Source organism: Monodon monoceros, unplaced genomic scaffold (genome assembly GCF_005190385.1).
Source record: "Monodon monoceros isolate NGI ecotype Baffin Bay Population unplaced genomic scaffold, NGI_Narwhal_1 Super_Scaffold_20, whole genome shotgun sequence".
In the NCBI taxonomy this organism is placed as follows: Eukaryota; Metazoa; Chordata; class Mammalia; order Artiodactyla; family Monodontidae; genus Monodon; species Monodon monoceros.
In genome coordinates, this window is record NW_021703777.1 from 6,701,932 (window position 1) to 6,774,020 (window position 72,089).

Genomic DNA, 72,089 nt, shown 5'->3' on the forward strand with positions numbered 1-72,089 from the left:
AATGTGCTTGTGTGTGCACGTGTGTGTTCAAACAGCTTTCTCTAAAATGTGAGCCAGAAATTAAATAGCTTCATTTAATTTATCTGTAGCTCTCAGTTATGTCATTACATGTGCACCCATAGCTCTCCAAGAGGGCCATGATCTCTCAGATAGTTTTTAATTTCTCTACAATATTTAAATCTTATTTAAATACATGGCAAATATTATGTATATGGAAATATAACAATTCCACTCGGCTTCTGCAAAAGGCATCTACCAGAGGAATGATGTCACATACGGTCTTCCATCTTCCTCATTTCTTCTCCATTTTCCTCTCACTCTTCATGATCAGAACTGCTTCTCTATAGGTTTATTAGGAGAAAAAAAAAAAGGACACAGTATGTCCTTTATACCTTCTTTCCCACTTGTACTTATCAGCATGAATCAAATTTATTGTTTTTATAATTCTAGCACCAAGGGACAGGATAATTTCAGCATAATGAACTATGTTTTATCGCTCCGTCCCCCAGGACCTGATCTAGGCTGCAAAGTTTCTAACAAACTGTTATCTGGACTGACAGGAATGTAGGATTAAAAAGCCCTTTAAAACCTCACTGGGAAAACCAAAAGCATCCCTGGTGACAAATATAGGAGAAGAGAAATACGTTTTTATTTCACATTTAAATGCTTCAAGGTAGTATTATAGAATGATATATTCTTCCCAAATGTCAATATGACATTGAGGTGTGGCATACATTGTAGCATGTATTCTGTCACGCTTCAGACATTTTTAGGATTGTCACAGAGATGGGGGGATATACATAGATAAAGAGACAGCGAGAGAAGAGCAGATAGGCAGTCCCTCACGGAAGATATGATAAGTCAACCTGAATAGAAGCGCTCACCTGAAAACCGGCCAGGAGGCATGTTTGTGGGAGAGACTTCTCATCATCCTGCCCTTGATGCACCCACGCCACTTGTACCTTGAAATCTCATCACCCACACAGTAAACATTTTCTAATATGTTTTCTTCTCTACATTCCTGCCTAGAAAGTCCAAACCTGTGAGGGCTCTGTTCTTTTGGTGTTGATTTTCCTTAATTCAATTTTTCTCTTGGCAAGTATTATCTGCAGGTTTTTTTTTTTTTTTTAAACCAACTGATTACTCAGTGGTGGGAAGCCTTCCAGAAACAGAACACAGCAGGCACCAACACGAGAGCCGAGTACGCCTAACATGAGTGAATTCAACCACTGGAGGGCGCTATTGCAGTATTTTACAATTGCCATTAAGAGTGGGAAATAGGCGACACCAGCTCAGCTGCCACGGCAAATGAAAAAAGTTACCTCCACAGTTTACCGAGTTTCTGTTGTATCTCCAGATCTGTTATATCAATTATACCAAATGCACGTGAAAACTAGTATTGCCTATATCGAGCGTACTTCAAGTTAGCTATCCCAAATTGGTAAGGTATAAATGTGGGTGGAACCAGCAGGACACTCCCTGTCTATCATACATTTTCATAGCTTTAAACCTTCTCACTGTGTACAAGATGATGTATATATTTAAATGCAGGATTATTTAGAAGTGACTTTCTTTTTTACTTTTAAATATTCCTACTCTTTCTAAACAAGACATGGGTTGGTAACTTAACATAAAAATAGTGACAGACTCTGTGTCTTATTCACACTGATACCCCCAGCCTGGCTCCGCGCCTGGCATTCAGTATAGTTTACTGAACAAAAAACATAAATGAATGAATTCATGAATAGATGAGCGAATGAAAGCTAATGAAGGAAATCACTGGGAAGTTAGCACAAAAAATTAGAGAAGATGTACTCTAATGGAAAGCTCTCCCTCTGCAATAATTTTAACACATTCAAGTCATGGGGATCCTTGCTACGAAAATAGTTTTATTTATATAATTCCGTAAATGTTTCTCTCAAAAAACGACGGCAGAAACATCACAAGATGGGGAAGTTGGTACAATCGCTGAGACAATCTATAGTTAATTAAGATACTTATCCAAGATTAAAAAATATAATCATTAGGGCAAGGAGAGATGTTCACGTTCAGGGAGCTGGCGAGGATGGGCTAAACAGAAAAGCATCAGTTTACACCATGTAACAGACAAGCCCCAAATCTTAGTTCCTTAACACAGCAAAGGGGAGAAATTATAGAGTTTTCTGCTTTACGTCTTCCCGTGCTGGGGTCTGACTGATGGAGCAGCTACCATCTCGAATGTGACCAGTCACCACGACAAAGAGGAAGACAGCTCACTGCAATGGCAATTCAGTGCTCTGGGGCAGAAACGCACATCTTACTGCGCATCTAGAAGAGAAAGGAAGCTCAAATACTTCATGAAGGACGACTGACCACCACATTTAGAAAGTAAATCCTGACTGATTTCCACTAAAACAATAAAATCCTGTATACATCTTAAAAGAATAATGAACTAAGATGTATTTAAACCCTAGAAACTTCCTTTTCTTGGTTTGTAAGTAGGTAAAAGGCACCTGAAGGCTCTGCACGGACTCTCGCGCCTTCTGTGATGCATGCAATGCGGGAGGGCCGAGCGCAGGCAGGGTCTCAGTGCCCACAAAGAATGTGCAACTGCGAATACGGGGACTTAGGGTGCACAGGTTTTTGCAGACTACAAGGGCACAGGCACTCCTCTAAGGGACAAGAGTCTAAGTGTTAATACAGATGTTCAAGGCTTTCTAGAAGGGAGAGTGCTATGTGTCTGTGTGTGTGTGTGTGTGTGTGTGTGTGTGTGGTGTACATTCACAATTCACCTGGCTGCCCTTTCAAGGAACCGAGAGAGATTACGTACAGCCCAGTAAAGAGAGAGAAGAGGGTGGCCTAGATTGTAAATTCAAGGAACTTCTGGAAGGATATTTACATACTGAATATTGACTATCTCTTTGCAGGAGTCAACAAAGATTGTTGAGGAGACAGTGTGAAGGGGACAGGACTTATGATCGGTGAAGGTTTCCAGCCTCCACCCACCCCAGTGAGGAGAACAAGAGCCCGCCCCCTCCCCCGCCTCTGCCTTCTGACAGACTAGTTCAAGGACTCTCAAGAGGCTGAATTAGGAAATGGGCCAAGAAGGACTGAAGCTAAGAATGCAAAAGAGGAGATGGAGAGAGAGTCTACGGAGAGAAGGAAACGTAAGTAGGAGGGTGAAAAAGAGACAAAGTCCGGGGTGGCGGGGGAGAAGAGAGCAAGTGTGAGAGGAGAGTAAGTCGTAGGGTTTGGAGAAGAAGAGCGTTTATTCTGTGACCTTTCGCCATGTGCTGGGAGGGCAGGGTTGCAGACAAGGGGCTCCATGTAAAATGGTATGAAAAAGAATTGTGAGAAAGAGAAGCAGAGGACCTGAGAAGCATCCCCTGGGTTTATGCATTGCATTCCCTTTATTGTTTTCCAGAGGCTGAATGTTTTCATTACTTTTGGTTATTTGGACATGCTTGTTTGAATATTACTCTCTAAGGTTTGCATGGGGTTTTTTTTGCTCATTTCTTTTTTTTTTTTAACATCTTTATTGGAGTATAATTGCTTTACAATGGTGTGTTAGTTTCTGCTTTAAAACAGAGTGTATTTTAAAAATACAGATAAGAAACTGCTCTACTTAGAAATGCACAAATTAATATGCCAGAGTACACTGAAGAAACATCAAAGTTTTGGAGTCTTTTGTCAACCGGAAAAAAAGGTTGTTTTGCCAGCGTCTTCTTAAAGTCTCTCCTTTTGCAGACAGGAAAGAGCCCCGATCGTTTCTGCAATGCTCTTCACCGTTCCTGGCCTCTGTGTCAGTTATCAGTCTATTGCCTCATGAGTCCAAACACATCCTTGAATATAATGCTTTATGACCACGAATTCCTTTCAGCATGTCTCCTTTGCAGTTAAGCAAGCGGAAGAGGCTTCTGGCAATTCCCGCTGCAGGTTGGGAGGCAGGCCACGTCTCCCGCAGTGGAAGGAGCCTGCCCAAGCCGCGGGGCCAGACCACAATCCCTCTGCAACCTGGCCACCGTGGCCTGGTGAGAGCCTGCTCAGGACCCCGTGCATCCCACCCTCCGAAGGCCTCTGCACCCCTGGCATCCAGACCCGCAGTGCACCCATCCATGACCTGCTCCCCACCTGCACTTGCAGGGCTGCCTGCTGTTTCCCCCAAATCCACTCCAGCCAACCTCTCTGCTACTGGGGGACCGAGGCACCCTTTATCCAAGAAGTCTGCACTCCTTCCAAATGCAGCCTTCTTCGGGTTTTCTCCCTCAGCCCTTTGGTACTAGATAGAGTTTCCTTGTGTCTTACAGTTACTCTTTAATTAGAGTTAAAATTCTTATACTAATGTCGACTGAAAAAAATGCACAATCTGAAAGTCGAGAATTATATTTTATTTGGCTGACAAAACTGAGGACGTAAGCCCAGGAGGCAGCCTCTCAGATAGACTGCTCTGCAGAGGTCAGGGAGGGGCCAGGATCTATAGGAGGTTTTGCAACAAAGACCAGGTAGTCACAGTTTCAAAAGATTACTGTTAATTAAAGAAAACCAGACATCTCAAGTTAAGGAATTTAGTGCTTTTCTATGTATGGGAAGATGCACGAGTCTGGTCTCACTGGTACCATTCCTTGGATGTGCACCTCAGCTCTCTGGGGCCAGTATCCTGTGCTTTCCCATCCTGAATCCCCGCAGGTGCATCGTCTGGGTGGCTGCACAGCCAGCAGCCCGTTTGTCTCCATGCTGAGTCCCCTCAGGGCTCAGAGCCCCCGGGGCAGCTGTAGTGGCTTGAGAGCTGCAACATACTTTGGTTACTGACATGGCAGGCAGCATTTTTCACTTCCCTTGTTTAACCCACTCTGCGCTTTCTGTCTCCCAAATAGACTCAGACTGCTACAAACCCTTCCAGTGGTTTGGTGGGCCAGCTCCACTCCTAATACCATGTTCCTCAAGGAAAAGTGTGGCGGGCTCGCCACTTGGAAACATCCATTTTATGAGTGACGAAAAATGGGCAGATAGAACTTACGTAGAACAACAGGGGTCTAAAATAGGTTCAAAATTAGATGTTAGATGGCTAAAGAATTCCCTTTCATCCACCGTTGAGTAAACAGTAAGGGATGAGTCTTAGATCCATAGCAAACCATGTTCTATGGCAGTCAAAACACAGAGATGAAATGACATATCCAAAAACGTAATTGGGCTTTGAGTTTGAGTCTTGTGACTTTCACTAAATCCCGAGTCTGGAGGACACACCTCCGTGGCATCAGTATGTTTGTCAGCCTGTCACCCACTCCTAGGGAGTACTCAGGCTCTGGTTCTTTCTTCTCTAGGCATCCTGTCACCGTTGCTTCAGAAATTTGATGTTTCACCCTGAAAGGTTAACAGCAAAAAGTTCAAATGTCCTTTCTCACCCGCATCCCCATCACACACACGCACAAATGTTTTGTTTTGTTTATTCCTACACCCTATCATTTTTTTCCCCTTCTCTCATTTGCAAATAGCACCATTGCTTTTGAAAATCAGGCTATAATTTACTAAATTCAAAAATGTCTTAATTGAGGGTCTTGCATCCTCCCTAATCCGTATCTCCTGGGCAATTATCTGAGGGGTTTCTCCATGTTTGCCATGCACATATCTAAGATTAGAATTTACATGAACAGTTCCCAAGTCTACGAGTCCCAAACTGAGAAGAGAGAGACCACAGTTACATTAGCTTTTGATAGATAAAATAACATCCTATCGCAGATACTTTTGAATCAGACTTGTCATGCTCTAGAGGGCCCATTTCCTTCAAAAGTGCAAAACCCAGAAGGCCAAGGAATGGAAGGAGAAAGTGTGATCTTGAGTGTGAAATATCTGATGGCAATGACCACGTTAAATATTCATACATTTCAAAGCAAATGAAATTTCCCTAATCATCACCTGGTGGTCACAAGCTAATATGTATCTTATTAATCTCTTAACAAGAATGGGAACAAATATAAATTTGAAACATACTAGTCGAGTTATTGTCTGATGTGCTTTTCTTAAACTTGTTAAAGAACATAACAAAAAAAATTCAGCATAGGAGAAAAAATAAGCATTTATAAGCAAACACAGGCTGAGTCAAACCCTGGAAGATACTATCAATTGAAAAATATTTAAATGCATTTTCAGCAAGATGTATGATGTGACAAACGGAAATCAAGTTACCTGAAAGGCACCAGATGTAGAAATCAAAAAACCTACTGCTAAGAATGTCAAAAATGGAAAAATATTAAGCAAAGTGGAGCCAGGCGAAATTCCTGTGTTAACATATTTGTCAATCACTAGTTTCATATCAACCACAAATCTCTGTTCTTTCAAAATTCTCTACAATTCTGACTATTTTTTCTGAAATTTTACTGTTGTAAAAATTTCCACATAGCCTGTGGGCAGCCTATTTTGAAGTTCCCATCCATTCACTAATTTTTTTTTTTTTTTTTTTTTTGGTACATTCATGTAATCTTCCTCCCCCAAAGCCTCGTTCCTTACATCAGTCACTTGGAGACAATGGCTTGGCTTTCTTCCCCACTGTCTCCTAAACTGCTCCTAAACAAGCTCCCCTGCCTTCTCTGTTGCTGTTGCCCTGGTCCTAGTTCCAGTAGATTCTGCAGTTGTCTTTTCCCTCCCACCCAGTCCTCCAAATTACCTCCAGAGTTATCTTTAACACTCTGATTGTGTCAATTCCCTGTCAAAATATACAAGTTCAACATATAAAAATGAATGTGATAATACCTCCATGTACCAGCAACAAACAATTTGTATGTGTGATCAGAAGTTCCCAGGCTCATTGTAGATTTGCATGGGAATGGAAAAGACCAGGAACTGCTAAGACTCTCTCTTGAAGACGAACTAAGTGTGAAGATATACACTACCAGATATCAAGACTTACCATAAAGCCATGAGAATTAGGAGAATGCGGCCTTAGTGCCAGGAGAGACAAGTTAACCAGGGAAGCAGAATAAGAAGGCCAGAAATGAACACATGGGTATCTGAACACTTGAGTTACAACTGAGATGGCAGGACAGGGCAGAGGAGAAGTTGTGTTCTTTTCAATTAATGGTTCTGGAGCAAGTGTGTCTCCATATGGAAAACAATGAAATTACAGCTTTATTTCATACACATACATGAATTAACACCTGGTGTGTTACACACTTAATGTAAGAGACAAATCTGTAAAGCTTTTAGGAGCTGATATACGAGACTATCTTTGTGACTTCAGGGCAGGAAAAGTTTTCTTAAATAAGATATAACAAGCAACCAGAAAAAAAAGACACATATTAATAAAGAAGAAGAAGAAAAAAAACCCCAAACAGGAAAAGCTATTGCAACACATAAAACTAGACAAACTTGCATATTCAAAACATGTTTTACAAAGCATTGAAAAAGGTCACACGATAGAAAAAGAAAACTTGAACCAGAACTTTACAAAAAAGAAATCCAATGGCTAAAAACATATTTAAAAATGCTCAGCCTCATTAATAATTAAAAGATGCAAATTAAAATTGTAAGGAAATTTTACCACACACCCACCAGACTGGCAAAAATTAAAAGTCTGACAAAATCAAGTGCTGACAGGGATATGGAACATTGGAAACACTCCTGCTATTAGCCTGCAGCCGAAGTGGTCACGCCACTTTAAAAGATACTTTGGCCTATTCTACTAAATTTGAAGAGACATTTATCTTATGGCCCAAAAAGGGCACTCCCTCGAAAAACGTGTGTGCATGTGCACGTGCACAAGGAGATGTGTAAAAACAGTCACAGCAACACTGTCTGTAAGACCCAAACGTTGGAAACTACGGATGAGTCTTTCCACACAGTAAATTCTCCGGCGTATGCGTAGAATGGAATACTTGTCAGTGAGAATGAATAGACTACAGCTACACAAAGCAAGGAATAAAGAGCATTAGGCAAAAAAACCAAGACAAAATGGAATATATAGAGAATGACTTCAATTATATAAAATTTGGAGCAGGTAAGATTGAACTGTCGTGTTTCGGGATACACACATAGATGGTTAAACTCTGCAGAGGCGGTAAAACTACCCAGTTAAGCAGGGACTTGACTGCATACAGGTCAGGGTTGTGGTTAACACTGGGTGTGAATGGGATGGGACGCTGGTGTGTGAGCAGGCCTCCTCTTCGGACCTGAGTGTGCTCTCAGAGGTGTTTGCTTTATAATTTTTCAATAAATGGTACCTCTAGGTTTTGTGCACTTTTCTCTATACGACCTATATTCCACGGTAGCACCAGATGATGAAAAAGTACTTGCTCACTAGACAAACGTGAATCAACACACACAAATCTATCACTTACAGACCCAGTTGGGTCAAGTACATTTCTAGCTGAGGAAGAATTTTGCCTCGTTTTGAACACTTCTAGTTTACTGATGTTGCATTCCTTGTGTTGCCACAGACTAGAAATGTTTTTCCTTATCTCTATATTGGGCTCTCAGAATTTTTTTATTATGGACTCTATGTCTATTCCCATGCGACTGGTATTCAGAGAGAATCCAGATATGCTGAGTATTTTTAAAAAGAAAGAGGATAAAAGTCAAATGACTGAGAAAACGTTAATGTCAAAGGGAAAGACAGCAGTTGGCAATGTCCTTCTGACCATGGTGAGAAACTCGGGGGAGTTTCTGCTGGTCAGCCTCAGACAAGGGAGGCCACCGTCCCGGCCTCCGCCCACCCAGGGCCTCCGCCTGCTGCGCCTGCCCCGCCTTCCTCCTCTCGGCTCTGCCCTTCGGAGCCTTGCCGGTCACAGCACGGTCATCAACCAGCTCTTTCCAGCAAGGCCATGGGGGTAGGCAGGGCCTATGTTGTTACTGATCGTTTATGATTTTTATTTCGATTTTGCATGTTACCTTTCGCTATGAACAGCCCACCCCAGACTTGGTGACTTAAAGAGACAACCATTTATTGAGCTCTAATTCTGTGAATTAGCTGGGCAGTTTCCTCAGCTACTTTTAGCTGGACTGGCTGGTGAGGCAGCCAGCGGCCGCTGACTAGGATGACCTCTCTCATATGTCTGGCCCAGACGGCAGGACACCTGGCCACGCGTACGTCATCGCCCTGCGGGCCAACCCGGGCTTCTTCACCTGGCAGTCAGAGCTCTGAGAGCAGCAAAGGCAAGTAAGTCGCATCTGCACGTCTGCCACGTCCCCTTTGTTCAAGTCCGTCATTCAAAGCCAGGCGTGCGGTCCAGCCCAGGACCAGTGTGGGGAGGGTACGACCAAAGGATGTGAATGCAAACGATGCAGACTCTGGCCATCTCTGCCGTCCACGCAGCAGCAGAGTGCCTCTCCTAGGTCACGCAGTCAGTGTATAGCGCTGGAACCATGGCCCACAGCTCCCCACGTCCAGGGCAGTGTTCTTTCCACCAGGGCAAATAAACACGGGGAGAGGGGACCGGGGAAGGTGGCTAGGGAGTCACACTTTATTCAGTTAAGGGGTTTCGGTGGTGAAATTAACTGAGCAATTGCTACGTGATTGCTCTGTTTTATGTAATGTGAATCACTGTTAGAGTATTCAAATCACCAGCAACAACAGTGTGAAAATAGACATTCACCTCATCCTCTCATATCCGTTCACCCTCTTCCCAGCTCCCAGGGTCACCATCGCAATATAACTTTCCAGACGTCCAACAGCGATCCTTTATTTCTCTTGCAAGTACACACAATATTTAACCGAGCTTCGCAAAGCGGATGTCCTCTAAATTTGGTTGACTAAATGATCGGTAGCACAAAGAACACATTAAAGTATCAAACTGTTGCCCCGGGAATATTTATTTTGTTAGTAGTACCATCAGTGCTTCAGTGTTCAGTCCCAGCAGGCCAGGAGGCTTCCTCGTTTGTCCACCGTTTGGAAAAGCCAGCCAGCCGAAAGGGGTGGGGACCATGTGTAGTTCGGCTCACACCCCTGCACCTACAGCTCTTTATCCTTGAGCAGACTGTTAACTCTGGGGTGCAGCATCCTTATCTAGCGCCTGCCCCACGGGCTATGGGAAGGATTGAACGGGATCGATCTACATGCAGCATGCTTGTCTCGGAGCCTGGCTCCTGCGGACACTCTGTAAATGATCATCTGTCCCATCGTTAATCCCTTGATCATCGTAAGACAAAGATTTGATTTAAAGAGTGATTTGTTCACAAACTACGATAACAGGGGACACTAGAAGATCTATCGCTAGGTAATTCCCAGATTTTTCATTTGTTTCCTGAAGTTGATTAAATCTCTTACAGCAAACCAGAGATGCTATTTCCTGGCGTCCTCCCCTGAACTGATCAGCTCACCCCGACCCCCGTTTCCAGCACCTGCATCTCCCTGACCCTATTCAGGGGACAGACGTTGCTGACCCTCCTTCACTCCCAACAGGAAACGGCACTGCACTCCTCTCAGAGTCACTGACCATCTTTCTACGTGTATTTAAAAGCACCACAGGGGTGAAAAAATTTTGCTGATAAAGATGCAGCCTAGTTCTTTATTTTTTTAAAAAAGTCATCTTTCTGAATAAAGTTTAGAGATTTCAGTGTTAACACTTTTCTTGAAAAAAAGTCGTGTTTTCTTGCAGATGTAAGGAAGAGAAGGCAAACTCTTTGCCAGGGGCGAGTCTTCCTCCTCCTTGGGCCCCGTTGTTTACAAACAATAATATACACACATGCCAGGAGAAGATATTACAGTAAGACAATAAATGGCCCCTAAAAACCTCAAAGTGCTTTGAAGACATTGCTGTTAGTTTCCCCGGTCACCATTTAGCAATAAAAATCTCAGATTCACAGAATTCAAGTGAGATCTCAAGAGTCAGGGGGCAATTGCAAAGTAATGAGGTCCCAGTGGTTTATTTTCTGAAAACTATTTTGGTCATTTCCACGAAGGGTTATTTTGAAAAATGAATACCCACAGTTCAAAACCTTTGTAAACTATTCTGAAGAAGACTTTTCAAAGAAACTAGACACGTCTGAATTTCCTTTCAGGGTTATTTGAAAAATTGACTGGAATGGATCAGAGAAAAAATGTGGAAAAAATAAAGCAAGATATGCAAAAAAAAAATTGTTAGAGCTGTGTCCTCCTAACACATAAGCAATAGATGTGACCTCGTAAAGAGATGGGGATTCAGAGGGTCTTCTACATAAAGTTGCTTGGGCGTACCAAAAGGTCTATTCCAATGAAAAGTATTTTCTTCAACAATTCCTACCATGTTTCTCATTCATTTACATTAATTCACCAACTCCTATGATAATGACTCTGGGAGGGGTAACACAGTAAGTCACTGTTAGTGTGAATATTTTCAGTGAAAATTAATTCATCCAAAGAAAACTAAACGAACTACTTTTTTTTTTTTTTTTTTTATGTCAGAGGGTGTGGAAAGAAGAATTCAGAGCATACCTGCTGGGACATCAAGTCCTAAGCAAGCAAGTAGCAGGATGTGGACACAGGGCATATTGTAGAACAGGGTGCCCAGTCTGTAGCTAGGCAACTTTCTCTAAGCCTCAATTCTCTCCTTGTAAAATAGGAATAATTCTATCTTGCTTAGCGTACAGAGTTACTGTGAAAATTGAATTCAATAATATTCTTGAAATATTCCAATGTTTCATTCAAATATAGAAAATGAAGGAATGGGTCCTAGGGTCAGAGGGTCACAAGGACAAAAGCCTGCATTACGATGGGAAAGATTGATGACATAAATAAATGAATGTATAGATAAATAATACAAGAGATGTCAGTTACTACATCCTGCTTGAAATTACTCTGGGAAAACAGTGTAGATATTTTATTCAAGGACATGATATAAGGAGGAAAAAAAGACAAGTTGCTGCATTAAATGAAGATTTTCTAATGTTCCTAAAGAACCCTGGAGACGTGAAAATCAGTCTCTTCCCTTGATCTCTCCTTAAAGAAAAGGCAACTGCTAAAAAGAATGTGGTGGATTTTCAAGCCCTGACATGCACAGATGCCCATGAGATATGAAATGAAAAGAAAGCAAGCTGCTGAACCTTTTCGTAGATTCCATTATTTATATGTATGTTCGTAAATGCAGATAAAAAGATCTAGAGAACACACTGAACTATTAACAGTTCTACCTTGAGGGAGAAGAGTGAGAAAGGAAATTACGCTTGTTTAACATTTGGAAAGTTTCCAGCTACGCACTCCATGATTTCAAAAATTTGCTATAAAAAATAGTGTGATAGCTATCCTGATTGACATATGCACATTTTCTTACCATGGGGAGTGGTGTCAGCTGAGTCTTGACTAAGTAGGAATCAGTCAGATGAAACAGCAGACAAAAGTCGTTTATGGCGGACAGAGAGCCTGTGCAAAGGTGCAGGGGCCGGGGAGAGGGGAGGTTCCCAACATGTGCAGTAGTTTGGTAAAAGTGAATCCCAGGTAGATGCGAGAGAAGAGTGGGAGGGGTGGTGGAAGGCTGACCCACGTGCCCAGTGTAAGATGTTGAGGAATCTGAGCTTTATTCCGAGCCACTAGAAGCCATTGATGGATTGGGGGCATGGGAGTTATATGCTCTTGTTTGTGTTTCAGGGAGATGCCTCTGGCAGTGGTGTGGAGAGTGGCCAGGGTGGAAGAAAGGCAATTAGGAAGAACCTACCATGAGAAAAGACAGAATTCTTGAAGGCTTGAACTAAATAAACTAAATATAACTGAGAGTGGTCAATTAGACTACTGGCTTTTTGAAACTGAAGTTTAGGAGGGAGAGCTGTTCAGGAGATATGGCTTTAAGAATCATCAGAGTGAATAGCATAAACCAGATTTTCCCAATTCCATTATTCGTGTTTCCTGTCACAATCCAAGAAAAACCCATATTATTATTTACTGAATAATTTTTTATTGACTCACATTAACCCTCATCTTGAAGCAGTGAAATCATAGGTTGCATGGACCACGTTTTTCTAGTACACGTTAATATAAGTACATAACAAAATTAAAATAGTATCCTTTTTGTACAGCACCTAAATCCTTCTCAGATACCACCAGTGAAAACCCTACTATGCTTTAGAAAACACAGGATCACGTGTTTCCAACTCTAAAAAATTATGAGTCTATGATATGTAGTCAAAACCTTCCTTTGAAAATTGAGCCCCAGACAATTTATTAGTAATTAGCCCAAGACTTAAATTAGATCAAATGTGGTCTCTGGACCTAGTTACTCAGAAATGCAAATTCTTAGGCCCTATTGAATCAGAAACTCTGGAGATGTAAGGCTATATCTGTGTTTTAGAAAGTCTTCCACGTGAATCTGACGTCCTGACCCTGAAGTTTGGTAACTGCTGCTTTGGACCACCGGCAAGATTTCTCCAGCAGAGACATTGAGGCACTTAGGAGAATCCAAGTCAGTGCTCTTACATCTAACAACACTCTGTAACTCTTTGTATTATCAGTATTCATACTCTGCATTTCAGAACTCATGCTCCACTCATTGACAACCATTAAATAAACCGACTGAGAACTAAGATACAGGGATGGTTTCCAGATCTCTGTGTCCTGTGTATCAACTTGGTGGCACTCTATACCACAGCTCCTACTGTCACGATTCTGCTCCAGCTGCGTGTCACATACTATTGATATTATGTGCTTAAAGTTTTTCTTTAAATAAATTTTATTTTTTCACTTTAATACATTAACTTAAAAGAAAAAATTATATTACTGCCACCACCAGAAAGTCAGTATCATGCCATAAATAAAAGCTAACTATAAAAATAAATACTATGTTATTAAATTATATCTTTGCTTGTTAAAAGTTCTGCTCTTGAGAGTTGCATTCTCTGTCACCAAGTGTGGTTAGCCTGTCTTACGGAGCTGTTCAAGTTTCATGTCTAACTGGATGTAATCTGCATAGAAAAAGCATTGAAATGGACATGACATTCTCATCACAGGATTCAACTTCAGTTAACTGTATGTGCATGAACCCCCTAATATCATCTCCCATTCCAGAAGTGGCTCACATCTCATACTTTGGGAAATGCTGTGTTAAACCATATGTATACGAAAAACACTGAGAATCCATAGATTTTGACCAGGAAAGGTCCAAAACAAAACCCTCATATTCAAGAGGTAAACAGAAAAAGAAGGGCAAACAGTGGAGACCAGACCACCACACCTGGACGGAGCTGAGAAGGAGACCCAGCAAGAACAAGGGCTAAGTACAAGGATCCGCCTTCCAACCAACAGCAAGTCCTAAGCGATGACATAAACAACTTTATTTTATCAAAGTCCATGCTTTTATAAAAAGCACTACCAATGATACAGGAATTTTAAGAAATTCCTGAAAGAAATCAGGTGACGTCAAATGCAAGGCAAAACAAAACCATTCCCCACGTGCACAGTGAAAGAGGACTGACAGGTTTACCAAGGGTTAACAGGGATTATTTCTAAGTAGAAAGCATTATATATATACCCCACTTTGCTTACCTACATTATAATTAAAGTTATCTACATTATTTTCACTATAATAAAAGTTGTATCATAAAAAGGAATGTTTTGTGATCTTGAACCAATTTTTTAATTGAACATGCATATTCATTATTTATTGTTGAGTATCAAATTACCCCAAAACATAGCGTGTTAAAGCAACCACAGTTCCTGTGCGCTGGAAATCTGGACACGGCGTAGCTGATTCTCTGGTCTCTCACGAGGCCGCTGTTAAGCTCTTGACCCAGGGTCTGCAGGCTCGACCGGGGAAGGGTCTGCTTCCAGGGCCACCAGCAGTTGTCGGCAGCCTTCAGTTCTTTGTGGGCTGTTGGACTGAGGTCCTCAGTTCCTTGCTGTCCTCGTCTGGAGGTGGCCCTCAGTGCCATGGCTGGGGGCCTCTGCAACAGAGCCTCTCTAAATCGAAGTGCACAAGCCGACAGGGCAATGGAGAGAGGCTGCTAGGAAGAGAAAGGGCCTGATATTTCATAACCTAATCATTGAAGTGACATTCCCCTGATGTTGCCATGAAGAGCAGGATGCAGGGACCGTTGGCAGCCGTCACAGAGGGTGCCCCGAGGAATCTTAACTCACCCAAATAATTACCTTTAGGCCTAGCTAGACGCTAAAACCTCACGCGCGCTTTTCATTTTACATATGAGCAAAGTGAGACCCAGCGCGATTCTGTGGTTCACTAGAGGCCAGCCTGGAGTGAGGAAGGTCTCCTGCGTCCCACCTGGATATTTTCCATCCACACTGCAATGGCTTCTTACCAGCAACATGAAGTCTCCGTGTTGCTTACATGGCGTTTAGTCAAATAGTGCCTGAATGACGGTTCAATGTTCTCGAGTGGCTGGCTGCCTTGCCTCCCCCGACAAAATCGCATCTAAGCAAGACCCATGTTTCCTACATCCTTAAATCCCTCGTACAGGAAATTCTAGGAGCCTTCTACCTACAGAATGGACTTAGAGAACAGTTTGCTGACTGATAAAACTCAAAAACTGCAAGGAAGCAGAAATGTTGGAGCAGGAAAGTGGTACAATTTGCTGTAGAGAGTCGTGTAACATCCTCAAGCTGTCAGAGAAAAATTTCCTTAAGTAATTTTTACGGGACAATGTGGGGATCAATGAATTAATAGGTGCAAAGGTCAGCACTGCCCGTCTAGGAGAGCTCACCTCGAGGAAGCGTGGAGACCGAAGCTCATCCCCTCTCGACCTTGGCCCTGGGCTGGTTGGCATTTCCACTCCTTTCTCTCTGCGTTTGCATGAGGAGAACCTCAGCTTACTTTACACGATTATGAAAGACAAAACTGACAGAGCGGGCTTCCCTGGTGGCGCAGTGGTTGAGAGTCCGCCTGCCGATGCAGGGGACGCGGGTTCGTGCCCCGGTCCAGGAAGATCCCACATGCCGCGGAGAGGCTGGGCCCGTGAGCCATGGCCGCTGAGCCTGCGCGTCCGGAGCCTGTGCTCCGCAGCGGGAGAGGCCACAACAGTGAGAGGCCCACGTACCTCAAAAAAAAAAAAAAAAAAAAAAAAAAAGAGGGCAATCCTCTAATAGAAAGGGCAGAAATAGAAAGAGCTTCAGGTGCATCCTTGACTGTTATGTAGTTCCTTGGGAGATTGGGTCATACCCTGTCATTTTCTGGAGACGAGTTGACATCATCCAGACCTTCAGAAGGCCCTGTTTATGTTTAAATATCCATAGTCCATCAAAAATCACAGAAGCTGGGACTTCCCTGGTGGCGCAGTGGTTGGGAATCTGCCTTCCAGTGCGGGGGACACGGGTTCGAGCCCTGGTCCGGGAGGATCCCACATGCCGCGGAGCAACTAAGCCCGCGAGCCACAACTACTGAAGCCTGCGCGCCTAGAGCCCGTGCTCCACAACAAGAGAAACCACCGCAATGAGAAGCCTGCACACCGCAACGAAGAGTAGCCCCCGCTCGCTGCAACTAGAGAAAGTCCACATGCAGCAACGAAGACACAACGCAGCCAAAAATAAAATAAATTAAAAACAAAACAAAAAAAAACAAGATGACTCTTTAAAAAAAAAAAATCACAGAAGCTGTTGAAGGTACTGGACGGGGCCTGCCATCAGAGAGACAGACTGAGTATCAGGCTTTCATGTGTCCTGCATGGTTGCTTTCAAGTCATAAACAGCAGGACAGAGCCTGATGAGCCTGAGGTGTCAAAGGAAAACACAACTGTTTGGCTGCCCTGGGAAATTCTCATAGGAAAGAAAACAGAAAAATTAAGTGTGTGGTAAGGAAGAAAAGCTGAGGAAAAGGGAAAGTAGTAAGGCTGTTTTTTTTATCTTCCCATCTCCTGAAATCACGTTGTCTCAAGCCCAAATCACTGCACACCTAGGCAATGGTGAGACTGGTCCAAACCCCTCATTCCCACGCCTGGCTCTCCCCACTAAACCTCCCTCCCAGGCTACCAAATACTCTGAGCGTCTGAAGCATCGCTGTGATAGCTTTTCTTCTTTGCTGCAAAGTCTCTAATCCTCAAGTGGTCCCCGTGGTCTAACAGTTAAATTCAGCATTCATGGTCCCCAACAGTTCAACCCTATTTGAGGCCGGGTCAGACACCAGGAAATCAGCCATGCCTTCTCTCCTTACGGAAAACCACCCTCTGTGTGTGTGTCATAAACCGCTGTTTGATGTGGACGTTTCTATTGTAGCCTTTGGGGAGAGAGCAGAGACCAAGAGAAGGCACCGCAGACAAAGCTCCATATGGATCACTCAGCAACATCTTCTGGAGGAAAGAATCAATGGAAATTAAATAGTACTATGGCCAAGTGAAAGATTCTTGTATTCAACACAGGATATCCCATGAAAATTGAAAATTCCCCAACTATTTAGGGATGTCTATCATGTTTATGAACTATGAGAGGATATAAAATTCTAATCCGCTCACTTTTTGCTTCTAGTAATAAAATTGAGCCAAACAGAAGGAGAAAGCAAGCGATTGGTGGGAAAGAAAACTCAGCCATCTAGGGATGTCTCTTTTGTTTATTTGCATCCTTATGAAAACTCCACACAGCCTCTCTGCAAATCCTTGCATCACAGAATTATGAACCACACCCCTCTGAAGATCAATCACTGTGTTTCCTCACCATAGATGGAGCCTGGGTTTTCCCTAGGGACACAATGTCCCTCTTAAACTCTTCCGGTGAAAGTGGACAGATCTCTGAGCCACTGAACAATAGAAAGGGATTCACGCATATTTAACACCCACCTCTGGCTTCTGTGATGGCTGTTGTCTTGTTTAGGCTTATTAAGGTCTTTTTATGGATTTATGTCAACCTCTTCTGTCACTGTTGCTCTGTCCCTTGACCTCCAGAACCCTCTGTTGCTTGCCTGGATTTTCTTGTGTACGTCTCCCACCCAGTCCTTGTATTTTACTATTGGGCCTTCATTAATATATTTGGAACTACCTTTTGGACTGGAAATAGAGAAAAGTGATCTGCAAAAATAAAAGAAGAGTAAAACAGATACACAAAGGGGGCTTCCTGCATCTCCACAGCACTCCAGTCCACTATCGTCCTCCAAAGGCCACACAGAATCCCCACTCTTAGAGTCAAGAGACCCTAGTATCCTCCTTTAACTCAAGTTAGTTCACATTGAGTTCCTATTCTAACAGAACAACACTTTTCAGGGATTATTTATTTGCCTAAATTGAACGTGACTTTACTTATGGCATGAAATCAATGTCTTACAAGGTCTTTGTCTCATCTTTCACTTTAGCAAAATGAGAGGTTGTATTTAACTGCTTCCTGGAGCTATCAGAAGGAACAAGTAATCAGTCAGGATGCTGTGTCTTGGAGGAGAATGTGGGCAACTTTCCCCCTCTGTGTGGCCCAGGGTTCTTTCAGGATCACTATGACTCTCTAACTGGAACATTCCTCACCAGTTCTTTAACTCAGGGCGGGGAAGTCCCACTAGCTTTGGATTTGAAAATCTAGTAAGGCTGAATCCACATTCTTTCGAGCTAGCAAAGGGTGAGGGCTGGGAAGTGGCTCCCCCTTAGGTGGGAATGTTCAGTCCAGATCCCCATAACCCTTATTCCAGGCTGGAATTCTGGGCTTATCCCACACCCGGAGTTCCAGTCACCACTGTCAGGCTGTCTGTGTGCTTGTTCTTCCTAGAACAGACCTAAGAGAAAAGTGAAGTCTTTCTTACACAACAGTCTCTATTAAAAATTGGAAAATGAAAGCTACTAAGAGGAGTATTTCACAGAAACAAAACTAATTCTTACGCTTGTTCCACGTCATCATTGGGTTATCTGTCTAGCACCTAAAGGCGTTTGACATTGTGTCCTCTGACTTGGTTTCTAAAGATAATTTGAGCTACTGTCATGATATTCAGCTTGGCGGTTCATCGCCCAGAAACTCTGCAGCAGATGGCTCTCTCATAAAGCTACAGTGGTCTAGGGGTCAAATTCTGTTCTTCATTCACCTTGATCTTTGTTGCCTTAGCAAGCTGTTTTCACATTCTTGCTAGTTGGTGGTAAGTAATTTATTTATAATAGAATTGTGTGTATTGATACTCTTTTCTGATGATATCAATGATGAATGCAGATTAGACTCTTACTTCAGTAAGAAAACATTAGTCATGAGCTAAAATGAAGTCATGCTTATTTTAGCAGCTATAGGGCTTGTTAACTTTCAAGAAATGTGGCATAGGCTTGTTTACAGAATTCTGAAACCTCCTTAGGTTGAGCAGTAAAGCATATTGCATGTTTAGTTTCACGGATTAAAAAACATCAACCACGAAAAAAACAGAAACAAGAACTTATTCTGCTTCCGCGCAGGTCCTAATTCTGCCACAAACTTGTTAGTCTTTGGACAAGTTAATTAACTTTTCTAATTTTTCTATGAAGTAGGGTTAAAAATAGTTGAGTAATCTTCTCTCAGAACAGTGGGAACTACTATGTAAAATGGTTTATAAAGCCATATATAACATTTTACAGATTTTAGTTGCGGTTATGTTTCCTGCTGATAATATAAGATAGCATATGTTAAATCTGCCTCATGTTCAGTCCACACTTTCATCAGCTTCCTTCTGGTTTATTAAAACTGCATTGGTAGCTGAACTCATTAGTAAAACTGGAGACTTTTCACTGGCATTTGATATATATATGAAAGAAAAGTGTTTTCATACTGAATTGTCTTCAGAGCTGTCACTTTTCGGCTTCCCTTTGGTATGCCTTAATGCTGACTTTACATCTAGTAATTTGATACATTTTTCTGAAAAGCCTGCCCCTCAGAGGATGGGAGTTTGTGCAATTTACTAAAAGATTAATAACCACCACCAGCATTGCTGGTGTCAAGGCGGTGAGAGCAGAGCAAGGGCGCCCTCTTGCGAGGATGTCCTGCCAGTGCACCTCACGGATGGATGTAATTTGCGGCTCTAGGAGAGGGATATTCTCAGCACTAATTTGAGGTAGATGATTCTGCTGCTGTTTGTTTTATTTGCTTAAGAGACCTTCATACGTGGGAGTCATTGACCGTGATTTTGTTTTAATTTACATGTATAAGTGAACTCATATATTTTATTTTTCGCTGTCTGACTTATTTCACCGAGCATAAGTACCCTTTAGGTCCAACCACGTTGTTCCAAATGGCAAGATTTCATTCTTTACATGACTAAGTAATATTCCATTGTGTGTGTGTGTGTGTGTGTGTGTGTATCACATTTTCTTTATCCATTCATCTATCAATGGACACTTAGGTTGCTTCCATATCTCAGCTATTGTAAGTAATGCTGTAATGAGCATAGGGGCGTATGTATCTTTTTGAATTAGCGTTTTTTCTTCTCCATAAAAATACCCAGAAGTGGAATTGACGGATTGTATAACAGTTTTATTTTTAACTTCTTAAGGAACTTCCACACTGTTTTCCTTGGTGGCTGCACCAATTTACTTTCGCGCCAACAGTGCGTGAGGGCTCCCCTTTCTCCACACCCTCACCAACACTTGTCTTTTTGATAATATCCATTCTGACTGGTGTGAGGTGATATCTTGTTGTGGCTTTGATTTGTATTTCCCTGATTTTCCTTTTCTCTCTCTTCTCCTTCTGGGACCCCTATAACGTGAAAGTTAGTACACTTGATGTTGCCCCAGACATCTCTTAAAATATCCTCATTTTTAAAATTCTTTTTTCTTGTTTATGTTCAGCTTGGGGTCCCAGCATGGTTGGCCATGGAGCCCGAGTCTCCTGGGGGTGACGCCAGCCCACTGGGGGCCAGTGTCATGTCCTGGGGCAGCTTGCTGGGAGGCTTGGGGCGCCCAGGGCTGGTGCTGACCTGCTTGTGGCTGGGACTGAGGCCCCTGGCTGCTTGGCCTGGGGGGTCCTGGACTGGGGGGTGCCAACTGACTGAGTCCCAGTGCTAACAGTCTAGAGAATGGACTCCAGAATGGCACGTGCCAGCCCCACTGTCCACGTGGTAGAACAAGCTCCCCAAAATGGCTGCCTCCAGCATCTGTGTCCTCAGGGGAGTCCCACATGCCTCCTTCATCTGCGGAAGGCTCTCCATGATCAGCAAACGGCTCTGACCCAGGGTTTTTTCAAACTACAGTCTCTGGGCTGGAATTCAGAGCATGTGAGATTTTGTGTGCACCCTTTAAGGGTGGAGTGTCTCTTTCCTACAGCCCTCCAGCTCTCCTGAATCCAAGCCCCACTGGCTTTCAAAGCCAAACTTTCTGGGAGCTTGTCTGCCCAGTGCAGGACCCCTGGGCTGGGGGCCCCAATGTGGGGCTCAGACCCCTTGCTTTCTGGGGACAACTGTAATTATCCTCCTGTCTGTGGGTTGCCAACCAAGTGTGGATTTGACTCTAATGCATCTCCACCCCGCCTACACATCTCATTGTAGTTCCTTCTTTATATCTTTAGTTGTGGAAAACCTTTCCTGCTCATATTCAGGTCATTCTGGTCAATAATTGCTCTGTAAATAGCTATAATTTTGGTGCGCCCATGGGAGGGGGAGAGTTCAGTGTCTTCCTACTTCACCACCTTGGTCACACCTTCCTGAGCCATCTTTCTGACTGGACCTGATTCTTGGCTTGTGGTTCTTGACCTGTGAGCTTACTTTAGCAAGAACCCCCTGCCCTTCATATCTAATCAAGTTCCTCAGCCCCTACACTATTGATACACAATCAGATTCTCTTCCTCTCCTCCTTGGTATCTAATCAAGTTTCTTTCAGTAATTTTCCATCCACTGATTCCCTCACTTTAACCATTGTAATCCCCAGCTGCCCTTGTTTTCTGACCTGAGTTCAGTTTTACACTGAAGTCTCTCCACTTTATGCGGTAGTTCAAATAAAATCTGTCTTGACATTTTTAACAAGTTTCTGGTGTGATTTCTCTTTGACAAGTCCTAAAAATATTAGACAGCCTTTCACTCAATAATTTCATCTCTGAGAGTTTGTCTTAAAGAAATAAGTCAGAGTCCAGTAAAAAGATTTATTAATGAATTTGATGGTAGTCAATAAAATAGTAAAGGAATAGAAACAGATAGTCAATTTAAAATATCCAACATTAGGGGAATGAGTGAACAAACCAAGATGTAGTAATTCAGTGGTATATACTGTAGCCACAGGTTATAAAGCAACATGAAAAAAATTAATTGTATTACTGAAGTGCTTTGCATAAATTTATAAACACTGTAGTTTTAAAGTATTTTTAAATATAAATGTGGTTTTTTCTAAAGTCAATGACAATTTTTAAAATTGGGGTTATTAAATATGAAAATAAATGTAAGAGATATAATAAGCATATGCAATGTGTAGATCTTGTTCGGGATCTGGTTTGAACAAAATAAATGTAAAAAGATATTTTGGGAATAATGGAATTTTTAATATGGACTATGGACTGGCCTTCGTATTATATAAATATATATTACACTTTACATTATGGGAGAATATGGTCCTTAATTTTTAGGAATATAAAATGAGCTAAGCAGAGAAAAGATTAAAAAAATGTATAGGGCTTCCCTGGTGGCGCAGTGGTTGAGAATCTGCCTGCTAATGCAGGGGACACGGGTTCGAGCCCTGGTCTGGGAGGATCCCACATGCCGCGGAGCAACTAGGCCTGTGAGCCGCAACTACTGAGCCTGCGCGTCTGGAGCCTGTGCTCTGCAACAAGAGAGGCCGCGATAGTGAGAGGCCCACGCACCGCGATGAAGAGTGGCCCCCACTTGCCACAACTAGAGAAAGCCCTCGCACAGAAACGAAGACCCAACACAGCAAAAATAAATTAATTAATTAATGAACTCCTACCCCCAACATCTTCTTTAAAAAAAAAAAATGTATAAAGCCTAACTCCAATTCCCTATAGCCTGGCTGCTAGTTCCTTTCTGTAGGTAGCATCATATTTACCAATATATTTTAAACCAAGGCATGAAAAAATAAATAAATAAATAAACAAAAATAAAATGAGCTAAGGATGAAACATTACAATGGCTGAGATTTTCTTTAAAATTCTTCTGCAAAGAAAAGAAATTAGATGAACAGATACGGAAATCTGTTTATAATTTTATATCTAGGTGTTCAAGTTATCTATTGCTTTTTAACAAACCATCTAGAAACAAGGTCTTAAAGTAATAACAATCATTATTTTACTCACAAATTTGGTGGTCGCCTTGAATCCAGGGCCCATCCTGCAGTTGTAGTCAGATGGTGGCTCTTGGGTCGTTCTTCATACAAAAGGATGGGGGCTGGAAGAGCTGGACTCTTCCTCTCCTTCCCTCACCCTTTCTCTTTCTCTCTCCCAAGTGGTTTCTATCCTTGGTGACCTCAGAGAAAACAGACTTCTTACACGGTAGCTGAGGCTCTCAGAACAAGGTCCCAAAAGAAACCAGCAGGAGCCTTGTGTTCTTTTTTTACCATATAGGAGTTACACAGCATCGGTTCACTTCTACTGTAGCCAATTGGTCCACTCAGGTCAAGTGGAAGGGTCATAGACTCCAGCTTTTGATGGTAGAGTGGCAAAGTCATATTGTAAGAATAGCATGTGAGATAGATGATACTGTCCCAGCCATCTTTTAAAAATAGTATCCGCCACACTAGGTGATGGATATTGGAGATTTGTCATCATATTGTCTTTTATATGTTTTGAAATAGTTACTTTTTGAATTGAGGAAAAAACTAAAAGGAAATGCATCAAAGCGTGCACAGAAAGCCTCTTAAATAATTTTTCATCCTCTTAAATTGCCTATAATGTTATATTAATTCTATAACTTAATACAAAAATATAATTTAAAAGAAATATTACCTTAATCCCTTCCCAATAGCCGAAAGTAGTCAGGATGTTCTAATATTCTAAAATTAAGTCATAATAAACAGTATTAATGAAAGCTACTGCCATTTCCTTATTTCTTTTACATTTTTTAAAAATCTATTGTTAGGTTGGAGCAGAGAGAGGTTAGGATTTATATCCCAGCTTAGATAATTACCAGATTGTAGGTAAACCAGGCATCCAGGGACAATGGATGAGTTAATATGTGAATCATCTATAAAATAGTGTGCAAAATTTGGTGGATGTGCTTCAGTACATCTCATGCGGGGAGAGGATCCATAGATTTTATCAAATTCTGGGATCAAAAATTTAAGGATCACGATTGTTATTCTTGTTGTTGTTTAAAAAGTGTAACTTTTTTTCTAGCTCTGTGGATTCACTGAAAGCATACATCACATTTCTACCTCTCTAATCAGTTATCTTCCCTTCATCATCCCCTACTTTGTTCACACCTACCTGCATAAATTATACTCTCCAACTTCTCCCCAAAGCCATAAGATTAGAGGTGGACATAAGCTCTGGCCATCTTTTTAATAATATCCAATGAATATTCACAGGTCTGTAACTCTATATCTTTAAATCTGAGTATTTGAGGAAGAATATTTCTGGATGCTACAACCCTCTACCCAATGATACATTAGACTATATTTTGTTAACAGTTGGTGCTACTAAAAAAAAAATCACCAGATTGGCATTTTACCATCTTCTCTATGTTTTTTTCCAGGAGAATTTGGGTCATATTCTAAATCAGCTTTTTTTTAGGTTTGGATACTCTGTTCAAATTATTGGCTCTATATCTTACTAGGTTGTCTAGGCAGCATTTATGTTGTTTTGCAAGAGAAAACTTCAGCAATTGATTTTAGTTGTTTTCTCTTATTTTGGAAAAAAAATCTCATGAGGAATGAAAAAATGAAACCAATGAGAAAACATGCAAACATGCGATTTTTAATGAGTGTTCTAAGAAACCCAGCAAGATGTTTCCCAGTCACTTTGAGTACCTCCCTGAGCAAGTCCATTCACTTCTGCACTCCAACCACTAATTACTAATTCTTTGGAGGTTCCAAAGGAGAGGTTATTGATGCATGACACACACAAAGAATTCAAACACAAAGAAAGTGTGCTGGTCCACAATCTCTTATTTGCAATTTCAAAACCCAACAACTCTGAAAATTGAAAATTTTTTCCATAACTCATTTGGTGCTGAAACATGATCTGACTGGGATTCATTTGATAATAAAACTTGACTACTTTTAGTCATTTTTCATTCCTCTTAGCCATAAGTTTTACTGTAGAACTGTTAATAGATTGGATAACTGTTAATAGATTGGATAACCTAGCCCTCCTCTGAGAGTGTTATATAACACAGAGTACCTGTCTGAAACAGAAGATTCTGAATACAAAATCCATCTAAGTCCTTGGGCTTTCTATAAAATTGTAGATCTAAGCTAACATTTATTTAATATATTAGTCTAAATAATTTCAAACATTAAAGCACTCCAAAGACATTTTAACAATATAATAAAGATAGAAAAACATATCAATTAACTTCATAGAGGGAACGCTTTAATGAAATAACACTCTAATGAGATTAAATGTCTTTATTAAGATCTAAAAAATCTGATAAAGAAGAGGAATAGTCATAGCTAACATTTATTGAGCCCTGATAAAGTGCTAGATGCTCTATTAAGTAATTTACATACATTATCTCATTAATTCCTCTATACAACCAAATAAATTAGGTATTTTTAATTATACTTTATAAATAAGGAGACTGAGGTACAAAACAGTTAAATAACATTCCAGGACACATTTACAAGAGGTTGAGATAGACTCTTGAGTCTAGTTAATGACTGTGGAGCCTGTATAGCAAACCCACTCGTTCTGGAATGATGGGAAACGGACCCTAAGATGTATTATACAATCGTGTTGAGCAGTTTGGTACTCCCCAAAATAAACAGGCATGCTAAAACTAATGAGTAAAAGTGTAAAAATGAGTGTTCCACTTTACTGCACCACAAACAACCATAAAACGTAGTGGCTTAAAACAGTTATTACCTCTAATAATTTTGTGGCTTGACTTGGCTTAGCTGGGTGGTTCTTGTTTGGGATTTTTCCCATGATTACAGCTCAGTAGTGGCTGGAGCTAGAATCAGCTGAAGTTCATCTGGGATACATGTCCAAGGTGGTCCACTCACACGGTTAGCAGCTGGTACTGGCTATTATCTAGGGCTGTAACTGGAGCACCTGTACCACACCTCTCCGTGTGGCTTGGATTTTTCACAGGATGGTTATTAGTTCTGAAAGGAAGCATTCCAAGAATAAGTGTTCTAAGAAACCCAGGAAGAAATTGTAAGACCTCATAACATAGCTTCATAAGTCCCAGAATAGTTTTCTGCCACATTCTGTTGGGCAGACAGGTCACTGAGTCCAGCCCAGATTCAAGAAGAGAGTAATCTGACCCCACCTCCTGATATGACGAGCAGCATATGCACCGAAAAGAAAGTAATTGATGGGGGGCATTTCTGGATACTATTTGCCATAGTTCACCTTCTGATCACCACAATTTACATTTTTTTTTTTTTTTTTTTTTTTTTTTTTGCGGTACGCGGGCCTCTCACTGTTGTGGCCTCTCCCGTTGCGGAGCACAGGCTCCGGACGCGCAGGCTCAGGGGCCATGGCTCACGGGCCCAGCCGCTCCGCGGCATGTGGGATTTTCCCGGACCGGGGCACGAACCCGCGTCCCCTGCATCGGCAGGCGGACTCTCAACCACTGTGCCCCCAGGGAAGCCCCCACAATTTACATTTTTCTTATGTGCAGAATGGACTCACCACCACTCCCAAGATCCCCTAGAGTCTTATTTTACTATGGCATCAGCTGAAAGTCCAGAATCTCCTCATTTAACTTACATTCAGATACAGATTATATAGTTTCCTGGGTACAGGCATATCTCATTTTATTGCATTTTGCTTTACTGAGCCTCACAGATATTGCTTTTTTTTACCAATTGAAGGTTTGTGTCAACCCAGAATCAAGCAAGTCTATTGGTGTCATTTCTCTAGCAGCATTCGCTCACTTCATGTCTCTGTGTCACTTTTGGTAATTCTTGCAATATTTCAAACTTTTTCATTATTATTATATTTGTTAAGGTGATCTACAATCAGAGACTTTTGATGTTACAATTGTTATTGTTTTGGCATTTTTTAGCAATAAAGTATTTTTAATTAAGGTATGTACCTTGTTTTTTTTTTAGACATAATGCTATTGCTTAAACATAACTTTTAAACATAACTTTTATATCCACTAGGAAACCAAAAAATCCATGTGACCTGCTTTATTGCACTATTTGCTTAGCTGTGGCCGTCTGTAACTGAACCTGCAGTATCTCTGAGTTGTGCCTACAAAGGTCTTCAAGTATGGTTCCCCTCAGTCTGGAGACCTGTGAACTAAAGAGACAAGTTATCTTCCCCTCCCCCCAACACAGCACAAACCCTACATGCAGTGGTGATACAGGACTAGGAAAATCAAAATAAATGTTCTCATGAGAGACAACAGGATGGGCGTGAATGCACTAGTCAGGAGGCACAGTGCGGTCCCTAGACCAAAGCGGTTCTGAAACTGTGGCAGGCACATGTCACTAGTTCCTTGTCTGGGGCCAGCCTTCTCTGTGGGAGTGGCTCTCCATGACTTTTGTTTCTAGCCTCTGGACTCTCTGCTCTTCATTGTGAGCCAATCTTCCTTTCCTATAAGAAAGTATCCATGTTTAATGGCTGAGTAGCTTTCTCAAAATGTATCCTGCCTGAATCGGCTGGGGACTCTTAAGGCCCTTTTCAGCTTGAGCTACTTCTGTCCTTTCAATCCAAGCAGACGGTGCTTCTAAAAATGCCTCTTAAAAACTTAACATGTGGGGGCTTCCCTGGTGGTGCAGTGGTTGAGAGTCCGCCTGCCGATGCAGGGGTCACGGGTTCATGCCCCGATCTGGGAAGATCCCACATGCCGCGGAGTGGCTGGGCCCGTGAGCCATAGCCCCTGAGCCTGCGCGTCCCGAGCCTGTGCTCTGCAACGGGAGAGGCCACAACAGTGAGAGGCCCATGTACCGCACAATAAATAAATAAATAAATAAATATTTAAAAAAAAAAAACAACAACTTAACATGCTCCCCACTACTCTTATTAGGGTTCACTCCTTTATACAAAAGCCACAACCAAAGCTCTTTGGGAAGCACCTACTTCTCTACCTTGGCCTGAGTGTCAGGTCACTGTGGGAAGATGTCCTTAAGATTCTTAGAAGCTCTTGTCCACCTCACTGGGTCTGCAAGGCACACGCTTAAGTCTTTCTGACGACTCAGCGATGGGGATTACAGCTGCACCCTTAACTATGTTTTTACCTTGACACCAGTGTTACTATTAATGTCCTCGATTTGGTCTTTACCCAGAGGCCCTTTCTTATCTTGAGAAAACTTAATTCCCTGGGGAACTGTCCCCAAACTTAAGAGTACTCCTTTTTAGTTCAATTCTCTCTATCCTTTACTTTTAGCATATGTAGCTGAAAGAAACAGGAGGGACTTTCAACATCCTACATGGAATCTCCTTGGCCAAATCCGTTAGCTCATTTCCACCTGCCACATTTCTGGAGGCAACATTACTGCCAAACTTTCTGAGACTACATAGCAAGAGTCCTTACTTCTCCAGCTTCCAATAATAATTTCCTAACTGTCCCTCAGATTTCGTTGTGTCCTCAAGGACCTTCCAGTATTTGCTTGCTGCCTGGTCCCAAAGCCAATGCCGCAAGTTTTAGGTCTTTATTACAGCAGAAACCCAGTTCCAGCTAACTTTTGTTGCATGTATCTATTACCGTGCAACAAATCAACCTAAACTTAGAGGCTTAAGACAAAAATTTATCATTACCTCTCATAGCCCTGTGGCTTGTCAGGGCCCAGCTATCTGGTTCTTACTCAGGGTCACTCACATGGCTGCAGTCAGATGGCATCTGGTGTTGGAGTCATCGTGTGGACTGAACCCCTAAACTAGCTCACTTATAAATGATGCTGACTGTGAGCTGGGAGCTCAGCTAGAACTGTTACCCAGGGCACCTGCACAGAACCTCTCCACATAACCTGGGCCTCTCACAGCATGATAGCTGAGCTCTAAGAGGCAATATCCAAGGAGCAATCCTTTCAAGACATCCATGTGGAGGCTGGGAAGCTACTTGTGATTTATCCTCTGCGACACCAGAACATCCTTTCCACCTCATTCTATTGGTGAAGCAGTTCATCACTGCCAGCTCAGATTCAAGGGAGGAAAGTTAGATTCTACCTCTTGATGTGAGAAGCAGCATGCACGAGGATTTGGTGGTGGCTGTCTCTAGGCTCTCTACCGTAATAAAAAACAAGGTATTTATATAGTCTCAAAATCTCCTTCCAGTGGAGAACCTGTCAGACACTACCTTAACGAAATGATCAATGTTAATATCACTATGAAGTATTTCAACATTACTCCGTGTTCCAACCCAAAAAGCATAAACTGTGTCTCGAGGAAATGTCAAACAAACCTCAACAGAGAAAATGTACTCTTCAAAGTGTCAAAATATAAAACACGAAAACGGCTAAGGGCTTGCTTCAGATTATTGACTAAGAGGGGATGACATCTAGCAGAGCACATTCCTGGGTAGATCCTGGTCAGGGGACTTCTTTTCCTTGTTCCTTATTGCTATAAAGTAAATTATTAGGAAAATAGGCAAAATTTGAATAAGGTCTTAACTCAAGATGGATGCATTAAATCAATACTAATTTCCTTCTTTTGATTACCATAGTGAGGCTATTTAAGGTTTAGGAAATACACAGTGAAATATTTAGCAGTAAAGAGTCTTTGTGTGTACAACTTACTCTCAAATGGTTCAGAAAATAACAATACCAGTAATAGAAAGATAAAGCAAATGTGGTAAAATATAAATATTTGGGGAGTTTTTTTGTACTATTCTTGTAAACTTTACTTGCTTATTGCAAACAACAAAGCTATACATAAAACAAACAAACACAAGCAGATCAAACATACCAGAGAATTCAGAAATGGAACCAAAGAATGAAAACAACTGATACATAGGAAAAGATGTGATCGAACAAAAGTTCCTGAAACAGCAAGCCCACAGTCAGGCAAAGTGCAAACCAAACAACCTTCTGAGGAAAATTTTTGCAGCACAAAAGACAGGGAGCTCATATTCTTAATTTACAAAAGAAATCACAACCAAGCCGCAGAAGAAGAGCAGCCCTAAAGAAAACTGAGCAAAATGCATAAGCAGGTGGTTCACAAGACAGCACATACAAGTAGCCAGAATAGGTAAAGCAATGCTTTAAGATTTCTGCTTACATTCCACCAGTTGAACGCACATGACTTTCTCCATCCTTTCCCAGACCCCTACGAAAATTACAGGGGAGGATTTTTTATGACATCTGTAAAGACAAAGAGAGCATGAAATGAGACAACAAAAGACCAAAGAGATCACAAACTTTTAGAAGCAAAATGCAGGCAAGAAAGTGGCAACTGAGTTAGAACAGAGACGTCTAAAAATTCAGTGCCTGTGGGAAGCGGCACGTGGAAGTGGGGTAGCTAGGAAGAGTCAAGCCTATTTGCTTTGCTCTGGAAAGACCCAGGAGTCGAGGCGCCAGCTGCTAGTAAAAGTGCAAACGCAGGGCACACATGAAATACAGATTATTCTGTTTGCCAAGCACTCCTGAAAAGTGTGAAATAAGGAGGCCAGAAGGCCTGTCCTCATGAAGCTAATCTTCTAATGCTTCTAATAGGGAGCTTATATTCTAATTTATATATATATGTAATTATTATAATATATAATTACTTATATAACTAAATATAATTATAATATATATTAAATATATAATAATATTTTATATATATATATATATATATATATATATATATAAAATGTCACAAGGGCTGTGGAAAAAGGTCAGAACACAGGTAGGTAGTCGTGGTCTGGGGAGTGTGTCTTAACGTATGGGGGTCTGGAAAGCCCTTGCTGAAAAGGTGCCATTTGAGCAAAAACTGAAGGAGCTGAGGGACCAGTCATGCAGAGACCTGGTGGGAGATGGCACAGCAAATGTAAGTGTCCTGAATTGGGACTGTGCCGGGCTTCTGGGAGCTAGTTTGGGGAGGGGGCTTAAGGACAGGCATTAGGAGGTAACCAGGAAATAACTAGGACACCATTGCAAGGTTTTTGGAATAAGACAAGGAGACTTTCAAGTGTTTGAAGCTGAAATCTGGAGAATTAAATGAAAGTCATCTTAAAAGAGCAGTTTGACTTCCAGAAACTGTTCCTCTTCCAACACAGCTGGGAAAGGACCTCTCTCCAGCTACAGGCGCAGACGAGAGGTTTACATTCTTGAAAAGTTTGAACTACAGAGCATTTAGTCTCAGAGACACAACAGAGAGAGCGAAGCCCCTACTTGAGAACAGGGGAGTCCCGGAAGCCCGCGTACCAGAACTTTCTGCTCACCAGACACTTCTGCTTACTACATCCTCTGCTCCAAACCCTGCTCCCCCAGAAGGGCAGACTCCCAGCAGCACATGGAGGATTTCTGTTTGGGAAACTGGCCCGCCTACGCATAGCACAGGGAAATCAGCTCGGTGCTTTGTGACCACCTAGAGGGGTGGGATAGGGAGGGTGGGAGTGGGGGAGACGCAGGAGGGAAAAGATATGGGAGCATGTATGTGTGTGTAGCTGATTCGCTCTGTTATGGGGAGGAAGCTAACACACCATTGTGGAGCAGTTATACTCCAATAAAGATGTAAAAAAAAAAAACTGGCCCGCCTAAAAAAAGGGCTTTCTAGGCTGACATTTGTCAATCTCACGGTGATATGCTAGGTCCCTCCCCAGTCCTCCCACAGTAAAAACCAGCGGCTGACAGACCCCACCCACCTCCTAGAGCATCCAGTCAGTACTCACAGCCTGTTACAAGACATTTGTGGAAAGTCTCCAACGCAAAGGAGAGACTAAACTAAGTAAACCAGAGGAGCTCAAAGGAAGCAGAGACAACACATAATACTATGAAAAAAAAATCTTATAATTAATATTTGCAGAGGGAAAAAAACAATGATTGCAACTAAGGAAAAAGAAAAAGCTGCTACCAAAAAAATACATCCAGTGGTAGGGTGACCACCACCCTGGTTTGTCCTGGACTTGCCTCCGTTTTAGCACAGAATGTCCCCCATCCCAGGAAACTCACAGTCCCAGGTAAACCAGGAGAGCTGGTGACCCCACTAGAAAGCTCTATAAAATTAAAAATATGACGGCAGCAACATGGGGTGAGACTAGAAAACTCCAAAATCCCACAGGCTCACTGAATCATGCCATGTGCCCTGCTTCCTCTCCTCCTTCCCTAGTCTTTCCTGCTGTGACATCAAAAAACCAGCTAAGAGATGGTGCAGAAATGTAGTCAATAGAAGGTAAGGTCCTGACCTCAGGTGGTGAAAGTAGGAAAAGAAAGGAAGGAACCAGCTAAGAGGTAGAATCCAAGGGGCTTAGAATCCAAGGGCTTTGAAATTTCAGAGGGAGGAAAACACCTCAGACACCATCTGGTTCAACATTCTCTTCTTACAACCTGGTGCCTGACTCATGGTAATAGTTGAGTACAGTATCTGCTGAATAAATTAACGAATAGACGAGGAATGAGACCCAGAGATGTGCTGACACCAGTAATGATTGGCTTACCTAGCATAGGAATGTAAACCTCCTGACCCCTAAGCCAGCGCCCTCCCCGTTATGCCACACTTGGTCTCATAAAGCACAACGAATGACTAAAACATGAATCTGAACCTTATTTTAGTGCTGCGGCTTGACTCACCTCATTTTCGTCCACAGTCTCATTTATTATATGGCACCCAAGAATTAATAAATTTTAAAAAAAGAGATACGACTGCAGAAATAAAAAGCCAGAGGGTTAGAAAATAAAGTTGAGGACATGAAGCAGGAATAGAACAAAGAGACAAGGATAAAAAAAAATAGAAGAGAACAATATTTTTTACAATGTAGACTCTGCCTGATAGGATTATTAATCTGAATAATAGGAAGTCTTGAAAGAAAATGGAGGGGAGGAAATTATCAAAGAACTAATCAAGGACCTTTCCTAGGAAGAAGGACTGAAAGGGCTCACTGAGGGCCCAAAACAATGTTTGGAAGGAAAGAATGGCACCCAGGGACATGGTCAAGAGTGTTCAGAAGGAATGGTCCCTAAAGCCGAGAAAGGGAGTGGGATGGGCAGAGAGAACAGATCAGATTCCAAGGTTTTACATGGAATCAGGAATAAGAATGGCACATTTGACTGCTCAACAGCGAGGCTAGAAGCTTTAAGTCAAGGAGATCATGCCTCTAAGGTTCCAAGAGAAAACGATGTCAACGTGGACTTCTACAGCCAGCACGCCAGGATAAACGCACAAGGGTGTTTTCTGCACTATTGTTTGGATAAGCAAAAATTCAGAAACGGCCTAAATGTCTGTTATGAGCAATGAGCTCAATTATAACGAAGAAACATACCATTAAGTAAGTATAATAATTATACAAGTAAAATATCATTGTAACATTTTGTAATATTCTGACCATTGAAAACAATCTTCTTGACACATTTTACTGAAGAATGAAATTAATTATAGGTACTGGCACGGAAAGAACTCCATTATATATTATTAGGTTTGAAAAAGTAAGTTTCAAAATAACAACGTGTGTATGAGATTTTTTTATCAAAGAATATATAGATAATTGAGAAATTAATGTATAGATATAGATATACAAGTATGGATAAAATAACTGGGAAGAGAGAAAAGTCTCCATGTTGTCACTGACTGCCTTTGGAGAATAGTACTTAGAAATTTAGCCTATACTTTTTGCTTTGTACAGTTTTATAGTAGTTGGGTTTTTTCCTTACAGTGTGCAAATTATTTTAAAAATACTATGTATATTTTTCATTTCTTTGTGATGACAGCACCATCTAGTGGTCTATGTTAACTTTTAAAATATTTTAACTTTAAAATTATGTGATATTGAATAATATATTAAAATAAAAACAAGTAACTACAGCAAGGGAAAAGCTTACTTTAAATAAGGCATTTTAAAGTAACAAACCCTCTATTATGCTAAGTGAAGTAAGTCAGACAGAGAAAGATAAATACCCTATGATTTCACTTATATGTGGAATCTGGAAAACAAACAAACAATGAAACAGAAACAGACTCATAGATACAGAGAATTCACTGGTGGTTGCCAGAGGGGGTGGGTGGGGACAGATGAAACAGGTGAATGGTAATTAAGAGGTAAAAACCTCCAGTTATATAATAAATAAGTCACAGGGATATAACGTATACTTAAGGAAATATAGTCAACAATATCGTAACAACTTTGTATGGTGACAGATGGATGATAACTGGACTTTTTGTGGTGATTATGTTATAAAGTATAAAAATATTGAATCACGATGTTGTACACTTGAAATGAATATAATACTGTATGTTAATTATAACTCTATTCTTAAAAAATGATAAGGAGTGGTCAGCCTTGAGTTGATAATTGGTTTGAGTCGACAACTGACCTTGAGTTGATAATTGTTGAAGTTGGATAGTGGGTAAATTGGAATCTGTTTGTGTACATGTTTTAAGCTCTCAATTATCAAGAATTTAAAATAATTTAAAAAAATAAAAATAAAAGAACAAACCCTCACAACTTTATCTAAAAAAATTATATCTTAGAATAATCTCCAAGATATATGAAATGGAAATAATCGAAGTACAGAAAAATATATGTAGTAGTCTATCATTTGTATTAAAAGTAAAGCAGAGTATTTTTGCATATTTGATTGTATATGCATAAAATATCTCTGAAATCACACCCCCCCCCAGTGAAGTTGGTTGTCTTTAGTGAAGATAAGTAAACGACTAAAAAATAGGGATGAGAGGAAGACCTTTGTGTATGTTCCCTTTTGAACCTTTAGAATTTTAAAGCTTAATATAAAATGCTACTCAAAAGCAAAGTCCTACCTAAGGAAAATTTGCCCTTGCTCTGTGTAACTTTCAGAGTAATGACGTTATAAACACATCCCTAATATTTATATATCTTATCTGCACCACATGTTAAAGTAGGATTTTCCTTGAAATGAAACACAGAGGTTCACAGAACCAAATAATCTCTTTAGGGTCCAAGTCCAGAAGACAACTTAAACACTCTGAGAAAAACCAAACTACCGGAAGTTCTCTACTCTGAAAAAAAAGTCATAGTTTGCTCCCCTTCCTATATCCTCACCATGGTTTAAGAGGTCCAAGGTTTCCAGGTCCCCAATGAGCAGCAGGAAGTATCTCATCTCCAGAGAGGGTTCACTATTAAAGGGAGCAATTGTCAAACCCCCGAAGAGAAAACTCTGGTCGTTGAGACCACAGGGTATCATCAAGGACAATGGTCTTGGACCAAACTGATTTCCCAGAGTTAATTTAGAGTGATCAGCAGAAGACCACAGGGACTTCCTTGGCAGTCCAGTGGTTAAGACTGCGCTTCCACCGTAGGGGGTATGATTTCAGTCCCTGGTCGGGGAACTAAGATTCCCGCATGCTGTGCAGTGTGGCCAAAAAACATTTTTTTAATAAAAATAAATAAAACAAATAATGATTATTAAAAAAAAAAAAAGAACATAATGGCTGTCAGCAAGTCCTTGACAGCGTCCTCATAATGATCTGATTAAACAGAGAAGCTTAAGTGGATGGCAATGTTGGTATGAGAGTTAATAGTTGAACAACATAACCAAAGAATGCTGGGCTTCCCTGGTGGCGCAGTGGTTGAGAGTCCGCCTGCCGATGCGGGTGAGACGGGTTCGTGATCCGGTCTGGGAGATCCCACGTGCCACGAAGCGGCTGGGCCCGTGAGCCATGGCCGCTGAGCCTGCGCGTCCGGAGCCTGTGCTCCACAACGGGAGAGGCCGCAACGGTGAGAGGTCCGCGTACCGCAAAAAAAAACCTGATTAATAGATTTAAATCATTTTGCAGATTTCAAGTGCTATCTTCAGCCCATGCTTTTCAAGAGTGTTACCGGCAACTAGACAGAGAAAACAATATGATTATCAATTTTGTGAAAGACACAAAGCTGTAGTATACATTTTACGACAGAAATAGATGGCCCTGACATTGTGTGAGAACTAATAAAATGGAAATTAAGAGAAAGAAATGTAAAGACTTACACCTATTTTCAAAGAAATTGTCTTCACTAGTGCAGGATACAGAAGGTCTGGTTTATCTGCAGCAGGTGTAAAAGAGACTTGGGAATGTTAGCTCGTAGTAAGGATGATGTTTCTGTTTACGGAAAGATCATTACCTAGAATGCAGAGGCAATATTCCTGTTCTACTGTGTACAGAGCTGAAGCCCTGTAGATGCGAAACCCCTGGACACCACACTTCCTAGATGGACCCTTGACAAACTAGAAATGATTTAAATGAACACAACCAGGATTCTGAGGGGATTTGAATTCATGATGGAGAGCAAATGCAGGGAAAAGAACTAGCAAACTGAAGTCTCAGATGGAATGGTAGCTGTCCTCAGATATCCCAACTGCTCCAGGTGGAAGAGGAAGTAGAAATGTTCAATGTGCCCGAAAGGATAAAAATAAACTCTGTTGGAAGAAATTTCAGGGAAACCAAATTTGCTGTAATATAATTTCTTCTTTTCTAACAGTCAGAACTCTACAAACATGGGACGGAATACCTCCAGAAGTAGCGTGTCTCTCGATGCTGGAAAGCTCGAGCAAAAGAAGGAAATTTCTATGTGCAAATATTATGAAGGGCACATCCTGCACTGGCTAGAACTTCCAGTATTACGTCCAAAGTGGCTGGATTGCCTTAGGGGAAAAGCATTCAGTATTTCACCTTTAAGTATAATGATTGCTCTAGGTTTTTATAATGCCTTTTATCAGATTGAGGAAGATTCCTTCCACTCCTAACTTGCCGGGTATTCCGGTCATGGAAGTATTACTGAGGAGTGAAGAGGCTGACTTAGAACCCGATGGAATGTGTTCTGTGAGAGGGCCTCAAGTTTCCCCTGCTTTTTTGACCTTAATGTAGTCTTTCTGGCGTTTTGGGAGAGATCACAAACTTTTATACACTGGACACAAGAATTTAGCAGCCCCTTATAATAACTCCCTCCATTCAAAGGCCTCAGTGTGGGAACATTTAAAATTGCTCAAGTCTTTCCATAAGTGTTGTTCTCACTCCTTAATTAATTTATTCATTAATGCTTTTAAGGTAAAAAAAATGAATAATAGAAAGTAAAGGAATGAGACGTCCTGGTGAATTAAACAGCAAAAGGGTTGCTTCAAATGCAACAATAAAAAACAAGACAAGCTGACAACTAGCTGTGAAGTCCCAAGTGGTTGTCGAGTTAATTGTTCAGCCTACATTATCCTTAAAGAAGCCTATAGAAATTGACCTGTGCTCCAGCACTCACTCCTATAAACCACCTGCTGACCCCCCAGTAAGCGTCAGCTGAGGGCTGTCTCTGCTTGCTGAGAGCTGGATATATAATGGTATTTGCAGAAGGGTGTGATAGAAAAAGTAAATAACTGAATTGCATTCGTACTGTTTCCTGTTTCCTTCTTGATTCTTCAGAAGGGTTTTTGTTTTCCCTTTAGGGGTACAGATTCTCCTTGGACAAATACTAATTAAAACTCCAACTAGGAGATTACTAAACTTTGGTTAATGAAGGGGCACAAGGACACGCCTGTGTTTTCATGGACTAGTCGAGTTCAGTGAAATGTTTATTAACAGACGTGGCCCGGCCCGGCCTGACCCCAAGACACTGAAGCCTCTGTCTGAACCAGACTCATGGGTTTCTTCCTAGCCTTTCTCAGGGACAGGAATACTTCTGGTAAGTTTTTATAAACTCCGCATACTTTTTAATCTCAAAATGAGACTCTTTTTTATTAGTCTATATTAACCAGTAGTATATTTCATCGCCGTGACTTTGAAATTCCACGTATTGTTCTTGCCTGGGGATTTTTTTTCAAGTAAAAGAAATATGGCTTAAAAGGTGGAGGAGAAATCTCCACTTTGTAGAACAGCCTCTCTGAATATTGTTCTTCTCCTTTGCTATGATTGGTTTCTTTGTGCTAGTTTTTCTTTTTTTCCAAATTAGAAGATATGTATTTTCATTTAATTCCAAGGTGGAATTAAGCAAGTTGAATGGACTCACAAGACCTCGCTCTGTTCCCATACTTTCCTTGTGTTGAAATATAGTGCTACATTTTGGTAAAAGCAAGAAATAATTTCAAGAGAAATATTTCTGAGGAACAGAGTTAAATAATGATTTATTTGTTTTTAATTTAGAATAAAGAAGATAAATAATAACATTTCTTTCTGTGACCAACATAATTTTGTTCTAGATATTCAACCAGCAACCTGAGATAAAATGTTATGGGATATGCCTCAAAATTCAGGTTGGATCAAACTGATGTCATTGCTTGTTGTGCCGTGTAATAAGGTACAGAAAATCCACCCAGGCTCACAGAACAACTGTCTGTTGAGACAGCAGCAATTACATTATCAACAATTAAAAACAAAATTTCCCTGAGTTGCAATATTTATAATCAACCTATACAAACACAGGCAAAATGCTGTTTTTCATATCTACAGGCCCAACCTAGAGCCATTTAACTAAGATTTAGCAGCAAAGACTCTTTATTATGAAAATTTTCAAACATACGGGAAAAATGAAATAATTATACCATGAACACCCAAATACCTACCATGCAGATTCTATCATTAACATTTTCCTGAGACCTCCCTGGAGGTCCAGTGATTAAGACTCAGTGCTTCCAATGCAGGGGGCATGGGTTCGACCCCTGGGCGGGGAACTAAGATACCACAGCCGGGCGGTGTGGGAAAATAGAAAAAAAACTTTTAAATAATAAAAATAAAATAAAAACATTTTCCTATATCGGCTTCTTCACATACTATCCAATATCCATTTATCCATCCATCAATTTGTCTTATTTACTTTTATGATGCATTTTAAAGTTGCAGATCTCAGTTTAAAGTGTACCCCTAAATACTTCGGGATACATATCACTAACTAGAGCTCAATACTTGTTTATTCCTTGAGGTAAAATTCACGTGCAGGGAAATGCGCATATCTTTAGTATACAATTTGATATATACATCTGTGTAATCCAAGCCCCTGTCAGGGTATAGAGCGTCACCATCACTCCAGATTTAGCAAAGCTCTTCATACCCCTGCTCAGTCAGTCCCTTTCCCCACCCTAGAGGCAAACACTATTCTCCTCCTTCATACAGTATACATGCATGATTCTTTTTACATTCATTCATGCTTTTGAGTGTATCAGTAAGTCATTCCTTTTTTTTTTACTATGAGTAGTATTACAATAGTATTCCATTGTACGAATGTCCCACGGTTTGTGTATCTATTCTTTTGTTGATGGACACCCGAGTTTTATCCAGTTTGGGGCTATTATGAAGAAACCTGCTATGGACATTTACATGTATCTTTCACTGGACTTATGGTTTCAGCCTCTTGTGTAAACACCTAGGAGTAGAATTGCTGGGTCATAATGTACTAATAATTTTAGTTTTATACGACACCATCAGAGCCTTTCCAAAATGATTACATCATTTCATCTCCCTCACTTCAGTTATTCGACATCCCTGCTAATTTTGAGGTGGTCAGCCCTTTTAATTCTTTTTGTTCTGGTGTTTGTGTAACGCTGTCTTACTGTGGTTTTATTTGCATTTACCTAATGACTAATGTTGCTAAGCATTTCCCCAGGGGTTTATTGGTCATTCATATATCTTCCTTTTTTGAATGCCTATTTAAATACTTGGCTAATTTTTTTAAAAATTAGGTGGCTTTTCTTTTTATTATTGAGTTGGAGGAGTTCTTGTAAGTATGTATTGCAGCTGCAAGTCCTGTGTCAGATATATAATATGCAGTTCTTTTTATATTCTGAATGTTAACCCCTTATCAAATACATGATTTGTAAATATTTTCTACAGAAGTAGAAATATAATGTTGTACACATGAAACATATGATGTTATAAACTGATGTTACCTCAATAAAAATAAATCTAAAAAAATTAAATGATAAGGCTTCTAGCGCAAAAAAGATAGAAGAGTATCTTTTCAACTTGGGAATAAAAAAAAGGACTTTTAGATAGCACACGGAAATTAATAACCATACAAAAACATAGGTAATTAGACTTCATCAAATTTAAAACTAGTGCTCGTCAAACTACATATTTAAGAAAATGAATGAGCGAGCCACAGACTGGCAGAACATAACTGCAAACAACAGACGGGCCTGTTTTCATGGGGAGAGACAAACAAAATATGCAAGGGAGAAGAACTGTGGTGAAAAGAAAACAGGACAATGAACAGTGCTCAGAGCCTGGTTTAGCCTGAAGGTCAGGAAAGGCCTCTGTGCAGAGGTGGTGCTGGGACAGGAGCTAGACACAGGGAAAATGTAGGGAAGATGGCCAGGCCCAGACAGGAGGAGCTGTGCGGGGCTCAGCAGGCGTGAGCTCGCTGAGACCAGGGATACAGACGAGATCAGCTCGAGGGAGCACGGGACGTGTCACAGGTGTGACCATCAGAGGGGATGCGGGGCAGGTGACGCAGGGCCTCGCAGGGAAGGCCTGGGGATTAGGATTTTATTCCAGGGGAAGCCACATGCGAGTTAAGCAGAAGAGTGGCGCGATGAGCTTTACACTTATAAAGATTATTCTAGATGTTGAAGGACAGCAGGAGTGGAGGATGGTGGGGCGACATTAATTTAATGACCCATTTCCCTCCCCAAATCGAGAAGATAATGTCTGAAGTTAGCTGGTTTCTGGGGATCGTCTAAGTAATAATGACAAATCAAGGTGCCACGCTGTAGTTATTAGTAAGCGACTGCAACTTAAGCTTAGATGCAATATGATATGATCTAAATACGTATGATAAAAGGAGTAAGATTTATTTTTATTATGTAAAAATGGATATAATTTATCTACAGTCTGCTACTAAATTATAATTGCAGTTAATCCTACGACAGGGGACACGTGATTCCTTTATACACGGAGTAACCTGAGATGGACGAAAGCGTCCAGAGATCAGACTGTAGGTACATGACCCAGGAAGAAACGCAGGTTGCACAACCGTCTATGTTTCAGATGCTCCGACAAAGAATACTCAAGAGTGGGGAGAGGGCAAAGAGCTTCATCTTCTGAAGGCATCAGCTTTGCCTTCAGACAGTAAACGTTTGACTTTGAGACCCAGAAGATGAAGCCATGAAGCCACCTTTCCTGGAATTGAGGGCATGGAGGTGGAGGGATCCTGGTTACGGGCTCTCTGCCCCAGCAGTCGAGAAAGACATAATTAGGTTCCATGTTCAAGAGCCATAGATGTTACCGAGCCTGCATGCCCACAGCACAGAGAGCCAAACACTGGCAGTGGGGATCTGCAGCAAGGTAAAGTTCATTGCAGGACACCAAGCAAGGGTGTGGGAGACAAGCCTCAGATCCACTCCCACTTGGTCTTGGAGTTGAGAGTGTTTTAAAGGGGAAGAATGAAGAGGCTGGATTAATCATCCCCTTGTGACATTTCTTAATCTAGCTCAGGAGTCAGAATGTCTCTGGTTTAGATTCTCTGGCCAAGTGGTCCACGGCTCAGGGTCTGTGAGCTCATCTTGCCCTGGAGAAACAGCCTGAGTTTGTAAGTTAACGATGATACCTACAGCAGCAGTTTTATTACATTAACTATGTTATTGACGACATCAACTTTAGTCACCTGACTCTGGTTGACTAGCGGTCAGTTAGCACATGAATGAGGTCAGGAGGCACAAGAAAGGGCATAAAGTTTTGGACAGGGAGATTGAGCATACACTTGGTAAGGGAACTCGGTTTTAGGGGGACTTGGTTTCACAGATATCTAACCATACGTATTACCTACCACATCCTTGCACTCAGCTTTCAAATTCTACTTAAAATCCAACAAAAACCTTGTGTTCGTTATGCCTAGGATAACAGCATCCAGTAGGCGGAGCTAGAAATAACTCACGGTATATGATCTACATGTGTAGAAAATGCTAATGGATGCCTCCTTCTAGAAACAGCTACCTTAAAGTCAGTGGATATTCTGGGTGTGGGACAGCTGAAGGCTATGGGAGACTGTTTGCATAGGTGCATGTCGGTTACCATGTACTGTAATGAAACGTTAGCGACCTTGGATATTTCCTCCTCATTTCTTGTTCCGACCTATGGCACTTCGTCACCGCTAGATGGCATCATTTCTTTTTCTTCTCTGTTACTTTGCTTCTATTTTTTCGGGAACAGCCCTCACTACGATACTGGCAATAAAAATTATTTTTTGTTCTCTGAGCTGCTGTAACACACAATTGTATGCTTAAGAAATATAAAAGAAAGTAGTGATGCTAGTTTAGGAAAGAAAGAAGGCTTCAGGGAGAAATCTGGACCTTAAGCTTGGCACTAAAGGAATTCCAGTTTTCAGTAGAGAAGAGAGGCAAAGTCAACCCAGAGAGAAAGGAATAAGGGTGGGTTTCGTTAGCCTGCTTCTTTAGTTGGTGGGTTGAGTGCCAGTATAGTACATTGATTAAGGGTGAAGATTCTGGAACAAGACTGCCAGACTTGATAGTCTACCTCTGCCTACTTTTATGGTCTAAGATAAGTTGCTTTACTTGTCTTGGTACTTCAGTGCCCTCATTTATGAAATGGAGACAATAATAGGATCTACCTTATAGAGTTAGTATGAAGAGTCAAGGAGTTAAAAGCAGTGATGCTCCTAAAACAGTGCGTGGCCCCTTTTAATGCTAATTACATCTCACCTGTGTCCTACTCCTGCAGCTCTCTCCTCGCATCACCTCACTTCACCATCGTGGGCCAAGCATGGGTTGGAAAAGCATTTCCAGACACGAGGCAGAATGTAAGGAAGATAGAGCTTTATTAAAGAGAAGGGTCCCTACAAGAAGAGCGGGCTGACTTCCTGGTAGCCAGGGAAAGTTGACAATGAGCATGGGTTGCTTGTTTGTTTTTATAGGGAACCTGCAAGTCATCTGCTGACTGGGCAAAGTATGTATACTTTCAGTGTGCTGAGCGGGAGAAAAATGGGGCCAATACCCTTCCTTATGTGGGATAGGAAAGGGACAGGGCATGCTGCTTGGGAGGGCTCTGGGACATTGCAATGGTCACATTGTGACAGAGTGATAGGAGTCCTGTAACTCTTTGTTCTGGCAGTATTGGCCCTTTGAGTTTATCTTGTTCTTTTTCCTTGGAACACACCACATTCACCACACAGATTAGCATAATGCCAAGCTCAAAAGGCATGTGTTGAATGAATTACTCCTTTCTCTCTGGGTTGACTTTGCCTCTCTTCTCTACTGAAAACTGGAATTCCTTTAGTGCCAAGCTTAAGGTCCAGATTTCTCCCTGAAGCCTTCTTTCTTTCCTAAACTAACACCACTACTTTCTTTTATATTTCTTATGCACACGATTGCGTATGTGTTTGATTTTTTAATCTGTGCTCTCTATCAATCTTTTAATTGTATTTTTCCAACTCTAGAGGTTAACCTCTGGGCAGAAATCATAGTGGGTGCCATGGAGAGGGCAAAAAAGCAAGAGCCTCTGTCCTCAAGAACTTTTTACCCTCTCCCAGAGGGAAAACGGGACAAAAGAGAGGTGCAGTCAATATTTACTAATGTGTGTTCGTTATGGAAAGTAAGATAGATGATAGAAATCAAGTGCTAGAGAAATCCGTCTAAGAATGAGAACCCTTGGGGCTGAAGTAGTCAGAAAAGTCTTGGAAGAGGAGGTACAGCTCCATTTGGGAAGTGAAGGATGAATAGAACTAGGGTAGAAGGGTCTTGTTAAGGTGCTACAGAACTCAACTATTTTTATACCTACTTCCCTATTTTTGTTTGCCATCTGAATTTCTTTTTACCAAAAAGCAAGCTTGGCTCAGTATTGAATTTTGGGGCTGCTTTTACACATCATGACAGAGGACATGCACGGAGGCTCTCCAGGGCGAGGGCTGATAACCCAGGATTAAGAGCTGGCCTCCGTTTGTTGAGATATCTTAAAATAATTAATGTGAAGGTAGTTTTGAGAACAACAAGGACAGTGCTCAAAGTGTTATAAAACAGCCTCCACAAAATAAGTTTCTATGGAAAAAAAAATATGGAACAGATGAAGAGCCCAGAAATAGACACACACAAATAGTTAACTGATCTTTCACAAGGGATCAAAGGTAATACTGTAGAGAAAGGATAGTCTTTTCAACAAATGGTGCTTGAAAAATTGGGTTTCCGTATGTGAAGAAGGGGGAAGAGGAGGAAAGGAAGAAGAATGGAAAGAACCGAGACACAGACTTTATACCTTTCACAAAAATTAATTCAAATGAATCTTAGATTTAAAGAAGCTTTGCCTTTTATAAGGCAAAACTATAAAACTTCTAAAAGATAACATAGAAGAACATGTATATGACCTTGGGTTTGGCAATGAGTTTTTGGATACTCACTAAATACTAAAAGCATTATCCATAAAAGAAAAAAATGTAGTAAGTGAGCTTTATTAGAATTAAAAACTGCTCTGCAAAAGACACTGTTAAAAGGATGAAGAGACAAGACACAAAATGGGAAAAATTGTTTGGAAAACTTTTCTGTGATACAAGACTTGGATCCCAAATATACAAAGAACTCTTGAAATTTAGCAGTAAGAAAACAAACAAGCCAATTTAAAAATAGGTAAAGATCTGACAAAGAAGACATCATATAGATGTCAAATAAGTGTGTGAAAAGATATTCAACATCGTATATTATTAAGGAAATGCAAATTTAAAAAACAATGACACACTGCTACACATCCATTTGAATGACTAAAATTCAAAGAACTGACAACACCGAGTTGAGACAAGGATGCAGAGCAATAGGGGCACTCATTCATTGCTGGTGGAAATGTAAAACAGTACAGCCACTTTGGAAGACAGGTTGGCAGTTTTCACATAGTCCTACCACATGATCCATCAAACATTCTCCTAGACTGAAAAATCACGTCCACACAAACACCTGCACTTGAATGTTTATAGCAATTTTATTCATAATCTCCAAAAACTGATAACAACCAAGATGTCTTTCAATAGGTGAATGGATAAACCAACTGTGGTACATCCACCTAATGGAATATTATTCAGTGGTAAAAAGCAATGAGCTCTCAAGCCATAAAAAGACATACAGTAAATACTAATTGTTAAGTGAAAGAAGACAGTCTGAAAAGCTACAGACTATATGATTCTAACTTTATGACAATTAGAAAAGGCAAAACTAGGGACAGTAAAGAGATAAGTGGTTGTCAGGACTAGAGAAGTTTGGAGAACAGGCTTGAGTAAAGGAAGCACAAGAGAAACTATTCTGTATGATACGGTAGCGGTGATTGACGTGCGTTTGTCAAAACTGTACAATGCAAAGAATTAAACAATGTAAATTATGGATTTCAGTTAATAACGTGTCAATATTTGTTCATTAATTGTAACAAATGTATTATATTAATGCAAGATGTTAATAACAGGAGAAATCGCAGAGGCAGGGGGAGAGTACACCGACCTCTCTGTGTTGCTTAATATTTTTGTAAATTGAAAACTGTGCTACAAAACTAAGGCTGTTTCTTATTTTTAAATATATAAATGATGTAAGAAGAAAAATGTATATGTGACTTTGGAAGCAGCCAATAACATGTTGGCTTACTCTAAAAATCACAAAACATTCTTTTACTTAGTGCAAAGATTTGTGCGTTTGAATAAATCACTAAATTCGACTTACTTATGCCAAGGTGACTTACTAACAGCCAGTTCCCATAATACTGCCCAGATTCTTTTTTTCTTTTTTCTTTTTTTTTTTTTTTGCGGTACGCAGGCCTCTCACTGCTGTGGCCTCTCCCGCTGCGGAGCACAGGCTCCGGACGCGCAGGCTCAGTGGCCATGGCTCACGGGCCGCGCCGCTCTGCGGCATGTGGGATCTTCCCGGACCGGGGCACGAACCCGTGTCCCCTGCATCGGCAGGTGGACTCTCAACCACTGCGCCACCAGGGAAGCCCTGAAAGGAATTTTTTATCCAAAGTTTATAATGAGTGTCTACAAATCAGTGAGAAAATTACAAATGCCCAGTTTAAAACTGGGCAAAAGATAAAGACAAGTTATTCACAGAGCAAACTGTATAAGTAATAAATCAACACATGAAAAAAATGTTCAACCTCACTAGAAATCAGGGAAAAGTCAATTTAAACATGAGATAGTATTTTTAACTTCAAATTGGGGGGAAAAAACCTAAAGAGGGAGTGTTGAGGAAGGATTTGGGAACCAGTTCTTTACATACAGTATTGATATGGTTGTAAATTTCAGGGAAATTTGTGAAGGAACATTTCAAAATTTTATACATCCAGCAGTTCTATAAATCTTTCCTAGAGATATCTGTACCTGTGTGCAAATTTATATTTACAAAAAAAATTTTTCTGCTGCATTGTTGGCAATGACAAAAAATTAAAAGGAGCCCAAATTCCCATCAATATGAGTGGTTAAATGACAGTAGAGCCATACTCTAGAATGCTCAGCTCCCAGTAACCAGGATGAGCTTGACCAATGTGCACTGATGTGAAAAATTTCCAAGATACATCTTAACCCCCTTGGTAGTATTCTTCATATCTTAAAATGTGCATACCTATGACACATGAATTCCATGTCTAATTTTCTGTCCTAAAAACTGCGAAAAGCTACAGACTTCTGATCAATATCCCCCAAACTATTGTCAGTTGTAAGAAGTATGTCCAAAAGAAAAAAACGAATCAGAAATCTGTTCAAAACCAGCAGATTTTTATGAACTTATTATCCCCTCACCCACCTTTGTTCTGCTATAGCAACACTGGAAGACTGCAATTAGGAAAGAGAGCAAACCTAACTCCCACCTCAAATCTTGTCTCTCAACTCCAGGATATGATGAAGTCTATATTTAAAGGAGACTGAACCCTCAGGTGAAAGACCCCAATAAGTTATTTCCCTAAAATAGTAAATAAAGAATTTGGAATGAGTTGCAGTGGAAGGATGTGAAATCTCTTTCTCTGGGTCTTCTTAAAATTATAACATTCCCACATATGTCTGCAGTGTTTTAAATATTTTACATTTATGTAGTAAACATTGAAAGACAGAAAGACAGAGGTTATTTCCAACTAGATGTTATCATTTCCTCCCAATGGAACTATGCTTTCCTTTCTAGATACATGAGCTCTCCTTTTTGAGTCTGAGATCGGAAGTTCTCATGGTTGAATTGTTAACACATTTATCTTTATTTGGGTTGAGTTTGATCCAGCTACTCTGAAGACTATGGTTTCTTCACTAAAAATTGCTTCAATCGTAGATTTATCACCTGGTTGGCAAACGCTGGGTAACTTCAGGCACAAGGACACTACTCTGAACCTGGGTGTGGTCAGTGAGATAGAAACCAACATTATTTTTTCCTTCATGATATGAAATATACTCTATCTTTACTCCCAGGGTTTTGTCCAAAAAACTCATAAAACATAAATTGACTCTGCCATTCAGACTCCCATGTTCTCCAGTCTACACAGCAAAGTCTAAGTTCAATTACACCAATACTGATATGCCAAATTTCAAAAAATGAGAGCACCCTCCATTTCTGCTAGTGCCAAGTGTATTGTTCCAGGTGCACAGAAGTATCTTAAAAAAGTCTTAGTAAATCTCATTCTACAATAAGTAATTACTCAACAAGTTCTCTCTGGACCAGAGTATACTAAGCCAGTGTTTGCTTTCCATTGCAGGCGAAGAAGTTTGTGGTCTTTCATGGAGCTTCCGTTTACCAACCTGGAAATGGCATTCATTTTATTGGCTTTTGTTATCTTTTCCTTCTTTACTCTGGCTTCCATCTACACGAACCCGGATGAGAGGAATGAAGGTAAACAGAGAGAGCTCTTCATAATAGTCCCCGTTTCCTTTCCCCACCCAATCATCTTTCTCTATGGTTTGATTTGGTTTCGTTTCTATTCTGTATGTGAGAATGAGTTTGTTTTGGGGTGTGAGAGGAGAGAGAGAGAGAAAGAGAGTTTTATTAAATAGCCTGAAATATCTACTGTGGCATTTTACCATTATTTATTAAGAAAGGTTTGGAAATGGAAACGATTGTTCACATGACTTTTAATCCCAGAATTTTGCACACCATCCTCCCATCCCTGCCCCTCATCCCTGTCCTCCATCAGAAACTTAAAATGTGCAAAAAGCACAATATCTTTCAAAGTCGTTAAATGTAATTTTCACAGGCTAAATGCCAGTTCACAAGAAACAAATTCCATTATCGTATACATATATGGTGTGTGTGGGTGTGCATTTTTGTTCAACTACAAATGGGAAGGAAAAGAATTAAAGGGTTTTTCCTAATGAGCTCTTGACAAAGCCCAAACTTTCAAAAAAAAATGTAGAAGCGTTTACAAAACTCAACACCACATGTTTGCTCATTGCCAATAATGACAATTATTAGCAATAATATGTAATTTAAATGGCAGTTCTTGGTATTTCACTGTAGTTCAGGTCCTACCAAATTTCACACAAAATTAATGGTGACTGACCATTTTTGAGGGCAAAATTTTTATATATATATATGGCATATGCCAAGGAAATAATATATATTTGTAGAGAATAAGATAAAATCATAAAAAGAAAACTGTGTTTCCTAAAATTGTGATACCTCTCCATCAATTTTTGGCTGTGAAAGAAGTGCTCTCTGTAAAAGACAATATTTTTCTCTGTCTTATAAACATAGTGCACTTACAGAAGTAGAAAATAAGAAGCCACAGTAAATAGACATTCCAATTCGTGCTGACATGAAGATTGGGAAGCATAATTGGAGTCCACAAAGTCTTTTTCACGCTCCATATTGTTTTAGTTTAAAATGGGTTTGGCTGAAAGAAAGAGTAAGACCAAAACTGCAGTTACTTTAACTAGATAATAATGTCTTTCTCTCACACATAAAGGAAGCCTGGGGGTAGTAAGTTCCCGCCTGACACGACTCCCTGGTGTCCTGGACCCAGGCCACACTGTCCTGGTTCCCTCCCATCTCCTATGGCGGCTCCCATGTCCGGCACTGACCCAGCTGGCCCATCTTCCATATCATCTATGCAGGCCAGTCAGCAAGAAGAAGCAAGAGGCACACCTCTGTCTTTTAAGAGCGCTCCCAGAATCTGCACTTACCACTTCCTTTTGGTCAGAACTTAGTCCATGGACATACCCAAAGGAAAGCTGGGAAATGTAATAGTTATTCTGGAAGGCATGTGCGGAGCAAAATCTTTGGGTTTTGTTCCTAAAGGAAGAGGGGTACAACCAGCAGTGTCTGCCAGGCACGTAGACTCCTAACCATGCATTCACTACGGGGCTGGTAGTCATTAAATCGGGGAATATTTGAGCTAGAAGGAATGTTAAGAGAGCATCTAATTTACTGATACTTAACAAGAAATGAATATCAGAAAGGCACCTCATGCTTGGGGCCCATCACAAACCCAGCAAATACGCATTTCTGGGTGTCCCACCTGGCCACGTGTCTTTAAACAAGACCCCCTACCCCCCATTTTTCTAGCTTTCTTCTCTGGTTAAGAAGCATTGACCAACTATTCATATTTCAGATGTGACAACAGAGACCCACAAATGTTTAGTGAGTTTCTCAGGTGCTCAGTTAATTAGCAGAAGAGCCAAAACTAGAGCACAGACTCCCAGTTCCAAGTTCCTGCCCCCTCTCTGCACCCCCGTGACTCCCCAGTTATGACCCATGGACACGGAGAGCCAGAAGACTGGGCCAGTCATAGAAATTTACCTTTCCTTTACACTTCTGTATTCCGTTTTTCACAAGTTCCTTTTTCTTCAGCTCTACTCCTCCTATATCTGAGGTTTACTTTCCAAGCTAAAGCAATTCCTCCATTTGAATACTGTTAACTAACAGAACTAGAACCAGCTGCCCAAGAATTCTCATCGAAGAACAGCCTTGCTTCCCTTCGTGACCACCAGGTCGGTGCCAAGCACAATTTTGCATGAAAGTACAAAATGTATACACTTTCCTAAATGTGATAAGACCCAGGAGTAAAATCTACCTTCATTAAAATTGCAGGACTATTTTAATATCCTTTCTGGCACAAGCAGAGAATTGCAGAAGCCACAAAAATAAACTTAAGAGAGGCAGATTTAATTTCACGTGTTTATTTAAAATCTAATAGACTCAGCTATGGGTAATGGAGAATCTAAATCTGAATGGGACTCAGCTCCTATGTCAGGGAGCTAGCTGATAGTCTCGTGGAAGATTCAGTTGTATAACCAGAGCAGACCCAGTGAATGGGCTACCAGAGTTTTTAACTAAGGAGGATGGGGTCAGAACGGAAGCTCTTCCTCAGCAGTATTGCGGTGGGCTTCACGGAAGAGGTGGTCACCCTGATGCAGGTGATATTGACAGAGTAGGGTGGGTGGGGTGCATTCCAACTAAGAAAACAGCTTAAGGAAAATTACCTGACCGAAAAAAATTAAATGTATAAGATGAAAAATCAACTATAGTTTGGAATGTACCTTAAGTCCAACAAGGAATTGAACAGAACTGATCATTGGCCAGAATCTTCTCAAGTCCTTCAGAGGTCAAAAGATGAACAAAGCATTTTAACAGGGAGGCTCTTAAACTTAAGAGATGGGTGCCTCTGACCTCAGTCTCCCACGTGAGAGCAAAGGCTCTCGAGCTCTAACTTGCACATAAGTCACCTAGAGATTTTGTGAAAAAGTAGAATACTGTTCAGTACGTCTGGGTGGGACCTGAGATTCTGCATTTCTAACAAGCTTCCAGGTGACCACCATGGTCTAGAAGACTAGCCCAGCCACAAATGTGACAGTTGCAGGCCCCAGGGGGCCAAGCTCATCTGTGTGCTGCAGGGGAGGCGGGAGCTTGGCTACATGGCTGGGCGTCCATGTTCCGTCCTGTAAGCAAGGCCCTACAGGGCACAGGGCAGACCCAGAGCTGGAGGGCAGGGCCTCAGCCTCCAGCGCAGTCTTGCCTCAGGTCCTAACGTGTCAGGAGTGGGTGGATTAAGGTTTAAGAAAATGTTTTATATGTTTAGAAGAGTTGAAAGTCATTGAGAGTTATTCTTAGTTTTTTAGGAAAAAAATTGTATTTAATTAGATTAATTAATTAATTAATTATTTTAAACGGAAGTATAGATTTACAATGTTGTGTTAGTTTTAGGTGTACAGCACAGTGATTCATATATATATATATTCTTCTTCAGATTCTTTTCCATTATAGGTTATTACAAAATATTGAGTAGAGTTCCCTGTGCTCTACAGTAGGTCCTTATTGGTTATGAGAGTCACTCTTGAAAAATCAGAATATTTTAGTATTGCAAGATTTCTGCAGCTCTTAATAGTTTGTAAATCCACTACCTCATTTGTAATTAACATTCTCAATTCTCTTACTCTGTGCCTTTTTATAAGGGAACAGTTAAGACAACTTTCTTTGTTAAAAGAGGGTATAAGGTATGACAAAGCCCTGAGATATTTCAGAAAATTGTATTTATTGAGAAACTGACCAAGAACCCACATTTTTCCCTGTTACTGTAAGAAGTCTCCAGAGAAAGATTTTCAAAGACTGTCAGTTCAGTTCTTCTCACTGGAAGAAGTCTGGCTATTTTGATCCCTAACTGAATTTACATAGATCATCTACCTTTGACCTTTCAGAGGTACTTAAGAACATTGCTTTTGTTCTGGACCATATGATCTATTTTAAAATTTAAAGTTGAAACATAACATATAGTGCTTGTTTGCAAATATGAGTCCAAATAAGAACAGAAATCAGTCACCGTAGGAAAACACGTAGCCCAACAGAAATCTTGACAGCAAGGAAGCTTCACCTACCACCGCCGTGATCAAAAGCATGATCCCATGTGGACTTTCTTTTATTTATTTATTTGGCTGTGTTGGGTCTTTGTTGCTGCATGCAGGCTTTCTCTAGTTGCGGCAAGCAGGGGCTGCTCTTCATTGCAGTGCACGGGCTTCTCATTGTGGTGGCTTCTCTTCTTGCAGAGCACGGGCTCTAGGCGTATAGGCTTCAGTAGTTGTGGCGCACGGGCTTAGTTGCTCCATGGCATGTGGGATCTTCCCAAACAAGGGCTCAAACCCATGTCCCCTGCATTGGCAGGTGGATTCTTAACCACTGCGCCACCAGGGAAGCCCCCCCGTGGACTTTCTAATCACACCAACAGGTTCTAGCATTACACGAGCACCCAGAATTAGTCATCCCAGGACCGTATTGCTCTCCTTTGAGAGTCATAGGTGCTTACATCAGTGCCATATTGTCTATCTTCAAATTAATAAAATATTTGTAACTTGTTCATTACAGAATTAACTTAGATGGTGCCTCTCCAAAGAAGTTTTAAGAATCCACTCAACCTGAAAAAAATAATGGTTGTCTCATCTTCGTGGCTTAAAAATTGAGAAAAATAAATGTGACATAATGGTAGTGGAACTAGAATGAAGTAGGGCTGCTTTTTCCCAGCCCAGGACACTGTTTCCTGGAAGACCTGTCTTACTGTCAGCATAAAAACAATGATGATAGAAATGTTTATGAGTTGTCTTCCATGTGAAAGACAAGATGCCAAGCACTTTAGATGTATTATTGTGTTTAACCTTAAAATAACCTTACGAGAGAGGTAATAATAACTTCACTGTTTACAAGTGAGGACATTGGAACTCTAACCTTGACCTCAGGCCACTCAGCTAGCGAGTGAAGATCCCAAGTGAGGCTCTAGTTCACAGGATCCAGAACCTTGTGCACTTTCTCTCCAGATTCCCTTGAAAAAGTTATTTGCTCTTTTAAAAATGCATACACCTCTCTTTTTTCTTACAAAGAATTTAAATTGGCTAAAAATATATAACAAGATAAAACTAAATTTCCAATAAGTAGATAAAGAAATCCAGGCACAGGGAAAAATAAAAGTAGGAAAAATGGAAAGTGGGTAGTCTTGGTGAGGAGAAGGCTAGCATCTCGTTTCAGCAAAGAGTACAAACTGTGTTATTAAGATTCCTGCGTTCATGTCCTGGCTCTGCCATTGGTGACTGTGGGATTTAGGGAAAATTACACAAATTCTCAAAGCCTTCATTTTTCATGTACTAGGTATAATAATGACACCTGCCTCAAAGAGTTGAAGTGAGAATTACATGAACTAAAGCCCGAAAATGCAGAGGGGTGGCTGCTGTTGGAGTTTTGTTGTGAAGTCTTCAACACTAGGAATTTAATAGAACAACGAGGTTCATCCTAAACTAAAGGAAAATATTTACTGCAGAACCCAGAAAATGTTTACTCAGTCAGTCCACACACTGAGTGAACATATTTGTTTTAAATATCCAGCAATACAACATATTCAATACCAATCAACTACAAGATGACATCACATGGAAAAGATAAAAGCCTGATGTCAGGGAACGGTTAAGGACTCCATTGACAAATGAACATTTAATAGAGTTAGACTGCCTACCAAATGTAGAAGAGGATATACAGAAACTTCAAAAAGGCATAAAGTGAACATCAAAAGACTAAGACATCTCAGAAAATTGAAGAAGTCTTGAATATTTTTTGCAAATGGTATCTTCCATAAAATTGTGCTATGAAAATCACAAGTAAAGTGTGTTGTATGAAGCTATGGCTTCAAATCAATGCCTCATCCATTCTTTGTGCTAAAATTAGCTTACAGCTGCAATTATAAATTGCCTTTTATTAAATAAGTGATTCAGCAAATTTATTTGTATTATTTTAAATGTTATTTTTCAAGATAAATGTCCATTCAAATTATTTTTTCTGTCTTCTATTAAATTTTGCCCTGAAAGGAGATCCACTTTAAATGATCATTTTCAGTATTAATTACTCTCAGATTAAAAAGAAGTTTCCTGTTACAGAATTATGCACTCAGCAGTGTTAACCACCATCAATTATCATCCAAGAAATTAGCTGGATTCACGCTCTACCCATTTGTAGGAAGTGGGTGCGAAATTTGGTCCTGTGCTTTCTTTAAAGCCAATCCAGAGGAGAAAACTGACAATGTTGAAGTTTACCTGAGCTCTTAGGTAGGAAATTCCCCAAGCTTTTGTTTTCCAAAATCCCCTCACTCTTGTGTTCCAGGAAATGGCTGACCGCAAAGACCAACCTTTCCCATACTCTGTCAGAAAGACTCACTGGCCATTCTTTCTCGTGACCCCCAGAGACTCTTGAGGACGCCGTTGTTTACCTATGGCAGGGACAAACACAGACCTCTCCCCTTTTACCTGCACATGCTGGCAAAGACAGACAGCTCCTTGTTCTTTGTCTCACGGATGGCTTAGCTGAGATTAAAACTGTTTGTCCTCCCTGAAATTAACTAGACACGGAGATAAACTTTTCCTGCACAGCTAACTGATGGAGACTTCCCTTGATGACAGAACAATGCATAGGGTAAAGCATCCCACCTGGGGCGTCTCCACTCCTCCCTGTGAAGCTAAGGAGAAACCAGCTGCTGAGGCTCCATGATCTCAGATCTGGGGCGCTCTCCCTATCGCAATAGACTGAATAAAATCAGTATCATTGCTTTCTCCATTATTGTCTGTGTCAACACACAATCTTCTTCCTTATAGGATAATCTGATATGTATATGATAAAAACAAAATAGTATAGCTGCTAGTTGGAATACAACTATTTCTGGTATGGAAGAAAGAAACAAGAGCTCTCTAGTAAAGAATCTCATGAGCGACTCTACCTTGGTGGTTTTGAACTTTTTTTTTTTTTTTTTTTTTGCGGTACGCGGGCCTCTCACCGCTGTGGCCTCTCCCGTCGCGGAGCACAGGCTCCGGACGCGCAGGCTCAGCAGCCATGGCTCACGGGCCCAGCCGCTCCGCGGCATGTGGGATCTTCCCGGACTGGGGCACGAACCCACGTCCCCTGCATCGGCAGGCGGACCCTTAACCACTGCGCCACCAGGGAAGCCCGGTTTTGAGCTTTTTTGGCTGAAATCCACTTCCAGATTCCCTACCCACCCACTTACCCACGTGTGCAAAAGTGAAAGTTTCATAAAAAAATACTTAGCCTCACTACAGGCGATATATTTTAATACTTTGTATTCTAGTCTATTTTTCTTTTTTTTTTAATGCTGATGGCAATCCACCTAATAGACTATGTGACCTATTAAATTCCAATTAAGTTCTATCATATTCCATTAAATTCTAATCACTTCTCAATTCTAAATTCAGGCAATAGAATCAAGTTTAGCAGGGAAGACCATTTTCACAAGCTACATGTCAACCTCCCAGGCAGAAACCTTTGCTCACTTACCATTGCCTAGAGAATACAGTAAAAATTCCCAAGGCTTTTCATATTCTTCCAAGTGGGAGGTTTCCACTTACCTACTAATAATGTCCTCCTCCTTCTCTTCTACCTGAATCTTATTCTTCAAGCCTAAATTCATTTCCTTTCTTCTGTATTCACTGTAACCCCAAATGAGCTCTCTTCCTGGGGAATTTCATAGCACATCGTTTATGTATCATTAATATGGTGCTTATCTTTATCACCTTGTATCTCCCTAACCTGGACCTGAGAACTGTTCCCCAGTCCCTGGATCACGTGGCCAAGCAAGATGAATCTGCTCTCGTGTATATGTGAGGCAGGCTTTGCCCTGCAGGGAGTAATGCCACATGCCCATCCTTTCCCCTTCTGTGACACCCAGCATAAGTAGATTAAAACTCAGAGCTAGTTCTGATTCTCTGTGGAGAGATTTCAGTGTCTAAAAGGTGAAAACCAGTAAATCAAGCCTGTGGTGGCTGGAAAAATTCATTATGTTTGCGTGTATAGGAAACGCAACTACAAAATAATGAGAGAGATTTCCGTAATTTGTTACTGAAATTGGTTGGCTATTCAGAAAAAATATTTTTATTTCATGTTATTTACAAAAAGACACTACTAGGCATGGAATGAGAATAAAAAATTAACCAATCTCCAGTCTTGCCCTTGAATTTTAGAGACTTCTAGGAGAGATGAAATAGGTAGAGAAAAGTAAAAAATAGTAATTCTTGTTCACATCAAAATAAAATTCTTTATATCTGTATGGAGTTTTCATAGAAAAAAAGATAAGATAATAAACCACCAAAAGCATGTTTTAAAGAGAGTAAGAAAAGCCACTTTGTGTGTCCCTTGGAATATCGGCTCCCTAAGGCAGAGATTGGGTCTGTCTTAGTCACTGCTTCATTCCAGCACTTACAACACTGCCTGGGACATAGGTGGTTCTCAATAACTCATGACTGAATGAATTAATAAATACCTACAGCTGATTTCTTTAGACAGGCTCAACTTGAGTACCAAATATTATTAGCATAATACATCATCTTTCTGACTCATTCTCTAGCTTTTCCTACTGCTACTACTGATAGCTCATATTATTTTATGTATAGTCATCATTTAATCCTCATATTAAACTTATGAGGTAGATATTTCTATGGTACTCTATCTAAAATCCCCAAAGAATACCACTTGGAATGTTGTTTGTAAGCAGGGTCCTGTCCCATGAACTGGTGAATCAACAGAGCTGCCACGATGAAGCTGGTTTGTGTACAGAGACAGCCTCTGAAATATTTATAAACCTCCTTCTTGAGAACTCAGTGATAACGCAGCACAAATGACCTCAGAAAACACAACTCAATAGAGAGAGGCTCTCCGAGCACTTGATGTACATTGGATCACCCTTCTATAATGTTCAGGTTTGATATATCCATGAATGGAAAATACATTTTAACCTCAGTCAAATAAAACATAACTAGGAGGGGTATGCCTGCTGGACAGAAGAAATTATTAATGCATGCCAAAGTCAGGTATGAAGGGTTTGTGGATTTCCACGTTTTGTATCACCCAGACAACTGCTTCCTTTTATCTCCTTGAATTATGAAGAATCATTTTCCACCCATTTTATCACCCCTTAGTTTTCAAATTGAACACTGTGAAGCTGGGGCATAAGTTTAGAAGAGCTAAGTGTGACGACCTCCTTATACCTTTAGAGAAGAGCCCGGTGCGATGCAGCTATTTCCTGCCCGGTTTATATTGTCCACCTGCACCAGGCCCTGTCTTTGAAAGCTGTCTGCTCTAATGACCAATAGGAAGTGATAAAATGTAAGTGACCCATCAGGGAATGTTAAGGATATCCTGGGTAGGTAATGATCCTTCATCAAAGGTGTGTCCAGCCTCCTGACAAACAGGGGCTTCCGACCCCCCCACACACTACTCCCTCCCTGTGCCAGACCCTGTGGGAGCTGCCAGGTGAGAGCCTTGGTGACTCCACCCGTGATACAGGGAGCTTGAGAGAGAGAAATTAAGCCCAAGGCTGGTGAGCCACACTCCTCATTAAGAAAATTTTTAAATTATGTTGGAACCCTTTAGTAAGATTCAAAAACTTTGTTAAGAATTCCTTCAGCTATTTCAGGTGCTGTTATCCAGCTGTGTCAATGTGAGCTAAAAGCCCTATGATGGATCCTTCCCACCCTTACATCCAAAGAGACTGGATGGAGGGTCAGTAGAAAACAATGGTTAGAATCTACGTGTTAGAGAGGGATGGAGGGACTCCTGTCCCTGCTACTCGCTCACAGTGTGACTTGAGCAAACTACATAAATGCTCCAAGACTCACTTCATCTATATAATAGTAACTGCCCACACAAGGCTGTTGTGAAAATTAAAATATGATGAAACATTTAAAACAAGCACTACCTCCTTATTTTAAGAATGAAATCGTAGCTGCTGCTTTCATTATTTTATTGTTATGCTGTTGTTGTCCTGACTGTTGTTTGGTTTATGTCTGTAATCTGCTGTCTGTAGGGTGAACCTGTTCGTGACTCTGTAACTACCAGCTTGCTGCAGTTAGGGAGACCGCTGTCTGCTAGGTTGATGCTTTGCTGTTGTTAATAGAATACTCTTTTGGCATTTCTCCTATACATACTGTCTATTTGCTCCACAGAAGCAGAATTATGTTGAAGTAAGACACTTTTCTATAGTGACTTATAAGCTATTCTGATTTTGTTCTCATTGTGGTTTTTTGTTTTGGAGATCTGTAGCAGACATGACTTTTCTTTTTTTTTTTTTTTTTTTTGCGGTACACGGGCCTCTCACTTTTTTGGCCTCTCCTGCTGCAGAGCACAGGCTCCGGACGCACAGGCTCAGCGGCCATGTCTCACACGTCCAGCCGCTCCGTGGCATGTGGGATCTTCCCGGATCAGGGCACGAACCCGTGTCCCCTGCATGGGCAGGCGGACTCTCAACCACTGCGCCACCAGGGAAGCCCCCCAGTACATTTTTGAATTCTAGAATTTAGGTGGCTGTGTCTGTAGAGGAACATTGAACAGATCAAAACAGCTTTCACAAAGAGCAGTGGTTACAGCCCAGTCACGGCTCCAGCCCAGTCAACTCTTACCCAGCCTCTAAAGGCCTCCATAGTTACTCCCCTGGACAGCTGGACCCGTGTACGTCACTGTTGATCAGACACCTTGCTGCCTTGACCACAAGCTTTTCAGATATTCACGAGGCAAATTCCTGCACATTGCAGTGAACACATAATCTTTTCGTACTGATCTGATGCTAAGAAACTCCTCTTTCTTTTTCACTTCATCCCACTTTGGCCATAGCATGCCGTCTCACAGAGAGCCCCATGCACCTAGCTGTAGCAAAGGCAAAATTTTAGATGCTGATAGAATTTGCCAGTAGAGCTCTGAAGGGCAGGCTACGGCACCCTTGTTATCTGTCGTTAACTTCGATGTGGCAGTTTATAGACAAGGAATAGCTGAAGAAATCTTACAAGGTACTCATGTCCACATGCATTTCTAGTGCAGTGAGATGGACACTCAATAAATGCTTGTTTTAAAAAATAACAAGAACATTTAAGGCATCAGAAAACTGTCATGGAATTAGCCTACACAGACTTGAGAGGAGGTGGATTTGGGGCTGTTTCTTGAGGGAAGAAAAAACATATGGAAAATCATAAAGAGAGAATTCAGGAAACGTGTGTAAGCAGGGTGGTAAAGACAGCACCATTTAAGCGGTAGAGGCAAAAAGATAGATGTGGAAATTCACAAGCAGTAAACAGCCCGACTTTGCCTGAGCAGGTAGGCTACACCAGAGATAATTCTGAAGCTGCCCCAAAGCTAGAGGTAACATGATAAAGACAACTTTGGTTCTATAGCTATACCATAAATGAGCACCAGGCTTCTGTCACGTGGCATGAGATATAAGTGCAGAGTGTAAAAAGGGGAAACTATTCAGTCATTTTAAGCAGAGAAGGTAAGAAATCAAATTGGACAAGGATGTTTGTTGAAGCCCTGTTTACAGTGGTGAAAATGGAAACAAGCCAGACATCCACCAATAGGGAAACGACAAATCATAGCAGGTGCACACAGGGGGATTACTATGCAGTGGCTGGGAAACCTCCACAGGCACTGTTGCTGAAAAGCCCACAATGCAGTAAGTGGAGCAGAACACTGCTGAATGGGATGAGATCTGGTTCATACTTTTAGGTTTACACAGGTATTTTTGTGTGTGTTTATAACTATAACTATATATATATATATGTATATGTATACGTTTATCTGTATGTATATACAGATAAATCAGTCTATTGACCGTATTGACAAGGACAGGAACACACAGAAACTGGCAAGAGTGGGTAACTCTGGACGGAGTAATTGGGAGGAGGGGCTTTACACCCTTCTGAACTGATTGACTGTTAACGATTTTCCTCCTAACATGTTCTAAATGCTTTCACAGTTCAGTACGCAAACATCTAGAGCCGTTTGGAGTTTACAAAGTACTCTCACATTTTTCACCGGACTCACATAAACCTGTAACTTTGGGTGGGGAGGCAGGAAGAGCCCTGTGTCCTTCCTTATGTAGGAAATGGAGACACATGACTTCCTGAAGCTACACAGCCAGCCATATGGCGGCAGACCGTGTGCCCTGACACAAGTGCAGTGACCTGTACACTCCCAGGTAAGCAGAAGTCTCCACCCAGAAAGCCCTGTGAACTGATGGTCACGCAGATAGGATCTCTGGCTCTCATGCAGAAGATCCTTTCACTGTAATCCCCTGTAACTCTCTCCACACTGCAGTAGCTCCCCTTTTCCTTCTGAACAGACAAAATTTTCATTTATTCATTGAACAAACATTTGTTGGGCATCTGCTATATACTAGACATTGACGGTGTTGTACTGAATATGCCGTTCAATCATGCATTTGACAAATATTGATTGAAAGTTTAGTCTGCGTTCACAAAACTAATGTTTGGTTTGGGCGGATGTTGACTCTTTCAATCAATGAAATTGCCCTCATAAAGCTTATGTACACAGTGTTGGGTGAATATCTAACCACTACCTATTTTGTTACAGCTATGATAAATGCTAGGGAGAAATACAAAGTGGCGAAGTGTGTGTAATACGGAAATTTGACTACACAGAGGAGAGCCAGAAAAACATCTCTGGACAAATGACATATAAGCTGAAGGTTGATGGAGTTTAGCGTAAGGCAAGGGGGGAGGAGGAAAGAGAGCCACATTCTGTCTCTGGGGTCACTGAATGGGCAGGCCGTTCAATGGAAGGGGACACAAAGAACTACCCGGACGTCTAGTGTGGTTTGATGACAGAGGGTCAGGCAGGGTAGCTGGGACAAAGGAGGTCAGGGCACTGGAGGCCAAGTTCAGGATCTCTGATTTTACCCCAGGAGCAAAGGGACAGTAGTTAATGATTTTAAACTGGGTGGGTAGGGGTGGGGGGACGTGATTAGGTATGCATTTTTAAGAGGTAGCCTGGCAAGAAGTAGCCTGGGCAAGGAAGGGTCACTGGATGCGTTTCCATTCAGCATCACTGGGACTTTGAAAGAAATGTCGTTGAAAAATAGAAATGAAAAAGAATAATTTCAAAAACCATGAAATCCGATGAGCATAAAATGAATAGATTTCTCATCTTAGAACAAATTGCTCTGCGGGTTTCATGGATCTGCCAATCAAGAAGGGTTGATTTGAACATATCTGTTTGTAAAGGAAAATCACCCCACAATTATTCCACGCTAATCAAACAGCACCGAGTACAATACATTTATCATTTAAGAAAATTCCTACATTTTTTTCTAGACCTGGCTCACAAATGGGAGTCAACAAGTAGCCAAAAGATATGCTCCTTACAGCACCAGGAGCAGTGAGGCAACAACAGAGTATGGAGCGTGCAGATTTTACCCATGTAATTTGACTTGATACAAGGTTATTCCCCTTTGCACACAATTTGAGTTGTCTGTAAAATAATGCATTTGCAAGAATTGATGATATCTATAGAGCAAATAACATGATTTTGAGTGCTTACTTCATGCCAAGCCCTTGACATGTTTAGTCCTTGTTCGAGCCTCATGACCACGTTGTAAAAATGGATCATCATCTCTGCTTGAGAGACGAGGACAGGGAACTCCCAGGAGCAACGTGCCCAGGGCCCCAGCTGGGAAGAGGCAGCGTCTTGGGCTGGTGCAGGACTGCAGTTCGCATTGTTAACCAGCACGGGGCATGCAGACACGCGTGCGGAAAGTGGGATTCATTCAGAAGCAGCTGTGAGGCTGAGGGCACCACAGCTAGCTCTGTGAGGGCGAGTTGCCAAATTAGCCCTTACACCTCAATTCCATGAGCAAAGACCATCCACCACTGTTTACTCTGAGCTTTCTGTGAATAAAAAGTAGCCTCCCACCCTGAGAAAATGTAAAAATATCAATAGTATTGAGAATGGATGGTACCAATGGGAAACCAGAGTACCAACTACATCATTTTCAACTGAGGGCTTCTGGACTCCCTTAAAGCCTTGTTCGCAATGACCTAAGTTTGAAAATAAGTTACCGAAATTGGAACGTAGATTAAATGTCTTTTGGTCCCAGGGAAGTTGAGCATTAGGATAACAGTGGGCTCTTAAAGAACGTCAGTGAGGACAGCGTGGGCTCATTTCCGATTCTCTAGGAATTCGAGTTGGGTTGGTGTTTTGGTCACCCAGGTTCACTCGTGCTGTGTGGCTGAACTACTGGATGTGCTGAACTAACATCACATTGTGATACTGCGGGTGCCGAAGGCCACAGGCACCTAGGTTTCCAGTTAAATTGTTGGGAGTAAAATGCCAGAGTGTGTGGGTCCCAAACTGGAGTCCTCTGCGTTCACTTCATAAAAGTGAGGAAAGCCCCTATTAGCAAGAGACCACTGGAGATTGCAGGCCAGTCTGTAGAGTCACTGTTTTTACACATAGTGGTATTTCCTGCAACTTTTATGTTCCCATTGGACACCATGAGCCTTGCGCTCTTATGATTCATATCCCAGGTTAATGCATGGCCGCTGCGAGACTGGGGTCACCCTCTCTGTTCCTTCCACCTGGAAGCCAGGAGCCTGATGGGATGATTCAGGGCTACAGCTGCTTATTGCTGAGGGCAAATCTCAAGTTCGTTGTAAATGAAATCACAGCATCCTCTTTGCATCGATACTCCTGTCACAACTAATTGAGGGAAATAGGGGGATCAATTTAATATTTGATCAAAGGGATATTTTAAAAGAAGGAAAACATGCAAGAAAGCATTTAATAATCAGTTGTTAGAGGTGAGAATAAGAGCAGATTTTGAGAGCAGGTAGCGAATTGTTTCCTCTGATTTCTTAGAGTACTTTCAGCAGCCAGCCAGTAGAGGGAAACGTTTTACAAACACTTGTATCCAAGAAAGCAGTCTTGCTGTGTTGTGCTCAGGTGCTGCTTCTGTGGAATTCACTTTGTCCCTTCCCAGTGAACTCTGAGGAAGGTGTCCATGCAGATAGATAATCCCTCAGTTATACGTAAAAAGGGGATGGCTTCTGCCTTCTCCTGGGCCAGGCATGTCCTGAGAAGACCTGGTGGATCAGCACATCCTAATGTTGCAAAACTGGTCTCTCTTACAACAGAGGCTGTAAAGGGACCAGCAGCTCTACAGTGACTGAAGGTCCACAGGCATTAATAACCTTGTGCTAATTATTCAACACCTCATTTACATAATACTACTTTTGTAATCTCAGAATATGTGCATTAGATTATAAAATTCTAAAAATTAACCAAAACAGACAAACTGAAAGCCACAGTGAGATACCATTAAACACCTAGTAAAGTGACTAAATTCAAACAAACAAGAAAAATACCAAACAACAGTGCCAAAGATGCAGAACACCTGGACGTTCGCATGTTGCTGGGGGGAATGCAAACTAAACTGGTGTAGACACTCTGGAAGACTGTGTGGGATTTCTTATAAAGTTAAACATACACTTACATACGACCAAGCAATCCTACCCCTAGTACTTTTGTTCACTCAAAAACTTCCGTAATTGCATAACTGGGAGCAACCAAACTGTCCTTTAACAGGTAAATAGATAAAGACTATAACACATTCACACAGTGGAATATTGCTCAGCAATAAAAAACAAGGGACTACTTATTGATATACGCAACAATATGAATGAATCTTAAATGCGTTACGCTAAGTTGGCGTTGTCCAGCCTTGGCACCACTGACGTTTTGGACCAGAGACTTCTTTGTAGCGGGAGCAGTCCCTGTGTTCTAGGACGTTTCACAACATCCCTGGCCTCTACCCGCTAGAGAGTGTAGCCCTCCCCAACTCCTCCCAGGTTTTACTACCAAATATGTCTTCAAATATGCCAAATATCCTCTGTGGGAGGCAAAATTGTTCTCAGTTGAGAACTACTGGGCTAAAGTGAAAAAAGCCACATTTAAAATGTTGCACACTGTATGATTCCATTTACATGACATTTCGGAAAAGAAAACTATAGGGACAGAAAACTATAGAACAGTGGTTGTCAACATGAATGGTGGGAGGAAGTTTTGCCTGCACGGAACACCACAGGGGAATTTTGGAGTGAGGGTCTTGTTCTGTATCCTGATTATGGTGATGCTTTTGCCTTTTCATTTGTCAAACTCTTGGAACTACCTAGCAAAAAAAGTGAATTGTACTCTGTGTAAATTAAAAAATAAATTTTAAAAAGCATACAAAACATCACCTTATCTCTAAAGCATATAAAATAAATACCATAGTTGAGATATGTAAACTTTAAAAGAATAATGTTTAACTTAGCTTTGAATGCCAGAGTTTGGAATTTTCACGTCAAATATCAAAAAACTTAATACACAAATGCCAATATAGCATATAAACAGTACTGCAAAGTTTAACTAAAGTTCTTTATCTATAAATAAGTGTGTCTATCTGTACATACAGGATAATTCTAAAAAACATTATAATCATTTTCTTATAGTAATCATTTAAATAAAATGAATTTATTGTCTATTTTGAATTAATTTCTGAATGAAAACTACCAATATAGAAAAGTGTATTCTTCAGATTTTTATATAAAAAGATTGAAAGTAATTAATTTTTCATCTGTACAGGCAAATGTTTTCACTTCACTTGAATGCATTTCTGTATAGCTACTTATACAGAAAAACCTCAGAAAATGTTAACTAGAGAAGCAGTTTTCTTTATGATGTACATTTTTATAACATTTTTATTGGAGTATAATTGCTTTACAATGGTGTGATAGTTTCTGCTTTATAACAAAGTGAATCAGTTATACATATACATATGTTCCCATATCTCTTCCTTCCTGCATCTCCCTCCCTCCCACCCTCCCTATCCCACCCCTCTAGGTGGTCACAAAGCACTGAGCTGATCTCCCTGTGCTGTGCAGCTGCTTCCCACTAGCTATCTATTTTTCATTTGGTAGTGTATATATGTCCATGCCACTCTCTCACTTTGTCCCAGCTTACCATTCCCACTCCCCATGTCCCCAAGTCCATTCTCTAGTAGGTCTGCGTCTTTATTCCCATCTTGCCCGTAGGTCCTTCATGACCTTTTTTTTTTTTTTTAGATTCCATATATATGTGTTAGCATACGGTATTTGTTTTTCTCTTTCTGACTTACTTCACTCTGTATGACAGACTCTAGGTCCATCCACCTCACTACAAATAACTCAATTTCATTTCTTTTCATGGCTGAGTAATATTCCATTGTATATATATGCCACATCTTCTTTATCCATTCATCTGTTGATGGACACTTAGGTTGCTTTGATGCCCTGGCTACTGTAAATAGAGCTGCAATGAACATTTTGGTACATGACTCTTTTTGACTTATGGTTTTCTCAGGGTATATGCCCAGTAGTGGGATTGCTGGGTCGTATGGTAGTTCTATTTTTAGTTTTTTAAGGAACCTCCATACTATTCTCCATAGTGGCTGTATCAATTTACATTCCCACCAACAGTGCAAGAGTGTTCCCTTTTCTCCACACCCTCTCCAGCATTTATTGCTTCTAGACTTTTTGATGATGGCCATTCTGACCGGTGTGAGATGATATCACACTGTAGTTTTGATTTGCATTTCTCTAATGATTAATGATGTTGAGCATTCTTTCACGTGTTTGTTGGCAGTCTGTATATCTTCGTTGGAGAAATGTCTATTTAGGTCTTCTGCCCATTTTTGGATTGGGTTGTTTGTGTTTTTGATATTGAGCTGCATGAGCTGCTTGTAAATTTTGGAGATTAATCCTTTGTCAGTTGCTTCATTTGCAAATATTTTCTCCCATTCTGAGCCTTGTCTTTTTGAATGACATACATTTTTTATTGAGGTATAATTGACATATAACATTATATTAGTTTCAGGTATACAACATAATGATTCACTATTTGTACACATTGCAAAATGATCACCATGAAAAGTTTAATAATATCTGTCACCATTCATAGTTAGAAAAAAAATGTTTTGTTGTGATGAGGACTTTTAAGATCTACTCTCTTAGCAACTTAACATTTGTTAAATTAACTAGCGAGATATTGCTTTAGGAACTTAGAAATGGCAAGGATTCCAGACACGATTTCCGCTGACCAGAGTAAAAAAAATTCTGCTCGCACACCGCTTGCTGAAAATCAAACCAAGAATGGTGGCCCCAAAAATAAAAATTACAAGTAGAGGTAAGTAAGAAGAAAGTCGGAGACAGAGGCCCAGTTGGGAGATAAGACACATACTGTGGGAGCTGAAAGGGCACATCAATTCTTCCTCACCACTCCCTGGAGAGATGTAAAATACATGATTAGAGGACAAAGACATTCCAGGCTTGACTCCCAGTACTGCCTTTGAGTTATAGACTAATGACGGCAGCCTGGCTGCCACTCTGCTTGAACTCTGAAATAAACAACCATTGAATTTGCGGTTGGTCAATCCGTTAGATGCCATTGGTTCCCGATATTCGAAAATGCCACAAATACAGATAGCTTTCTAATGCAGAAAAGGATGTTTGGTGGGTATGAGAAAACTTTCAAAAGATGGCAAAATAACCAAACAGGTGGCATTAGCTATACCATAATAAATTTCATAAGAATGAAAATCCAGCACTAAACCAATAAATTGAAGGATACGGTTTGTTGACTCCTGTTTAAGAGAGGACAAAAGATTTTAGGAGAAATAAGATCCACAAACAGTTTACTTTCTCAGGGGTTGAGATGCAAATAAGAATAGCCTGGTTTGGAAATCTTGCATCTTATGTACACACCTGGGAATTAAAACAAGAAACAGCATGGGGCCATTTCAAAGGGATGTGCCACACAGCTGGGCTCATTCAGCTGATTTTATAGAGTACGGTGAGCACATTTGGACAAAAAGGTCTTTGCTATTATCAGCTGCTCCTCAGGGTTTGTTTGTTTGTTTGTTTGTTTGTTTGTTTTGGGGGGAGCTCTTCTTTTTTTTTTTTAATTCCCTGAATTGTACTAATAGTCTTATAACATTTAGTTAAAGCATTGGACAGAAGCATTGAAAAATCACTCCAAAATGGGTTTCGTTAGCTGTCTTGGCTGTTTTACACTGCTTTACTTCTCAAAAACTGCATTAACTCATAGTTAGGGTCCATAATCAAACATCTGTAGGCCTCAGTCTCCAACTCTGTAAAATGGAGGTAACACCACTTAACAACTTCGCTTCCCTGGTGGCGCAGTGGTTAAGAATCCGCCTGCCAATGCAGGGGACACGGGTTCGAGTCCTGGTGTAGGAAGATCCCACATGCCACGGAGCAGCTAAGCCTGTGCGCCACAACTACTGAGCCTGAGCTCTAGAGCCCGCGAGCCACAACTACTGAGCCCGTGAGCCACAACTACTGAAGCCCGCTCACCTAGAGCCCGTGCGCCGCAACAAGAGAAGTGATACAGTGAGGGTACAGTGAGATGATGCATTCAAGTGAACCCTGGAAACTGTCAAATACAAACCATATTCAAAGAATCATTTATCTAGGCACTAAGTAATATTTAGTTCATTAATGAGATAAATTCTTGAGCTACAGATCTGCGTATTTTACATAAGCTTGTTATATATGTTTCTTTAACATATGGAAACTTTTGTTTCAAGAATTATAAAAATCACATACTTTCTTACAGTAGAAGCAGAATTTCATTTGGAATAGATAATTAAAAGTCATGGCTACAGATAGATCCTCTCAGCTCCATAAGCTCTATCCAAACTACAATTTGTAGATAGTAAAAATGATGTAGTGTGAGGAATACTGGTTGTCCCTAAAGACCACATAAGCTATGGTTTCCCATCTGAGGTGGTCAAGAGACAAGCATTTTTAAAAAGTATGTGTGTACAATAAATCAATATCAAATTTACATATAAAATTATAACTCTAAGGAAAAAATCAACTTTATGGATTTGGGAAAAGTAACAGAATTTATTTGTATGACCCAATTTCCCAGGAACTGAATCCTAGTTGAAGGACTCTTGCTCAGTAAACCAGCTCTAAGCACCAGCAGTTACAGCCTTTGTGGCTCCAGTTTCAAGTAATAATTATATTACTTGAAATTATATATCCCTGGAGATACTGAAAAATCCCATTCAGGAGCTGCCTGGAAGCTACTCCCAGGGCCCAGCCTATGTTACAGGTGAGACCCTACATCAGTGACGTCTTCCTGGAAGTCTTGATAACTACACTTCCTTATGGGTAGTTAAAATTCTGTCACTCGGTAGTCAGAATTATTGCCAGAGACCGGAGGATTTAGAAATACAAAAAAAAAAAAAAGAGAGAGAGAGAAAGATTCATAATTGTTCATTTTTGAAAATATATTTTAGCTTATAAGTATATTTTCTGCTAGAATTCTAGGGCTTTCTTCCAGTATTCTTGAGTCAAAAACTGGTTATTTAGAAAACATTCTCACATTTCAGCTACTGAAGTTTTTCTTTTGTGCCTAAATGATAGAGGCAAGTTTTTCTAGGTCAAGAATCCAACCCAACCCAAGTCAACAACTGAATTGACTTTTCCCCAAAGTCAGTTGGGCAAAAGTCACTGCCCAACTGCCTTGTTTGAACAGTCTGACCCACTAGGTTGGGTTAAGAGGCTTGGAGCCCACTTGGCTTCACCCAGATGTGCCTTTTAAAATATAAATGTATGTATAGGATGCAAAAATATATAAGAAAAAAGTTGTTGGATCTTAGATTAGCACACACAAACCAATAGGAATCATAGCTCAAACTTTGTTCTTGGAATCCCTAGTGAAACCATGAGGTTACAGTTGATACAAAATTCTTTGCATGAACTAAAGAACATTTTCCAGAAAATTTTGAGGACTGAAAATGAAGGGAAGAGAAATGAGAGTAAGTCCTACCCTCTGGGATAGGTGGTTATATATTAATAATTTTCAGTTTTCTTTGTTTACATCTCAGCTTTTTCATTAAATATTTCTTAAAACTACTTTTAACAAATAAGATATTGATTGGAATGAATGTTATTATTCCCTGGACAACACTAGGGGACATACTAAATGGTGTGTCAAGACTTTTATAAGTATTATAAGGGGTTGAGAGAAAGAAATGCATATTTTCCAGAGGATAAACAGTATTCATCTGGTATTTTAACTTTCCTTTCTTTCTCCCTTCCTTCTTTCCTTCCTTTATTCCTTTTTTTTCTTCCTTTCTCTCTTGTTTTCCTTTCTTTCTCTACATTTTTCTTTTGATTCCAAGTTAAAAATAAGCATTTGGGCCTTTGTTTAAAGCCAAAACTAGTGGATAAAGTCAGAGCTGACCAGTGTTCTCTGTGCTCTTTCTTCCTTGACATTGATTCTCAAACGTCATGAACTAGACTCGCTTTACTTGGATAATGGAAACACTAGATCTCTTAATCCTGACCTCCAAATTCATACCTCTTTATAAAGCACGTTTTACATAAACATGCACATTCTCAGCTGCCCAAGAATATAGGTCTGTTTTTTTTTTTTTTTTTTTTTTTTGCGGTACGTGGGTCTCCCACTGTTCTGGCCTCTCCCGTTGTGGAGCACAGGCTCCGGACGCGCAGGCTCAGCGGCCATGGCTCACGGACCCAGCCCTTCCGCGGCATGTGGGATCTTCCCGGACCGGGGCACGAACCCATGTCCCCTGCATTGGCAGGCGGACTCTCAACCACTGCGCCACCAGGGAAGCCCTATAGGTCTGTTTTTCATCCTGCTCTGTCCTAGTCTCTTTATGACTTAAGTCAACCATTTAAGAGAAGGCCTTTGAACATAGCATCAGGTTCTGGTTTAGACACATACTTGTGTTTTAGCATCCTTGGCAGAGTTATTTATGTGATATGTATGAGCTTGAGGCATGTGTCATGGGCAGTTTTTCAGACCTATAATACCATCCCCAGTCTAGGCGCCATGCTCAGCTCCTGTTCAATACCTTTTAAAGACCCTCCCCACCATCCCCAGTCTTGTACTGTTACGAAGACTTGGGATTGTATAAATATTTTTCAGGTGTCTTTTCAACTCCTTGCTTTTCTTAGGCAGTAATACAAATATCACCAGTGGTCGTTGAACCCACTGGTCCTGATTTGGGACAATTTTTTAATACTGTGTATACTTATCTTACAGAAAAGTCATTGAGAACTGAATATAATTGCTCTCTCTACCTGTTTAGGTTCACTAGAGCTGATTCTTCTGATAAGTAACACTGTTTACGAAGATAAATATTGCCTCTCCCCAAATATATATACTCTTTGTTTTCCTATGTGGCAAATCTGTGGCAAATGTTAGGATTTCCACTGTGTAAAAAGAGAAACAGTCACAGAAATTAGTGCCTTAGCAATAATACTGAAGGAAAAATATTTCAGATCAACTAACTTCCAGTGTCTAGTCTTAATCCATAAAATTCTTTTTCTTTCAAATATTAAGTCCATTTCTTGAGCTAAGTTAAGGAATCACATACAATATATTACATCCCTTTTTTTAACAGAAATTTGAAATCACTTTCAAATAGTATTCTGTGGCATTCTTATGTTATATTTCAGTACAAAATTTACCATTTTAGAAGGTAAAATTGTTTGATTTTATGTCTTAACAGAAAATTTGGAGAGTTCTGAGGCATGCATGAAACTTGAGAATTAAGAAGCCACCAAAACAAAAAAACTGATTTGTGTGCAATGCTGATGTTCTTGTGTGGAAAATTCTATTGATCTGGGGAAATAAAAAATATCAAAAGAAACCATTCCTGGAATTTCTTTTCCTGAAACACACAATAAGAATTGGAAAGTAATTTAATTATCATAAAGAGTTTCTCAGTCAGCTTCAATTCCAGCCTCCAAAAGTCTCTGCATTCCCGGGATCTGCGAGAGTTAAGTGGACGGTTCTGGAATGCAGAACCAGATCTGTCAGAGCACTGGCGCTAAGCGTGTTGACGGAGAACCAAGGCAGTACGAGTCTGATGAATCCGCTTAAGCAGAGACCTGGAGTCTCTCCTTTATGTATACTGGCATTCCATATGTAGTATTAAAAATTTGGTCAAATACCTATATGGGGGCTTCCCTGGTGGCACAGTGGTTGAGAGTCCGCCTGCCGATGCAGGGGACACGGGTTCGTGCCCCGGTCCAGGAAGATCCCACATGCCGCGGAGCGGCTGGGCCCGTGAGCCATGGCCGCTGAGCCTGCGCTTCCAGAGCCTGTGCTCTGCAACGGGAGAGGCTACAACAGTGAGAGGCCCGCATACCGCAAAAACAAACAAACAAAAAAAACCTATATGGATTAGATTAAGGAGTAACTTAATGATCTGAAACTTACATAAAAGTCACGTTGCCATTTAACATGAACTTTTTATATAATTGCACTTTCATTCATATCCACCAAAGTATCTGCCAACTCTAAAAGAAACTCCATTGGGTAGAGGCATGATAGTCTCAGTGTATAATTGTTGGTAAGTTGACCTCTGGAGCCTCGCTCCTACCTATAAATTTAGGATTTATAACTAAAAGAGAGTGAAATGCAAATCAATTTTACCTCATAGCCATTACCAGATATGTAAGAGTTTAATTAAATCTTTATTAATCTGATGCTTTTTCACCACTGTGTTTGCATCACCACAGAGCATTTCTGCAACTCAGAGATAAGCAATGTGTGAAGGTGGTTCTTATTCTTGAGAATAAGTTGTTTTTTAATCTTTTATTCTTCTCTGACAAAAACTGAAGTTAGTGTTTCTTTCCCAGGTTCCTTATTCTCTGTGCCCACTTCAGTATTTCCGTGGTATGTCAGATCAGTCTAACCCTTTTATGCAGAATGTTCCTTCAGATGTAGCAAAGGGCTAGGAATCCAGGTCTGCTGAGAAGGGGACTCAAAACATTGAGACACTCATGCATTCATTTGGAGACCACGTCAGCTTTCCTTTCTTTAGGGCATGCCCACTTCTCTCTCACAATAAATAAAAGGCAATCAGATAAGCATGAAACATAGTCCTTGGTAGGCTACATACAGCATCAGGATTCTTGCAGGCCCTTTTGCTAAGCAAAACCCTTGCTTTTAAAAATGTACATGAAACGCTATGATGACTAAAACACCTAAACAGGAAATTTGAAAAACTTACAAGCTAAGCAGTTTCTTTAACTGGTATCACTCACTTGAATGACACTGTATTTGAAAAATCTTTTTAACTGGATTTCCACTCAAGTATTAAAACAATTCTGAAAATTGAGTTATTTCCCTGTGTTACACATTTTGAAAGTCCTATTAAAGTAATTCAATAAATTTCAACATATGAGTCACTTTAAGTGACTTCACTCAATATTCATGAAGTCTCATTGTTATAAATGAAGTAAATAAGAATCAGGTTTTACTCATTATTCACTAACCATAGTTTTTGACAAATGAAAAACAGAAAACCTCAAAGTGACTAAAATCTATTTTATGTAAAAACTAAAACAAAGTTTTACTTTATGGAATATACAGGAGTA